Here is a 70,911-nt window from a genome sequence, read left to right as displayed (position 1 = left end):
TCGCGGCTCGCGCGCAGGGCCACCAGGTGCCTGTCCCGCTGCGTGCGCCGGCTGGCAGGAGGCGGAGGACGAGACGGAGGCGGGAGGAGCCGGAGGGGCGCGTCGTCGGTCACCGTCGTCCCGAGGATCTGCAGCGGCGACGACGCCGTCCGCGTCGGCGCCGTGCAGCGGAAGAGCACCGGGAGCGCCAGCGCCACCAAGAAGATGGTGCTCATGATCACCGACGGCGTCGTCGCCGGAGGGGCCGGACTCAGGGGCGGCGGCGCGAGGCTGTCGGCGTCGTCTCAGAAGGCGAGCCTGATGTTCCATGACTGCTACCACGACGAGGATGAGGACGACGAGGAGGGTGGAGAGGACGACGACGAGGACGGCGGCGCCGGCGACGACGACGACATCAAGTGGGACTCCATGTTTCAGGACCTCAAGCCCACGTGAACTTGTTGTGTCCTCTCCGATCTCCGGACTCCGGCCGCTGCCTGCTGGAGTTTGATGTTGCTGCGTGGGTCAGTCGTCATGGCTTTGCTTGTGGACTTGTGGTGTGATGTGAGAGAATTTTAACAACTCTCCTCATGGTGTTTGTTGTCCTCCCTTCCCTGGGAAGAGGAGAACATAGTAGTACTAGGAAGAATGTGTGTTTCGCAATGTTGAGCAAAATAATGTCGAAAATGTGTAATTTCCTGCATCGGATTTGCAGTGTCAAAAGCTTGAGCAACAATCAAAGGCCAGCACTGCATAAAATTACCCCTCGCCATTGCTGAGTAAACAAAATGTACTGCCGATGCATGACCAACTTCGCTTGCCAAGTCTGAAGCGGCAATGTACATTCACAACCTCTGTATGCCTGACCATTGCAATTGCAAGACCATTTTTTTACTCTTCAGAGTAGGTTATACAAATCGTAATTAAGTAGTAGAGCTAGATCAACGTGCAGAACTAGACTATGACCCAAGGGGGGGAAACGTATAAGCATCGAGCAGGCGACATAGTTATTACTCCTTTAGCTCAGGCCTTGTTTAGTTGTGAAAACTTTTTGGATTTCACTACTATATCACTTTTATTTGTATTTAGCAAATATTGTTCAATTATATACTAACTAGACTCAAAAGATTCATCTCGCAATTTAAACTGTGCAATTAGTTACATTTAGTGCTCTATGCATGTGCCGCAACTCAATTCGCAATGTCTTTGGGAGAGGAGCTTGGTTTGAGAAACTGAGTGGCCTTTCGTCTTACCACTCGTCGGTTTGTAGGATGCAATGGATTCATTCATCAAAGTCTGATGGACCCCACAGATCCTCAAAAACCAAACACCCAAGAGACTTGTAAACATGCTATCTGCTCATAATTCACCATACGTATGGAAGCCCATAGCCTGGTATTTGAAAATTCACATGTGCCCAGGGGGCACAGATGCATATCATGGTATAGCATACATTGAGATTTTTCAACCTTTAACTGATGAATGTGAATACATGACTTTGGTGCCATGTATAAATGGAACCAAGCTGTTCAAGCTGATTGCGACAAAATAATGGGTGAATCAGTCAAAATTGGGGTGCTGCAAACGAAATTAGGATCGAGTAGCCAGATAAAAATCCCCTGCACTTAGAAAAACATGCTTTCCTAGCTGTAAGCTGATTGGTGGATAACCTTCAATGCTGTCGACCGTAATCTGGAATAATGTAGACATAAGCAAAAAAGGAATACCCTTTCTGAAAAGGAAGGAAGAAGCATGCGGCGTTGACTGCTTACCATGCCATTTCCACTTTGGAAATCGTTCTTCAATCTGGAAAGAGACCTTGACAGAAGATATACTCTCAATGCCTCCACATGATTGCTGTTGCCTGTTTCATCAGAGTACGTGCATAAATTATTCAGACTGTCCACAGGACTGCACAGTCAAAACTGAAATAGCTAATGTCTGCATGGGTAGTTCACAATTGTACTCTGGATTCAGCAAGATTTACCTGAGGCATGAGAAAGAAGATCTGGTGAAAGAATTGGGGTGGACCTTGCAATGCATATGACAAATGACATGTCGTGTACATTGTGCGACTCCTCGCCAAGTACTACCTGCAAACACCAGTTTGATAAACTCTAAATATTGCCCGTGTAATCCTAAATGACAGGCTCAAAATGTAGATCAGACATGCGAAGCTAAGCCAAGCAAAAGAAAGTTTTTTTTTTGTACTTGGGCATATTATGACAAGAAACTCAAATAAAAAAAGACCCATTGCCATGGAAAAAAAAGGACATTATCAGAATACAGGTATCTCCAAACGCAGTATATATATATATTTTTTGCTGAATACACCTGAGAGCTGTTTATCATTCATTAAGAAAAAATGGTAGAACCAGTTCAAATCCATGCAAAAAATACATAAGACCACCACTGCTAAAAAGATGCAGTATACTAAGCAACAATCAAAAGCAACTGGTGAAGAACTGAAGATGCCAAGGGTGCATATGTTTGAGTTGGATGCAATATTCCAGTTGTATCTGAAGATCATCGGTGCAACGAAGAGGATTGAGGCTGAGTATCGGAACTTACAACATCTGTTGGTGCTATTTCCTTTGGAACAATTGGTGAACCAAGTGCGCCTCTGATATACTGATCCTGTACAGAATAAAGTAGTTTTCATGAAAAAGATATTCCAAAACAAGAATCGTGTTGATCAACAAGTTATAACTAACCTGTGACTTCAAAATCTCTCCCAGTGTGTTTTTGTCATTACCCACAGATTCATAATACACATCAACTGGATCAGCAGGTTCAAGCTGAGCAGTCTTCCGCAATTTCTGGATCCTGTTCACAACCTGCACAGATGTACTTATAGTTACCATATTAGAATATAAATTAAGCAAATAAGCAATCAAGGTCCTGGGCAACCTTATATATTTTTCATACTGAAGTTTCAGAAACAATATTCTAAAACTTGTACAGAAATATAAAACTCGTCACCTACCTCTCGGGCCACTCCAGCTTCAAACAATGACTGGTCAGCTCGTAGATCTAAAATGACTAAAACATCACCTATAACAAAAGCAATACAGGGATGTTAGCAGAAAGATTATCCAAACTAACTAGACAAAGTAGCATATTCATGACAAACCATCTCCTGCAGCATCAATCTCCTTCTCTGACACATTTTCAGGACGCTTGAATTGTCGGACGACCTAAAAATAAAAAAGTCTACAAGTAAAAATTTGTAGAAATGGTGAAGATGCAGAAAACTGAAATAAACACCATGTGAGGTCTAACAGAAACACGTCACACTGAAGTATTCCATGCCCAGTGACGAGCATATGAGGATGAAAGCATAAACCTGCCACAAACCCTATAACTCTAAGGTCTTACTTTTTGGGACGTAGTAGTCTTCTTCTAATCATACTAATTGAAAACTATTTGCTAGATGAAGATATTTCTTTCCAGCATCCAAGCACTGGGAAGTTGCAAGTCATAAGCTTATACAGTCACCCAATGTTGAGTTATAGACAACTGTTATTGCCATCAAACCAAGGACTGCATGTATATGGAACATTACCTTGATATCATCTAGCTTCAAGCAATGACCAAAGAATGAAATCTCTCCACTTTTTTCAAAGGCTAAGATCTCTTCCTGAGTCATCTTCTTCACCACATTTGATACTTTGCCCATGTCTTTTCCAAGTCTTTTTCCTAGCACGCTATGAAATACCACAAGCATTGAGCAGTGGGTGCAAATGTGCAATATTTGTGCATTGAACTAATCATACCTGAAATTAGGCTCGGCTCGCAGAGAAGCATACACCAAGGGGTCATTACATGGAGTGACAGTCTTAACATTGATTTCCTCCATGACATACTACATGGAATGAAGTAGATGTAGTTAGCATCCACCAATGAAGAATCAAATTTCATGAAGACTAAGAAAAAACTAGAAATGACTGATCGATAACCGTGAAACAGTTCCATAACTTCAGAATGGAAGAGAAGTAAATGACCATAGGTTTCAGTCTAACCAACCTCTTTTAGTTTGCCAGTGATGTCTTCAAGAAAGTCATTGTCTGGATGCACAACCACCATCTCCCTGAAACATAAATCAGTCACCAAATGACACAGTTGAATGCTACTAAATGCAGTACACATTCCCCCCCCCCCCCCCCCCCCCCCCCTTATTTTTAAATGTTATGAAAAAAATTAGTATAAAACGTACTATATTTCCATCTGATTTCAAGAGCTTCAACCATCTTGATGTTTATACTTTGTATACACAAATTCTTCAAGTTACATGTACAGGAATTAAAAAAAAACACAACTCAAATTATAAACCTTATTATGAGTACCACTACTACAGCCAAGATTTCTCACATTTCATGCTTAAGACCGTATTATAAGCATAATCTGCCAAAGTGATTCACATCGTCACAGAAAACATACACATGCAAAAATTTAAGGAAGCCTAGACATACTTGAGTGGTGTTTTGAGAGCTTTGTTATGCCGCTCACGAATATTACGTGCAAGATCAATGATGGTCACCATCCTATTTACACTTTGCTCAACACGCTCATCTCTCTGGCAATGTAACAAAATCAAATATTTAAGTCATAAGTCAATCTGCTAAAATAAGACACAATGGAATGTTTAGATGAACAATTACCTCGCCAGTTGTGGAAGGGAACTTGCAGAAGTGAATGCTCTCCTCAGATTTACTTGACACCTTCCGCAAATTTTGATAAAGAACTTCAGTAAAGAATGGTGTAAATGGAGCCATCACCACACAAGTTGTTACAAGAACCTGCATTTTCATAATTCAAGTATCTTATAAGCAACTGGAGAATGAACCAACAAAAAACAAAAAAAAACAAAGTATGCATGATTGGGAGCTTTAAATATTTCAAGGTACATAAATGATGAAACAGGTGATATTTGATGTCCAGGATTGTTTCAGATGTTCAGATTAACATATCACAGTGAAGCAAAACAACAGAATCACCACGATACAACCCTATACAAATTATGTATGAGCTTGCTTTAAAATACCATTTTCAGTAATACATAGACACTTTGCAGCAGCATTAACCAGATGAAGTGTATGTTACTGGATATATACTTACATGGTAGAGTGTTGAAAGAGAAATTCTGCAGTCTTCTTCTCCAGTACGTCCTTTGAACCGTTTGCGGTTCAAACGCACATATATGTTAGTAAGATAGTCAATGTATTTTACCAAATATGGCACAACCTGCAGGGGTAATTACATCAAATGATCATAACACAGAAAGATCTTACAAGGGAACTAATATCCAGAAAAACTGTGAAAACATTCAACCGTGTAAAGCCGATATGCATCCATCTCCTGGTGAACAAAGCTAACAAGACTTTCAGTTGCAGAGTTTATCCAGTGATCCAACACATTGGATGACTTCAGAAGTACTGCTTGTTCCATCGGAGAAAATGAGGCAAGACCCTCAAATTCCAGTCTCTTTGCATTTTGGACAAAGAATCTGTACGCATTATACCATGGCAGGAAGACATCTTTCACCTGATAAATTAAAGCATGTCAAATTGTGGGTGAAATCAGGGGGTCATGTTCTTTTCCTCAAGATAGCAATTATTGATAGCTTTGGGTAAATGATATCATGTGATCTATGCAGACCAGTAGCCTGGCCAAAAGATAATAAGGAAGCACAAAGCTTTCAATAAATAAACTTACAACAGCAAAGACACCAGCACGTTTGAATCGTAGAGACTCTGCACGTACAACTGGAGAGTTTACCAAATATAGTCGCAGAGAATCCTGAAACAGAACAAATTTCATTCTAATTAATAATTCCAACACCGAGTCTGCTGCATGTATCTTCCAGTAACAGCCATTGACTTATTCAAAGCAAGCAGCCAAGCACCACATACCGCTCCAAACTCGTCAATGAGATCTTTGGGTGGAGGATAGTTCTTTTTACTCTTGCTCATTTTCTTACCATCCTCAGCCAAGACAAGGCCATTGCATATAAGATTCTTAAATGCAGGCTTCCCAAACAGTGCTGTTGAGAGAACCATCAAAGTATAGAACCTGCAGTATGAAGGCACATCATAAAGGTGAAATACCCGCTATTAATGAGCATGGCATGAAGTCACGATTACATGCTTTCAGCACCAAATACATTCTAATATCCTATAACCAAAAAAATGAGATTCTGTTCTTAACAGCCTTGGGAGGAACTAATCTAGGATTAAACAAAAAAGAAGTATTAAGAACCATATCAGATTCAAAAGTGTAGATCAATGCAAGTTACACATTTTATAATAAGGACATGAAGTGTAAAGGACATAAGTATAAAGTGGAAGAAATTAAGAGCCTTTTAGTGAGAAAACTTGATGTGCATGAGCATGACAAAGAAATGGAATGAGGTCAAGCACGTAGTAAAATATTCATGTTTTCTGCACAAAAATGAAGCAGCAGAGTTTGGTCATCAATATGTGTGTGTTGTGTACATGTCCAGATTCTTGTTAGTGTCTAGGTTCATAGTCATTAATGAGCAGATTTTTAGCTAATAGTTAAGGTGAATAATAGGCAATCATCACAAGTATAATGCTGTGTAACTGGGCTATTACAGCAATGTTTGTTGCCATTACTCTACCATATAGAGAGACCAAAACCAGAAAAGCATTAAGTCATTAGGTAGAGCCATCAGCAAGTTCTAGGAAGTAAATGACTTCAAAACAAATAGACCTCAGCTCTTGATTGATCCTTCAGGATCAGTACGAGTATGCCATAAGAAACAACAGGCATAGCATATAATAATCATGAAATTTCACCACAGGCTACAATTGAACAAACTGATGAAGGAAGAAAATGAACCCTCCAATCATCACTGCCTAATGAAACTATTATACTGCTCCATATTATTCTGAAAGAGAGTAACGAACCATCCACGGGTTTGATCCAAACCCTCTGCCACAAAATTGCCAGGAAAGTTCTTTTCAAATAGTTCCCGATTCTCAAATGGATAGTGAATGTAGGCATATGGCATTGACCCACTCTCGAACCAGCAGTCAAAAACCTGGGTAACAACCATAATTGCTTAGTGAACCATTTCAAAACTGAAGACACTGATATGCACCAACATTATGGCAATGGTATTGACAAGCCAAGTTTTCACACATATAAAAAAGGGTGTAGGCACTACGCAGTGCTGAAAGCTCCCATACAAGGTGGGCCCATGAAAGGGAAAAATGAAGAGCTCTGATTAAGAAAAGGCAAAAATAGATGTAACCTAACAACCCAGCAGAGATTAGCTTGATTGTTTCAGAAATCTTGGAGGGTCCGCAATGGGCGTTCCTATGCTGTTCCTATATATGCATCATGCTCCCTCACATTGTGCGCCCAAATATATAGAGAACTAGCTCCCTTGGATAGGGCCCGCTTCTTCCCAAAGAATAAAAAATCATGCTTCTCTCTCGCCTACTCCTTGCCTCCTGGGCATGGCAGATGAGCGATCACAGATCCCACAGCCGCAACAACTGTGCTTGCGCCACTGCATCCTCCCTCGCACCGGCAGGGTGGGGCACTATGGCCGAGCAGCGCGGCAGCGACTTCGCGCCCACACCGCCACGTCCTCCCTCTCGTGCCCGGTGCCACCACATCCTCCATCCGCCCGCAGCCACCACGTCCTCCCTCTCGCACTGACTAGGTGGGGTAGAGCAAGAGGGCTACCATGGTGAGGGAGAAGGGGGCAGCCATGGGAGAGAGCAAGAAGGCATCCAGCTAGGTTGGGAGAAAGAAAGGGCCGGTCATGAGAGGGAGGGAGAATCAGAGGAGCTGATGCACAAGTCGAGAGGAAGAGAGGAGAAGGCCGGCTGATTTTTTTTATTCCTATGGGTCCCATTTACGGATCCTATACACTGACCGTTTTAACAAGCCATGTCAAATCATTGTATAGAACTAGGGTTGGATCTATACATTGTGGATGCCCTTACTGCACATCACTGCTTTCAATCAAAATTTAAACTTCAAAAGGGAACTTACATACTACCAACAACATCAGTGTAACTAAGGTAACATCTGATGCTACAGCAATCTAAGCAAATAAGAGAAGACGTTTCTCACCTATAGACAACTAAAAACCTTGATTGATATGTATTTGGTTAATGCTCCGTCCAGCCACTAGTATCAACTAATATTGTTAGGGGATGCAAATTAGTAATAAAAACATGTATTAGCGACTGGAGGGAGTATTCAAAACACCAGAAGTTAGCTTTCTTGAGACCAAATTGCTACAGCTAGTCATATTACAGATTACTAGCAGCAAACGTTTTGCACTTCAATCATCTTGAGTCTATTACGCCAAGATTTCATTTCCACCTATCTCCCATCTAAATCTAGTTATCTTAATGCCTAATGGAAACTGGAAAGCTAAAAACAATAATCAATAATAAGTAAAAAAAATGTACCAAAAAAATCAGTGTAAAGTAAGATGTACAGCACATGCAAATAAGAATCAGTACTTAAGGGTCCAATGAAACTTACATCATCAACACGTTTGAGCACCCCAAACTCAGGTCCTCTCTTAGAGGGAATTGTAATATCATCAACATAGTGTCGATGAAGATCAGTGACCTGATGTAATATTTAGAAAGAAAAATCAAAGGTTACTATGACAAAGTCTAGAGTGGTATCAGGATAATCTTGAAATAACAAGTCTCTATTGTTAGCCACAAGAAATGCCTAAGCACCAAAGAATGAGAGAATGTAACAGATTAACCACTGTTTCAAATCTTCAATAAAGATACTGTGAAATCACAAGAATGTTTATCCAGAATGTTTATCCAAATAATTGAATTCATCTTGCAAGTACCAAGAGAGATGTTAACCTTGACTCCAGATAATTTTTCAAGCTTCTCGATAGAATCAATAACAACAATTTCTTCACCATCTTGACTTATCCACAGTGGAAGTGGAGTACCCCAGAATCTACTTCTGCTAACAGCCCAATCACGTGCTCCTTCAAGCCAGTTGTGAAATCTTTTTTCCTGCAGGAAACCATTGTTAAAGAATAAAGCAAGTTAAAACAGAAACCTTTCGCGATATCCTTCATAAATAAGTTGTTAAAACACACGAACTCTCCAAACAATTTCATGATGATACTTCAGGTCAGGTAAGTATCTATGTATCAATTGCAAACAATATGACAACAGGAAGTAATATTAGAAACATGGGACAAAAACAGAACTCACATGGCAAAACAATGTGTGCCTTATCTAAGCCAAGACCGGACCAAGCACCTATGAAAATGATTGTGAAGTACACTATCCCAAGACAGTAAATGGAATCCACTACGATACACAAGTACAAATCACATGTCGGCCAATCTCAATCATTGGGAATAAGATTGTTTTTTAAAACAAAATATTGATTTAATGCTCACCAACACGAGTTCTAAAGTGCATGCCAGACCTACTTTCTGAACAAATGACAACACTGCCTGCCACATTCCTCAACCTTCTAATCTTCGTAGAGTTTACTGACTAGAAAAACATTCCATCAGCAGCAACCTGGTCGTTCTTGAAATTCCAGACACATATTTGGATGTTATGTTACCATGGAAACTTCTTATACTAGTTAAGGTGCTTCCAAGAGCTCCTACAAAATTGCAACAACTAGCTATCTCAAAGGGTGCCTATATTCAACATGTACTATTGAAAAAAAAAAGGTTTGTGCACATAAAATCTCCTCCAACAGTACTACCCAACAACCTAAATTTAGTGGCACCCTAAATCACCCTCCTATGTCCTACCTCAAAATCACCCTCCTTCCACCCTATCTTTAAAAAAAGTAGGTGGTTGATTTTAGGGGAACTGCTGTGGGAAAAAAACGGTTTGGGGTGGATTTATGTTTAGGGAAAATCAGATATCTAATATTATGCAGACTCTTGGAAATGCTCTTATGCAGATCCTCATGTAGACTATAAAATTTCAGGTACTGACCAATTATTCCTAATGGTAATGGTTCATTATGTTGAATCCCTGATCAAAACCCTCCTTGTTTTTACAACTACCTTTAGACAATCCGGACTGATTTCCATTTATTTACAAAAAATAACCATAGTGATGTTGAGGTTTTATCAATTGGTACCAGTATTCTCCTGTGACAACTATCCACAAGTGAATTTTAGATGATACTTATGAATTCAAAAGCCTACAATTAGATAGCTGCGACAAACAGTGCACACTACCAAAAGAAGGGCATTTTCAGACTGGTAGCAGAGCTTGTGGAAAGATACTACTATAAGTCGATAATTCATTCTTCATGATAAAACTGATGCACCTAGATTATTCACATATAGAGCTAGCCCTAACAATCAAATGACCCAAATGTAAATACTCAAATCTACAGCCTCCACATATTTTTTTTCTCGAACACACGGAGAGCTGCATATCATTTTATTAAGAAGAATAATAAGTGGTGTAGGCAACTCATACAACCCCTTAGAAGGGCATGACCTGTAAAGCAGAAAATCACTGAAAACAAACTAATTATCCCTCCGCTCAAATTAGTGGGCGTATTCGTTTCATTAGGACAAGACTTCGAACAACAATTACTCAAATAGTATGTCATTAATGTGATACACCAAAATTATAATCACAAATATTGTTTCAATACAAAACTAGCTGCATCAATTTATATTGCAAAGTCATGTATCATGTATTAATAAAGAAACTGTTGGCCAAAGGCTCGCCCTAACAAAACAAAATACACCTACTAAAACGGAGGGAGTAATCTGATGCTCTTAGTTAATCTCATGATACCCTCATAGCCATCTAAATTCTATGGGTCTCAAAATACGGTTAAGGGCTATGAGGAGCGCCTGCACATGGCGTTTTTCCATACAAGGTTTCATCATCATGGCACTGTCAGGAGCATAAAGCCATAAAATACCTTAACATAGTCAGGCACCCAGTAAGTCTCCTTGTTACATTCCAGCAACTGGTCCTTAATCTTCTCAACCTTGACAAACCTACAGCAAATCTCTTTCAGGCTACATCCCTCAAATAGAAACAAATATTGCAGAAGGAAGACCATAATGAAAATAAAGGACAGATGAGATGAGTAACATAGTAACGTATACAACAATAATAACAAAGTGATTTAATCCCAACCAAGTTGGCGTGAGACAAACAAAAAGGAAAAACTCATATAAAGCATTGTGTATAAAGCATTGGTAATGGTAATATTCCTAGGGGATAAAGAAAACGAAAATGGTTCAAAAGGATGGTTTATTGTGTATACGGGTCACTATAACATGGTAAAGAAATCATAAAGTGATCAATACATGTGGTAAGAGAAGTTGGTAATGGGGAGGCTTGTCAGGTTATCAGAACAAGAAGATGCATTGGTACTAACTTGAAATCAAGCTGAATGGCAAAATCATAAATTATCAGCATATGGACAAAATATATAGGCAAATACGCACAGTAGCAATAGAAGGTTACCAGCTTGGGACAGCCCGATAAATAAGAGGAGTTCCCGATCGCCAACAAAATGGATAAGAGTGCTCAATACTCCCTTTACTAACGAGTCTTCCTTTATCCTGTTCATGTTGTTTATCACTTTTCAGAGTACAATCCTCAGGAAAAATAAAAAATAGTCGATCATATTAGCATTGGAACTGAAATATTTTAGCATTTATCTTATTTGACAAGTATATGAAATCTGTAGGTAAAGGAATGCTGATTGGACAACTAGAGGTAAAGGAATGCTGATTGGACAACTAGAGGAAAAGGTTATTTAAAGACTGAGATGAGATATTAGTCCATGGAAAACTGAAACATCAACTTGCCTTAACAGCATTGATGATATCCTTGTCGGCTTCTTTGACATATCGCCCTTTAAAAACAGATATTTTTTCAATAAAGCACCCGTCGTCATCAACAGCAACAACAAGTCCAGCAGTCTGCACGTGAAGCATTGGAAAGGGTAAAAATAGAAAACAATAAATAAAGCAAGGCCATGCTTGCATAAGCAGAAACAGCTGGCAAGAGATAGAACGTACAAAAAGATGCATAAAGTCATAATAGATAAGGACTATTCTTCCAAATTGGAAATAAGAACAAGAAATCAGATAGGACCATTGCATCCCATCACCTAAGAGATGGTTTGCATCAATCAAAGAAGCATGACAAGATTTCATTCATGATAATAAACAATGTTGTGGCAATAAGGTAATTCAAGACAAACTGTGAACATTAGGAAAATACCAAACTAACCTCTAGCTCTATAATCAGATTCAAACTCAAATGTGCATAGTTTGTACTTCACTTATGTTTTAGGGGGGGGGGGGGGGGGGGGGGTATGTTAAAGAGAGGAGATGCTAGAAAAAACGAGTGTCCAGGTATTCAGCATTTATGTTGTAGCTTTAGAATTGCAGCATGCTGATCGAATAGTGGTAAAGGGTGGAGGCAGGGCACTACCATGTCCCTTTCCCAAAATTACCCTACTGTTAGATCATCATTGGTTTGATAGTGTCATTTTATTTAAATAGATAGGGCTATTCCCCCAAGTTTCTGAAAAAGGAGATTGCTGGTTTATTTTCAACCCTGAATATCTTAGCCGTAACGGCACATCAGTTCGTGAGGATATACATGAATTAAAGAATAAATAAATCCAACCTCAAATATCCCAGCAGCAAGGCAAACACGATGGTCGTCTTCACCAAAAGCAGGAGCACAATGGACAACACCCGTTCCACTATCATCCGTGACATAGTTATCCGCAATCACTCTAAATGCAGTCTCTTGAAGTTCAATGAAAAAATCGAATAGAGGAGTATATCTGCAACCAGAAAAAAAAGGGTAACAGCCATAAGAACCAAAAAAACTCCAGATACATAATACAGTAATTCTTTGCTATCACATGAATTTGATATTCTCAAACAATCTTCAGCAATTAAGACTGAAGAGTGGTAGTGTTTTGGTAAATGAATAGTGTCCACAACCTACAATACTTCTGTACTCAGTAGACTGGAGTGGAACTGTTGTTGGAGTAAGCTAGCTATATCAATGCAAGATATCCAAATGCAGAATGTTTTCTAAAAGTGCAGAGGGATGTCCAAAGTCCAAAGCTATATGGAGTTACAAACTTAGAGAGGAAACACCTTACAGAACAAACCAGTGGCTAACATAAGGATAACAGGAAGCTAGTCTAAGGACGACCTTTGTATTCCAGTCACAACTTGAGTAAATAGAATTGGAAATTCTAGTTCACAAGTTCTAACACTGAAGTGCTGGTAAGTGATGAAGAAACAAGTCCAACTACAAAATTGATTTAAATTTAAAAGAGTACTCACTTTAAGCCAACCAAGGATGCCCCAGGAATCTTTGCCAACAGCTCATATGATTCCTTGTCCAAACCATCCTGAACAGCTTCAGCATTGCCTCCCTTTGAAGGTGCCTGCTTCTTTCCTGAAGATTTCGCCTTAACTGGCAACTGCCCAAGCCTAGATTCTGCAATAACATATACTGCTCCATTTGATTTGTCTTTAACCTGTTTGTACACAGTAAGTGTCCTCAATGGAATGCAATAAACAGCAGTTTACAAGTAGAAGTGTGTGAACAGTAAAGACCTAACAAACTGGGTGGCCTGTAGACATGCAGCAGAATAGGAAGACAGCGTGCCAAAATTACAAAGTGAAAAGAAAAATAGGGTTCAAAAACAGCGAAGTACCAACCTTTGCATACGTGAGATTGGCATTGACACACAGCGCTAGGTTACTTGGAAGTGTCCAGGGTGTTGTAGTCCATGCAACAAGAGCTGCATTGTCCGCATCACCAACAATAGGGAAGGATACCATCACCGCTGGGTCAGGAACAGTCTAGGATAAAACTTAAAAATCAGTTACTATAAACAGCAACAATAAAATTAGCTAGGTCAACTAGGAAGCCAATAACCAACCCTATAGTCCAGTGCTGCCTCAAAGTTTGACAGTGCAGTTTTGCATCCTGTGCTGTAAGGCATGACCTATACCAAGAACAAAGATTTCATGAGGTTTTAAGGAATTCCCTGCAATACAATGAACAAAAATAGAACTTAGATCCATTTCCTCGTTTTAGAGAGGATAATTTGTATTGCCAGATAGTCTATTTGTTTGTTTTTTATTTTCACTTCATTCGAGAAGGATTGAAAAACAACTTGTACAAAAATAATACTTGCTGTCAACTACAATGATTGGCAGCAACTACAGTGCACAGATTACCCTACAAGCCACACAACTCCCAAGATTACAACCACACCACACCACACCACAGCCCAAAAGAAATATGTGTGCTGTCACAAGCTCAGATCAACAAAATAAAAACGGCATTCTCTTACCTTACAGAAGCAATATTCAAAGCAAGCTACAAGTTCATATATAAAATTATAGATCTAAACAATCAAAACAGCATGTCAGCATGATAACAGTAAAATACGGAAGGAGATGTACTTCTCGCATTGAGACACAGCAGAATTTGCAATGTAGTAAATGTGCAGTCAAAGACACTGTTAAGTTCCCAATTCAATGAATGCTAAGCTTGTCAAACTAAGTCCATCGAATCCTAAGATTGTCAAACTTTGTATACAACTCAGAATTATGAGAATCAACAGCCTCGAGATAGCTATGGGTGAGGTTAGAGATGCGACCTTGAAGCCCTTATAGACGAGGTCCTTCTCCCAGAGCTGGGCAAACACCCACCAGACGCTCTCCATGAAGTTGATGTCCATGGTCTTGTAGTCGTTCTTGAAGTCAATCCACCTCCCCGTGCGCGTGACCATGGCCTCCCACTCGGAGACGTACTTGGTGACGATGCTGCGGCACGTCTCGTTGTACTTGCCAATGCCGAGGTCGAACACCTGCTGCCGGTTGGTGATGCCGAGCGCCTTGTCGATCTCGAACTCGACGGGGAGTCCGTGACAGTCCCACCCGAAGCGTCGCGAGACGTGGCGGCCCCGCATCGACTGGTGCCGGGTGACGACGTCCTTGATGGTGCCGGCGAGTATGTGGCCGTAGTGGGGCAGGCCCGTGGCGAAGGGGGGCCCGTCGTAGAAGACGAACTCCTCACCGCCCTCCGTGCGCCGGAGCTGCTCGTGGAAGGCGTCGAGCTTCGCCCACAGCTGGAGCACCCGCTCCTCCTGCTGCGGGAAGGAGAAGTCCTTCCCCTCGCACACGTCGTCCATGGCCTCCGCTCCGGCGGTCGCGGCGGCGCCGAAGGGGGCTGGGATTCCGAGCGAGGCGGCGAAGGGGTTAGGGTTTCGGGCGATGGTGCGGCGGCGGCGAAAGGCAGGGGATGGACGTTTGGGACGGGAAGACGAGGGTTTAGAGGTCAGCTGACGTGCTACTGACGGTCCGAATCCGAACGCAATGTTTTCATCTGGATCCCTCGAGATCGTCTAATTTAGGGCTACGGCAGAATGAGGCTCTGAATTCTTTCAGGGAGTTAGCTAAAAGTATAGTTTTAGCTAACGGTTCCAGCCTGAAATCGTTCCAATGGAGTCCTTACTGGCAAAGAACGCCGGCCTCTTATATATATACCGTATAAAGTACTCCCTCCGTCCCTTTTTAATTGTCGCTTGCGCTTCCCGAAAAACAACTATCGACAATTATATATTAAAAAATATTAATATTTATAATATATAATTAGTATCATTAGAAAGATCTTTGAATCTAGTTTTTTAACAAATTTATTTGAAGATACAAATGTTGTACGTATTTTCTACAAATCGAGTCAAACTTGTGGCACGCACACCAACGGCGACAATTAAAAAGGGACAGAGGGGTATATACTATAGTTTTTTCCAATTTTCGCAGATGTTGGCTGTCGTTCTTTTTTTTAAACAAGAAGTAGCCGTCAAGTTACCCTTTTTATTTTTCAATTTTTGCAGATGCAGTAGCCGTCAAGTTATCTTTTCTCGTCGCTGTGGGGGTATAAACCCCTATACCCTTACGGCTAGACTTGGGCCAGGAGGCTTGGCCCATTACGAGACGAGTTCAAGGCTTGATCCGACAGCTTGGAGTTTTGCGCAAGGAAACAAGATGTGGAGATCAAGCAGGATTCTAGTCGGTTAGAATAGGAATTGATATCGAATTATCCATGGCAATTGTAACCGACTAGGATTAGTTTCCGGATCTGTAACCCTGCCCTCCAGACTATATAAGAAGGGGCAAGGGACCCCCCTAGGACAGATTATCTCTCAATACAATCCAATACAACCAGACGCAGGACGTAGGTATTACGCCAACTCGGCGGCCGAACCTGGATAAAAAGCTTGTCCGTGTCTTGCGTCACCATCGAGTTCGTAGTTTGCGCACCGTCTACCGATAAACTACTACCGTGGGTATACCCCAAGGTAGACTGCCGACTAGCTTTCGTCGACAGTGGCGCGCCAGGTAGGGGGTGTGCGTGCAACTTCTCCAGCGAACAAGATGGTCACGATCCCAGCTTCCGCGGCCGTGCCTGAAGGCCTCACGTTCACCGTCGGCCAGATCACGTGGACGACGCGCAGCGACGGCCTCACGACCACGGTTCCGAAAGAAACTCAGATCCAATCTGAGAACACGTCGACTCCGACCACCCGTGTGGCGGAACCAAGCGCCCGACCACCGCTCCCGCTCTACAAGGGAAAGAAGATCGACTGCTCGGACCTTCTCCAAGCGCTCGATCGCGCCGATTCCAAGCTACTTGAAGCCTCCCAGCTAGTGGACGGAGTCCTGCGCCAGCCTGATCAAGCTGCCCCAACGGATTTTTTCAAATCTCGTCGGCCAACTCGTGTCGTTACACACGAACGGCTAGGAACGTCTCTGACGGTAACCTCAACTCCCTCCGGACGATCCGTCAAGCTCAAGAAGGGAGACTATCCTTGCGGCTTGAACAACTCGGCCTCTCTCTACTCACGGCACATCCAATCCGTTTTCAGCAAAGCAGGTTGGTCGCCAAAAAGCAACGGTCGTCACTACGTCAACATGGTGACAGTCCAAGAACTACGGAACGGTCAGGCTTCCAGTACCAACTCAAGCACCGGTTCCGTCCCCACCGAAGTTATAAACACCGAAGAAGAGGACTACGACCTGGATTTGCCTTCACACCCTCCGGGTTTCTCTCGTTTCCCGGTATTTCCCCCCCGGCGAGGGGATATTGTTTTCAACGTCAGCGCCGACGAGCCGGTCGTTGATGGAGAAACTAATGAGCAGAGGCAACTCCGCGAACAGCGCAACGCCGATCGCGCCCGACGGCGCGCAGACGAGCAACAACAAATTCCGCCGCATAATCTTAATGACGCTTTTGATATGGTCGGGGATCAGCCAGTCTACAAGACACCAAGCGCCAACGTGGCTGTCGCCATGGCTAATTTAGATCGGCTCCCTGATACCCCTGAGTGCCAGGGAGTTCGGACCAGCATCCGAGCACACCTGATTGCCGCAATGGGACAGACAGCCATTCTGCTCAAGAGAGTCCAGGACGTCTCTTACACGGAACCCACCTCCGACCAGACTAATCATAGCCGGACCTCACCGCCTCCCAGCAGGCGTCACCACAGTCGCTCTCCCGACAACCGTCGAAAAGATTCACGGCGTGACGATGGTGGTCGTGACACTGACGGTCACCACGAGCAGAACCGCAGACGCGGTCGAGAAGTAAACCAGCACAGGGATCTCCGGCACAACATCCCTCCCAAAGATGCCCGGGACCGCATCAACAGGCGCGCCACAGAGAGAGCAGTCAACGAAAACCTGCGCCGTATCGAGTACGATGCAACCCATGGCCCCCCGGGCCTAAGACAGTTCTCCTCACACCTCCGCCAGGTCGTGTGGCCCTGCAATTTCAAGCTCGAAAAACTTAAAAAATACGATGGCAAGGAAAATCCAGAGAACTGGATCACTCTCTATGAAATCGCCGTCCGATCAGCAGCGGGAGATGAGCACGTCATGGCCAACTACTTCCCCGTAGTCCTCGACTAGGCTGGTCATCAATGGCTTCTTGGCTTGCCCGAGGACTCCTTCGACTCTTGGAAAGAGCTACGCCAGGCCTTCATCGACAACTTCATCGCCACATGCGAGCAGCCTGGAAATAAGTATGACCTCGAAAGAATAAGGGACAGTAAGAACGAACCTCTGCGCGATTACATTCGACGATTCTCGGATATGCGCCTTAAGATCCCGAAGATTTCCCACGACGAGGCCATCTCTGCCTTCATCAAGGGCCTGCGTTTCCATGAAGCGCTAAGGAACAAGCTGTTGCGTAAACGGCCAACAACGGTGGCGGAGCTCCTCGCCACAGCTAAAAATTATGCCGACGCCGACGACGCAGAAAAACTAATCCGAGACGATGCGAGAGGTCCCGACCAGCCTCCCCGGCGAGATGACAGTCGCGGTCGATACGACAACAGGAACAACCGCCGCCCCGACAACCGCGATCACAGAGAAGGTTGGGATCGGCGGCGCGACAACCGCGACGATTTCAGAGGAAAGCGCCCCCGTGACTACGACCACGAAGTAAATACGGTCAAGCGTCCTAACGGCCGGCGGGACTACCAAGAAGACTACAACAAAACGTTGAAGAGACCATGCCAACTACATCCAAAGTCTAATCATACCATGGAAGAGTGCCGCGTCCTCAAAAGCATCTATACACGGCGGGCCGCCCAAGACGACCCCGCTAAGAAAAACGGCAAGCGAGACGGGCACGACCACGAAGACGAGGATGAGGACCAAGATAGGGACCCCCGACACCAATACGTCAGCCCCACTGACGTGGTCCACTCCATCTTCGGGGGCAAGGTCTCCAAATCTAAGCGAGAAAGAAAGCTACTAAAGAGAGCGTGCCTCAACATAGACAGCACGGACGTGCTGATCACAGACCCAAAATTTCCCCCGTGGTCGCACAGGGAGATCTCATTCAGCAGGAAGGACCAGTGGGCCGCTATCCCAGAGCCAGGTCGTTTCCCTCTGATCCTCGACCCTTGCATCAACAGCATCAGATTCGAGCGCGTGCTCGTGGACGGGGGAAGCTCCATCGACATTCTCTTCCGCAACAGCCTGCCTGCTCTCAAGATATCACCTGCACAACTAAAACCCTACGATGCCCAATTCTGGGGGGTTTTGCCAGGTCAGAGCTCAGTGCCCCTCGGACAGATAACATTGCCTGTCCAATTTGGCACACCCGACCACTTTCGGACAGAGTTCATCAACTTCGTGGTCGCGAACTTCGACGGGACCTACCACGCTATACTGGGCCGACCATCACTGACAAAATTCATGGCAGTCCCGCACTACTCATACCTGGTCCTTAAGATGCCTACGGAGAAGGGTGTCCTAACCGTCAGAGGCAACGTCTACACCGCGTATACCTGCGAAGAAGAGAGCTTCAAGATCACCGAAGCAATAGACCTCTCAATCCGCATGGCAGAAACAGCAACCCAAGCCGCGCAGCTGCCCCCCGACCAGCTTCGACTACCCGAGCAGGAGACAGCCAGGAAGAATTCAAAATCCAAGGAGTACAGGGAAGTACAGCTGGTCGACGGCAGCCCCGAGAAGACGGCCCTCATCGGGGCCAATCTGGATCCAAAATAGGAAGACGCGCTCGTCAGGTTTCTAAGGGATAACGTGAGCGTCTTCGCATGGAAACCCGCAGACATGTCCGGTGTCCCACGAAACCTGATCGAGCACTCCTTAAATGTCTCGAAAACCGCAAGACCAATCAAGCAAAAGCTGCGACGGTTCGCTCGTGACAAAAAGGAGGCTATTAGGACAGAAATAACACGGCTTCTAGCAGCCGGATTCATAAAAGAAGTGTATCATCCCGATTGGCTCGCCAATCCGGTTCTTGTACGCAAAAAGAATAATGAATGGAGAATGTGCGTTGATTACACTGATCTCAATAAACACTGTCCTAAAGACCCTTTTGGTCCCCCTCGCATCGACGAGGTGGTCGACTCAACGGCCGGATGCGAACTCCTCTCTTTTCTAGATTGCTATTCTGGTTATCACCAGATCTCGCTAAAGGAAGACGATCAGATAAAAACATCCTTCATCACTCCCTTTGGCGCATACTGCTACACGACCATGTCCTTCGGACTCAAAAATGCTGGAGCCACTTATCAACGGGCTATCCAGCAATGCCACCACGACGAGATTCGTGATGACCTCGTCGAGGCCTATGTAGACGACGTGGTCGTAAAAACAAGGGACGCGAGCACCCTAATCGACAACTTAGACCGAACTTTTAAGGCGCTTAATAGGTACAAGTGGAAGCTTAACCCCAAAAATGCATTTTTGGTGTTCCTTCTGGTCTACTGCTCGGCAACGTTGTCAGTCGTGACGGCATACGACCAAACCCTTCAAAAGTAAAAGCAGTACTCGACATGCGGCCACCCAAGAATGTCAAGGATATTCAGAAGCTTACTGGATGTATGGCCGCCCTCAGTCGCTTCATCTCAAGACTAGGAGAAAAAGGCCTCCCTTTCTTCAAACTCTTGAAAGCGTCGGAAAAATTTTCTTGGACAGAGGAAGCCGACGCCGCATTCACTCAGCTCAAGACTTTTCTCACTTCGCCACCTGTCCTTACAGCGCCCTAGCCCGATGAAGACCTACTACTTTACATTGCTGCAACCGACCGAGTTGTTTCCACAGCAATAGTGGTCGAGCGAGATGAACCAGGTCATGCCTATAAAGTCCAGAGACCCGTTTACTTCATAAGTGAGGTCTTAAACGAGTCCAAGGCCAGGTACCCACAGATACAGAAGCTCATATATGCTATCCTAATAACGTCAAGAAAGCTGAAACATTACTTCGACGGCCATCGAGTCTTGGTGACCACCAGTTTGCCTCTCGGAGACATTCTGCGCAATAAAGATGCTAACGGCAGAATTGTAAAATGGGCAATGGAGTTATGCCCATTTTCCCTGGAGTTCCAGAGCCGCACCACAGTTAAGTCTCAGGCCTTGGTCGATTTCATTGCTGAGTGGACGGATCTCAACGAGCCTCCCGTTCCCGATGTCTCCGACCACTGGTCAATGTTCTTTGACGGGTCCTTGAACATCAACGGTGCCGGCGCTGGGATATTGTTCGTGTCGCCTAACAAGGACAAACTGCGTTACGTCTTTAGGATCCTCTTTCCGGCGTCAAACAATGTCGCCGAATACGAAGCGTGCCTGCACGGCATAAGGCTAGCCGTTGAGGTGGGAGTCAAACGCCTCTATGTCTATGGCGACTCTGCTTTGGTTATCAATCAGCTCAACAAGGAGTGGGACGCAACCCACGAAAAGATGGATCTCTACTGCAAAGAAATCCGCAAATGGGAAACCAACTTCTACGGCATAGAGTACATCCATGTGGTCCGGGATAAGAACCAGGCAGCAGATGCGTTGTCAAAGTTAGGATCATCTCGGGCCCAGATCCCGCGGGGTATTTTCGTCCAGGACATCCACGAGCCCAGCGTAGGCTCTCCCCTGGTCGACAAGCAACCCACTGAGGCAATGCTCATAGACGATGCCACTCCGACAAAAGGTGGTCATGACTGGCGTACCCCGTTCATCAAGTATATAACAGACGGGACAGGCTTTCAGGACAAAACAGAGAACGAGCGTCTCATTCGACGGTCAAAGAACTACATCCTGGTCAACGGCAAACTCATGCGAAAAAATGCAAGCTCTGAGGTACTGCTCAAATGCATATCCCAAGATGATGGTATCAAGCTCCTAGAAGACATACATGCTGGATCCTGCGGCAATCATGCCGCATCCAGAACGTTGGTCGGAAAAGCCTTCCGAGCAGGTTTTTATTGGCCAACCGCGGTCAACGATGCAGAAAAACTGGTCCGACACTACGAGGGATGCCAGTTTTTCGCCAAGAGGACCCACGTACCCGCTCACGAGATTCAAACCATCCCGGCGTCCTGGCCCTTCGCTTGCTGGGGGCTTGACATGATCGGGCCATTTAAACCAGCTCCCGGCAACTTCAAGTTTGTTTTCATATTAATCGACAAGTTCTCCAAGTGGATTGAATACATGCCTCTGGTCAAAGCAACCTCCGAGAAGGCTGTAGAGTTCCTCAACCAGATCATACACAGATTCGGTATCCCGAACAGTATAATCACCGACCTAGGTACTCAGTTTACTGGCACCATATTTTGAGACTTCTGCGATGACAGGGGCATAGTCATAAAATATGTGTCAGTTGCACATCCACGGGCCAATGGTCAAGTTGAACGCGCAAACGGAATGATCATCGACGCCCTAAACAAAAGACTGTACACCGAGAACGACAGAGCACCCGGTCGATGGATGAAAGAGTTACCTGCCGTGGTCTGGGGCCTCCGAACTCAGACCAGTCGAAACACAGGAGTATCTCCTTACTTCATGGTCTACGGCTCTGAGGCAGTCCTGCCGTCTGACATAACCTTCGGATCTCCTAGGATTAAACACTTCGACCAGGCGACAGCCGACAACGCCAGGGAACTCGAAATCAACTGCATGGAGGAAAAGCGTTTGAATTCCTGTCTCCGAACAGCAAAGTATCTCGCGGCAGTCAGGCGATACTACAACAGGAACGTCAAGGACCGTTCCTTCGTGGTCGGCGACCTGGTACTTAGGTGGAGAACAAGTCAAGAGGGAATGCACAAGCTCTCCACTCCCTGGGAAGGACCCTTCGTGGTCGCTGAAGTCACACGACCCACGTCCTATAGATTGGCATACCCAGACGGGACACGCGTGCCTAACTCTTGGCACATAGACAAACTTCGACGATTTTACCCATAAGTTCTAATAACTTTCGCTTGTAAATATCTTATAATTGTCAATAATAAAGTTTTCTATTTTGCCTATACTTTGTTGCACGCAGAACTCTTGGCAAACCTTCTGCAATGGAAGCTCTTAACGACTACAAAGTCGAATACGGTGACACGTCACTCAGAAAATTGTACAGCGCTCAAAATAGCAGTCATGATAAAAGCAAACTTTATTATAAACTTTACATATACAAAGTTTACAATAAATACCCTGACGGGCAGACGCTAGTCTACTCCTACAGACTACCCTATCGGCCTAACTGCTCGGGCTGATCACCCGTTTGGCCCTGCTGCCCGGACGAAGGGGTCGGGGCCACCGGCGCCTGGCTGGTCGAGACCGCAGGCGTCGACCGCCCATCTCCCGCAACAGACGCGCCCGACAGCTCCCTGGCCGACCTGTCTGAGCCTGGCTGGTCGGGGGGAGTGGCTGTTCCGCACAGATTGATGTCGCCGATCACCATCGACGACAAGTCCAGCAGACCACCCCGAAGCTCGTCCGCCTCCTGCGGGCCGACCTGCTTGGGGTACCCCTTCTCCAGCCTGGTCAAGTCGACCAGGGGGTAGTGGGCGCGCACCATGCTAAGGACATGCGCGCCGGCGAACTCACCAGCGTCCTTTACAAATTGCTGGAGCCAGTCCCACGCCCGCTGCGCCTTCTCCACCGGAGTCAACTTCGGCGCGCGGGGCTGGCTCTCCGGGAGCTCGGGACTGATCAGATCCAGGACCGGGGATACTCCCTTCCAGATCTTACAACAGTTGACCTTCCAGGAGTCCCGGTCCTTAGCCAGCTCATCCAGATGCTTTTTGGCGTTCACCTTGAGCACTGCAAGTCAGGCAGGACGTTATCTTCGACATATCAAAAAAAAACAATGGGGGCGACAAGCGGCAGATAACGAGGCGGTGCGTATTACCAGATAGCTCCCGGTCCTTACGACCCAACTCCTCTCCTGCTCGGCGCCCGGACTCCAGCGCTCCAGCAAGCTCTTGGCTGAGCTGCTCCTTCTCCTGTCGGAGGCGCGTCACCTCCTCCTCCAGGTCTAAGTGAGTCATAACCCGGTCAGCAAAGCGAACTACACAGCTACGAGGAGGTGCTTGGAGCGCGTGACTAACCTTCTCGCTGACGGTACTGGTCGGCTAAGCGACGGGTAAGCTCGAGACGACGCTCCTCTTGGGCATTCATCTCGGCCACTTTCTCCCCAACCTCCGATCGCAGCCGGTCTACCTCTGCGGCCAGGGCCTTGTTCTCGGCCACAACGCCTTCTATCTGGTCGAAGCACCGTTTCCGGTACTTCACCGTTTTCATCGCGCCCTACAAAACGAACATATGACAACCAAGCAAGACAATGCACAGAGTGTACGACAGTGCAAAGAACCGCTTACCTTGACTTCGTCGACAAGGCGTTTGGCCGCACGCTCGACCCTGGTGGCCTCCTCGGTCTCGGCAAGCTCTTCATGCCCGATGAAGTGATCCCCGCGTTGGCGCCACACATACACGTGTTGGCGGCCATCGCGAGGACGACCTTCAATCTCCTCCCCCTCGTCGTCGGAGGCCGCCTGGGTTTCCTCCTCACCCGTCGTATTGCCCCCAGTAGCAGTCGAAGGCATTACTGGCCCCCGGGCTAGACCAGGGGAGCTTGTAGTCGAAGCGGCCCTTGCTCGGGGCGGCGTGGGGGCTTCGCTCTCCTCGGCGGGAGGAGGGGTCGGGCCTCTCCTCTCCCCTTCTGCGGCGTTCGTTGGGGGAGGTGCCTCTGTAGCCCCCTCAGCCCTAGCCGGGCTGCTCGACGTGGTCGGTGCCGCAGCTGGGGGCTCCTCGGTGCTCACAGGCACGGTTGCAGCCGCAGGCTGCTCCGTGGTCTGTGGCGCCGCGTCTTCAGCAGCACAGGCAGGCTCACCCGTCTCCTGGCCGGCGGCATGGCCAGGGTTGACATCCGACGCCGCGCTAAAAGAACAAAAGTATAATTAAAAAAAACAAAATAATGCCAAAATACGTAAGTCAAACACTTACAGGTCCGATCGACGGTGGGTCGCGGTGAACCTCCTCCTCGTCCGGCCAATTGGCATCTGCGCTCCCATCTCGACAACGCGCGGTGCAGGAGGGTCGCTGGCCACCCGATCAGTAGTGGCTGGCGCACTATCTGGGCGGCTCCGAGGTCGTCGAACTAGCGACGGTACGGCCTCCTCCTCGTCGTCGTCGTCAACAATCCGCACGAGCCGACGGCGCTTCGGCGCTTGGCTGCTCTCCGCCGGCAACGTTGGCACCGGCAAAGGATCCGCTACCAGTGGCCTTTTCCCCGCCACCATCTCCTCGATGGTCGGGGCGGGGCGGGCCTGGTCCTCTCTGCTGGTGTAATAAGTACACCGAGCAGCGTCCTCCTCTGGCGGGTCCTCTCCCGCAGGATTCTCCATCCCCGGTGCCAGTGATACATACACTATGCACCGGTCGACTTCGCCGATCTACAAAAGCAACACAGATAAGTCGGTTGCAGACGATAAACGAATCCTAAAACAAAATAATTTGCTACATACCTTTGGTGCTGGTCGTCCTAACATGAACGCTTGCACCCGATCACTGCCACGGATGAAGCTTCCGTCCGCGAAGTTGAACAGCTCGTTCAACAGCTGTTGTACCTCCGCCTTCTCCAAGATCTCCGGCCGCATCCTGGTCGGGTCCGCGCTTCCGGCATACTCGTACGCCGAGTGCACCCTCTTCTGGCAGGGCATCACCCGGCGACAAATAAAGTTGCCGACCACGCCAAGCCCGTCCAGGCGCGACCAGTCGATCAGCTTCATGAGATCCGCCACTTGACCGTCGAACTCTGGGCGGTCGGTCCAGCTCAGCCTCTTCTCAGGAATGTATCCCACGTCGCAGAACGTGGAGCTGCCCGGTTCCTCCCTGATGTAGAACCACTTCCTATACCATTCGGTCAAGGAAGTGTTCCATGGACAGTGCATGTAGCGATTCTTCATTCCATCACGAAGGTTGAGGTATACTCCACCTGCAACCTTGGAGCCTCCAACCGCTCCTTTCTTCCTCAAGCAGAAAAGATAACGAAAAAGATCGAAGTGCGGCTCTATGCCAACATAGGCCTCGCACAGGTGGATAAAAGTGGAAATGAGGAGAATTGAGTTCGGGTGCAGATTGCAAATCCCGATCTCATAATACAAAAGAAGACCTTGAAGAAAAGGATGAACAGGAACCCCAAAGCCTCTCTTAATGAAATCTTCAAACACGACGATCTCACCGGCACGAGGGTCCGGGAAGCTCTCTCCTTCCGGCGCTCTCCAGCCGCCGAGCTCCGAGCTGTGCAGGAGTCCCATGTCGACGAGGTCACCGAGGGACTTGGTGGTGCTGCGGGATTTCTTCCACTCCTTGGCCATCAGTTCGGCTCTCTTCTTGGAGTCGCTCTTCGCCATTGGAGGTGAGGAAGTGGACTTGGGTTACGAGGACGAAGGTGATTGAAGGAGGCAAAAGAGAAAGGCTTGATGGCAATGGCAGGGTAAGCAGTACGGGCGGAACTGTCCACCTCTTATAACCCGCAACTCCATCCCTCCCACTTCCTGTATTTTCGGGAAGTGGGCGGGCCATGCGGCGGATGCGGTATTTCGGTTTTCAATGATTATAGGCAATTAATGCGGTGGAATTTTCGTACCAATTGATGGTTTCCTTTTCTCAAACCACGCAAAGGGCGGCTGCACAGTTGCCAGGCGCAACTTTTCATGCATCCATCTGACACACCATCAGAAGGTCTCGTCACGTCAACTTTAACTGGGAAGATTTTTTCAAAAACAAGAAGACAAATATGGCAGAGTCAACAATCCAGGGACTGCATCGACCACCGAGCAATTGATGCTTGGGGACTGGTCGACCAGTCCATCAACTCGGATGCAAAGGATTGTACCGACCACCGAGCACCTGACACTCGGGGATTGGTCGTTTAGTTTATCGACTCGGAACTTCAAGGACTGCACCGACCAACGAGCACTTGATGCTCGGGGACTGGTCGCCCAGCCTATCAGCTCCGAACTTTAATATATCGCACCGACCACTGAGCGCTCGATGCTCGGGGACTGGTCGTCCAGTCTATCAGCTCCGAACTTTAATATACTGCACGGACCACCGAGCACTATACGCTCGGGGACTGGTCGACCAGCCCATCAATTTGAGAATTCAGGGACTGCACTGACCACCGAGCACTTGATGCTCGGGGACTGGTCGCCCAGTCTATTAACTCGGATGTGAAGGACTGCACCGACCACCGAGCACTTGATGCTCGGGGACTGGTCGCCCAGTCTATCAGCCCGGAACTTCGAAAATTCCGGCGACCACTGAACGCTCGATGCCCGAGGACTGGTCGCCCAATATAGCAACTCAGAATTCTAAGGAGTGCGCTTGGTGCTTGGGGCCTGGTTGTCATACTTTTGTACACCCGGGGACTGGTCGATTAGTCTATTCAACTGCAGACGGACTGGTACTTTCAATTTTTTAGACCTTGCTACAAGGCTCATACTTCGCCTTCCAGCAAGCTCGGGGACTACATCGGTACGATGCATCTAGCGATGCATCTCAGTCTCAAAACTACTTTGGGGAATTTTCTTTTGACCCTGGCACCACGTGCCTACGTCACCTACTACCAGGCTCGGGGACTAAGTGGGCACACTTCACCTTGCGGTGAATATGCTTGCTTTTTTGAGAATAATACCTTACAAAAAAGTAAAGTGGGCACACTTCACCAGGAAAGAAATCTTTTTTGATTTAGAGCACCATGCATTCTTCGAACAACCTGCTTCTTCGATGTCAATGTTGATCAATTGTCTTTTGAGTTGGTCAAAGTACCGTTGCAACTGTTTGGGCAACTTTCCTGAAGACGTCAAGCCTCACTGATCGAAGAAGCTCAAGACGGCGTGTTACATCACAATACATGGTGCTCGGGGACTAGCTGTGGGGGTATAAACCCCTATACCCTTACGGCTAGACTTGAGCCAGGAGGCTTGGCCCATTACGAGACGAGTTCAAGGCTTGATCCGACAGCTTGGAGTTTTGCGCAAGGAAACAAGATGTGGAGATCAAGCAGGATTCTAGTCGGTTAGAATAGGAATTGATATCGAATTATCCATGGCAATTGTAACCGACTAGGATTAGTTTCCGGATCTGTAACCCTGCCCTCCAGACTATATAAGGAGGGGCAAGGGACCCCTTTAGGACAGATTATCTCTCAACACAATCCAATACAACCAGACGCAGGACGTAGGTATTACGCCAACTCGGCGGCCGAACCTGGATAAAAAGCTTGTCTGTGTCTTGCGTCACCATCGAGTTCGTAGTTTGCGCACCGTCTACCGATAAACTACTACCGTGGGTATACCCAAAGGTAGACTGCCGACTAGCTTTCGTCGACAGTCGCGCGCGTAGTACAAGCAGTCAAGAAAGCAACTGCAGCGTTGGCTTTTAAAAGTGTTAGCCGGACAGATGAAATATTAGACACGGTATAATTCACTGGACAAGTAATACTAGTTAAAATAATTACCAGTAGGTAGTGTTATGGTTTACACCCGGTGCAAGATAAAGGAAGTCACCTATTTCTGCACCGTGATTCTTATTCGGGTGAGAGAAATATAACCTTTTTACTAGACAAGTGAAGCACTAGCTGAACTATAAGCCAGAGTGTTTTTTATTCAAACAAGGTCCAAATGAGATGTTTGTTTATACATTTGAAACAACTATACGTTGCTCCTGCTTTCATAGGCATGTTCAACAAAGCTAATTGTAGTTGTCTTGTAGCAGCCATAGCAACCAAGAAGGGGTAAGCATACGCAAAGCCTATCTGGAGTACTCCTTTGATTTCAAAATATAAGACATTTTGGCTTTTACATATATGATACTCCGTAGTAGTTATAAGATATGTATTTAGAAAAGTTAGAAATAGAAATGCTTATAATTTAGAATAGAGGGTGTAATAATTTTATGCGATCCAATGGCCAACCGCGCTAGAGCTTGAACAATCGCATTAAACGGAAGTAAACAAAAGCTAACCTTCAATATTAGCATCTATATCTATATCTTTTGTATGCTCCATGTGTACACTACAAAATTTTCATAAGATTGTTGGTATTGTTCGAGAAGCGTCACCAAAACAAAATCAAGATATGGATTGTTCATATCCCTAGGGGCAAGGCGTCTTACATGCAAAGTTTTCTAAGAAGACTCCATATTGCGTGCATGTGTTCTTAGGGGTGAGTATACGTACATTGTGAGTGTTTGCACTGTGTAATTCGAAAAAAAACCTAATCTTTATGATTATTTGTTGCGTTTGGTATGATTTTAAGTATTTTTCTTGTATCCTCATCTCTCTTGTTACAATTTAAACGACTCCAGTATATTATGTATTTTTCATGAGAAAAAAATCAAACAAAACTCTAAGGATGCTTGATTATCAACCACCGCTTGTCACATTGAATATGCAACGACGTTGTAGTTTGTGGCGTAGGCCTTTGACGCCATATGTGAGTTTTGGTCATGTTTGCACATGAAAATCATATAGCGATGATGAGAACTAAACATTCTATCCGCCTAATTATCATAAATATTCATCTATAAGTTTGCATACCTATAAGGGGAATGAATGAATATCTCTTCTAATGGAGATAGATTGTGCTAAGTAGACCTATGGGCATAAAAAAAAACATGTATGTTTTCAGGTATAATTAAAAGTTCTAAATTATAAATTGTTCTAGTTTCCATAGGTGCACAACTGAGGAATGTCCAGACTAGATAAAAAACTTGCGGATAAAAAAATAGGAACAAAAAACACCTTAGCAGAAAAGAGCAAAATTTGGAGAAAAATAGAAAGTGCAGACTAGATAAAAAAACTTGCGAACAAAAAAACATTAAGAACACGAGGACAAAGGTTGTATATTTGTCTATCTTTTTCTTTTATTATTCTTTTCTATCTGGATTAAGATTTCAGTTCAATATCAAACATGATCATATCTATTTAGATTAGGATTTCTAGTTATCCAGACTATAAGATGCTCTGCATATGTCATTAAAACCAGGAGACCTGTAGGTAGACTCAAATAGAGATAATTTAACCGCCATACAAAAATTAGATCACTAGACCCTTTTGCTTACCAAATATCTTCTGAACTGTTGAGACGGCCCTAGGAGACATGCAACATCGAGGCCAACAGCACGCCCAAGAAGCTCATCGTAGCAGCAATCATATTCGATCTTCTTCTCACTCCTTCCACAACTACAGTTGAGCGGAGGCGATAAAGGGGTGATCTGCGTCCGACATCGATTTCCTTCGTCCCCCTTCCTCTCTGGTGGCTAGATCGGCACCAGAGAGGATGGTGAATGGGGATTGAGGTGGTGTACATATATAGTATAGGTCGTTTGGTTCTAGGAACTGTTCGTTGCGTGGAGGCGGCACTGCGACTATGGAATAAGGGCATCTAGCTCCTTCTCCGCCGCGCTGGTGAGTCTTCTGGGGCTAGTGATGAGTTGTTGAGATGCGAGTACCGAATTCTGGGGCTTACTCCAGATCTAGTTGGGTTATTTTGTCACTTTCTTGTCTTTGTCGTTGATGCACGCTTCTTCGACGATGACCTTGGAAGGTATGTTTACCAACATGAAGTAAAAATCAGGTTTGTTGGTTCAGTTCACCTTCAGGGTGACTCGTCGTCCAGCAAATGGGGGTTTTCGTTAGTCTTTGAGGCGTCACATTCCTCGTTGCCTGGCGATGCGATGGTCAATGGCTATCTTTGGCCGGGTCGTTCAGCGTTCATAGTATATGTCAGATGCAATATGCTGCTCAAGACGACAACAACAAATTGTTTTTCTTCGCCAAGGAGGAGATCGGCTTCAAGCTCTGCGCTCTGACCAGGCGGCCAGCGGAGGAAGACCAGGAGTTTACAAGGGAATATATTTTTATTTTCTTTCCAGGGTGTCCTTGTAAGAAATGGGCTGTAATCACCAAATTTTATAAATGACATACAAACCCGATTTCTCAAAACAAAAGAAGCTCGGGCTGTAATCACCAAATTTTATAAATGAAATACAAACCCGATTTCTCAAAACAAAAAGAAGCTCGCCATAGCCCCCTGGCAGGTTGATAGCGCAACCTACCATGCCGCTGCGGACGGCGCTGTCTCCAGCACCACTTAACTTCCACTAACAGCTTGACATAAGTACATAACCCACTGGTTGTTACTCCCTTCATATTAATTAAATTATAAATCATTTTAATAATCTTAAAGTGTGCATCAAATATAATTAATGAAGATTATAATGATACTTAGTTGATATCATAAATCTTATTATTCTACCATATAAATTTGATCAAACCTGAGATAATTTGACTATACAAGATGTTTGAAATGACTTGGGAGAGCCAGTACATGTTGGTTTCCCGAGAGGCTGAGATGATCTGTTACGTCTACTTTTGGAATAATAAATACATGAAACATTGCATCTGGTTGTACTATGGTCTACGTTGCACTAGTATCTGCCTGCGGGAAATAGCAGGCAGGCAAACATCCACATCTTTAGAAACTAATTCTCCACACAATAACACACTATCATAACCTGACAGTCTGACACGCTGAAACTTAATCAGAAAGCAAGTTCTGATCAGCATAAAGCAATACAGCAAAGATCAGCTGCACCTCATCAAAACAGGGCATTAATCCAATCCCAGGTCCTATAGTAGAGTGAAAATGCATTTTTAGCTTAATGTCAATTCCTCAACCAAAACATTATCCATGCACAATTGCACATCACAGATTTGACTAACGGTAAATGATCCTCGACATAGAGCAAAATTAAAGCTCCTCTTGACAAGCTTAGAAACAGCAACACTACCCAGATGGCAGTGCCAAGAGATGGCAGATAGCAAGGCGAAGACACCTACAGCCTCCTACCCCTCCGACCACCCTTTCTGCGAGTGCTGTCAGTGGGAACCGGGGTAACATCCTCTGCACATAACACAAAAAATGTTGTCATTAGCATACAGAAACAATAACACATTTGATAATTGATGTAGCTTCAATAAAATAGGGCAAATCAATATAGTTTGCCCTTGCAAGATTCAGATTTCATAGTTTCTTACCAATGCGTCCAATTTTCATCCCAGAACGAGCAAGAGCCCTGAGAGCGGACTGAGCACCAGGTCCAGGGGTCTTGGTCTTGTTGCCTCCAGTGGCACGAAGCTTAATGTGCAGCGCAGTGATACCAAGCTCCTGAAGAAACGAGACCAACTCACAGATTACTTATCTAGCCACAGCAATCTAAGCAGCCCTACATAATCCTAAGCTTCAATTTAATTTAGCAAACATCATCCCTGGATACACAGAGACAGATTACTTATCTGGACAACAACCTAAGCAGCCTTACATAATCCTAAGCTTCAAATTAATTAAGCAAACATCATCATTGCATACACAGATGAACCAAAGAGTGATTGCAGTAGAACCTCTCTAACGAAATTCTTTACTTCACTACAAATACCTTGCAACGCTGTGCAACATCTTGAGAAGCAAGCATAGCAGCATAAGGCGATGACTCATCACGATCAGCCTTGACCTTCATGCCACCTACATAGTTTAGAACAACATGGTTAAAACTAAATACAATTGTCATCTAAGCCACGAATGGAGCAAAGTTAGGATTGTACCAGTGATGCGAACCAGAGTTTCCCTCCCAGACAAATCAGTGACATGCTGCATATTATAACATCACAGTTACACTGGGGAAGGGAATGAAAAAGTCCACCAACAGAGAAAAAAATATAGCACTTACAATGAAGGTGTCATTGAAGGATGCAAAGATGTGAGCAACACCAAAGACATACTCTCCTTCACGGACAGTGGGTCCAAGGGTAACGTTCTCCTCCTTGGGCTCCCTGGTCTTCCTCCTCGACTGCAAACATATATGACTATCAGATTACAATGAATTTATTGTCGTGTTAACAGACTCCAGAAACAATTTCACCATGCACAACAAGTGAACCTAAGTTGATATATACTTCAGCTCATGTTCTAATTTTAAGAGCCTAAGAGGACCAAAAGGCCATACTAATAGAGCACAATGCAGTATGAATAATAGCCTGTCTGTGGATTTATGTTATGAGTTTATGTTGAGCAAACAAACTGATAGAAGCCGCTCAACAGCAAATCAGTCTCAGTTTACTAATCAAGTCAATCATTAAAAAATTAAAACTAGACTTGCATCACGATGTATACTGGGAAACAATAAACAAATAAACATTGCAAAACATGGCTTTCCATCTTCGTAAATTCCTCAAACCCAAGCAAATCCCCAGGTAATCAACATATCTAACTCTTAGCTCGTAAGCAGTAGGTAATCAGATCTCTGACTCAAGTTCATAAGTAGTAGTTTCTAGCCGTATCAATACTTCTACAATTTTAACAGCACATCTCAAATATTGCATTTGACAGCTAAACATCTTCATCTAGACTGACACATCGTGATAGATTCGCAACAAAAGTACCGCAGCACATCACTTCAGTCTTCAACTAAGGAGTAGGAATCACAGTCAACTAATTCAACGAAAGACAAATCACGATTGTGATTTGGCAGCCCCCAGAGCATAAGCTCCAATCAACAACTTTTTTCCACGCAAACCTAACCTCTCAGGAACCCCCACCGCTACAGAGCTTGCGCCTAGATCCGCGCACGGACAGACGGACTTCAACCAGACGAGAAGAAGCTCGCTTACCATGGTTGCGTGGATCGACGGGTGACCGGAGCCGAGCTCGCCTGGGGGTTGAGATCACGAGCACGCCGCCGCTGCCTACGCCGCCGCCGAAACTTCGGAGGGGCGACGGATGAGTGCGTGCGAGTTTATATACGAGGCCGCAGCCCCCTAGGGTTTAGTCCCACCCCACTCAACGCAAGATGGGCCGACAATGTTGGGCTATATGGGCTGTACAAGGATGCGGTCCATTGAGTCTCTGTATTCTTTACATCGCCTTGTCTGACTGGATAAGCATGTGTTTACGTCTCTATTTTTTGCCACCATTTAGGTTTTCGCTAAGAGCAACTCAAACCGGATTTCTAACTGAAACTTTATCTTATATTTGAGACATCAAAATGTAAACTTTACTCTTTAACCCAACTCATTCCATCGTCCACCAACAAATGAGAGGCTCTCATTTTTCTCTCCTGAACCTTCAAATGTAGGGGCCCCTCATCCTCTAATAGCCTTGAGTATTTGGGTTACTCGATTTTTTTTTGGGTCGGCTAATTCAAAATTTGGGTAATGAAAATTGCTACCCAATATTCGCATGTAGAAACACTACTGACGTTTCAGGTACCCGATGATTGGGGACGGGTTTGGGACTTTGGGTAATGAATTTACCGGAAACAATGAAATGAACTGTACAGTTTTTTAGTAACAATTTATACAAAATTTCGGCAGCGATTTGCATAAAATTTCAGCAGTGATTTAGAGAGAATCATACACTGAGTTCAAGTGCACAACTCACGACACATCACAAACATAAAGACACATACACATCTTCAGGCAGTTTGATTAGTTCGGGTACTAGGAGATATTACCCTTATTGCCCAAACCAAATTCGGGTAATCGAATTGTTATCCAAATTTGGGACCAAGTTCAGGTAATTTGAGTCCAAATTCGAGCAATTCAGGTCCAAATAATGGGTATCAGGGAATTTGTCCATGCCTATCCTCTCCCACTCTACTCATTTCTTTTGCCACAAAGTTGACAAAATGGAGTCGATGAGCAGGGTCTATGATAAAGTAATGTAAAACAGAAAAAAAATAGATTAACTGAAGAGCGTTGAGAAGTATGAATGAGGGACTCTTATTTGAGGGGAAGTGAGCCAAAAATTTAAGGAATTAATTGGAATTGCTCTAAGGCAAGGGTTTGCCTCCGTTCCGAGGGAGGATTGGCCAGCTTATGGCCAAGACAATGCAAAGATGGTGGTCCAAGCAATCACAACTGATGATTACATGCTACTGCAGTCGGCGTCTTGATAGCTGAGATAAAATCTCTTGCGTCTTCTTGTTTCATTAGCTTTGAGTGCTCTTTCAAGAGCTGAGTTTGTAACATGGCTGCTCATGAGCTAGCCAAGCTGGCTCTTTTGTGTAATCATTGGGATGAGCCAATTCTAAGCTCTGTCACTGAGAATGTCCATGTAATTGTCGCTAATGATTTGTTAGCCATTGAGTAATGAGATTATACCTAGTTTAAAAAATAGAACCAAATTTACGAATTTACACTCGTATCTATACCGCAAATGTAGTGATCTACTAGAACAGATATACATGTGAAACTTTGAAACACGACGGTATAGTCCTTCGCCTCTATTGCTCATGTCCACGTCCATTTCCAGGATGCGTTTCTGATTTCTAATCGTATCTAAAACAAAACACAACACACTAAAAACCTACACGTGTCTCATGAGTCATGACACGAAGCCGCTCTACCGCTTCACGGTGCTCCTCGGCCTCAACACGCTCTCTGAATAAGATTTAAGATTTAGAAGTCATTTTAGATAAGTTTTGGATCAAATATTGAGAATATAAATCATTAATAACTTTTAAATAAGTTTATGACCGTGAAAATTATATGAATAAATTAGCTTTCAAAAGTACTTTCATAAAAATACACAAATTCCATTTTGTTCTATTTTTTTTTAAAAAATAAGAGATTTATCCTAAATGAATTTTAAATCCTATACACAGAGAATATACCGCAAATGTAGGGATGTGATATACAGGTGAAACTTTGAAACACGACGACATAGAACGCGCCTCCATTGCTCATGTCCACGTCCATTTCCGGTAAGCGTATCTAATGTCTTATTAGGCCTTGTTTAGTCCACTCCAAAAACTAAAAATTAAAAAAAAAATTAAGATTCTTCGTCACATCAAATTTTACGGCATATGCATGGAGCATTAAATATAGACGAAAACAAAAATTAATTTCACAATTTGTCTATAAATTGCGAGATAAATCTTTTGAACCTAGTGAGTCCATGATTAAACAATATTTACTAAATAAAAACGAAAATACTACGGTACCCAAAAAAATTCGAAACTAAATAAGGACTTAGTTCGCAAAAGTTTTTCGATTTGACTGATATAGTATTTTCGTTTTATTTGATAATTAGTGTCTAATTATAGACTACTTGGGTTCAAAAAATTCGTCTTGCGAATTACATAGAAACTGTATAATTAATTATTTTTATGTATATTTAATGTTGTATGTACGTCTAAAGATTTAATATGATAAGATCAAAGAAAACTTCTGAGACTAAACATGGCCTAAGGGTAACCACAATGTTCAGAGAAAGTAGTCCATAGGAAATAAAATACTCTCTATCAGCTAACTGAAACATTGTGGAGGTAGTCCATATAGCAGTCTATAACAAAAGCTACCCATAGTCCTATGGACTACCCATAAGCAATAAAGAAATGTTATTTTCTCTCTCTATGCTCTCTCTCTTGTGTCATAATACATGAGATGGTTGGAAAAAATAATTTTTAATCTCTAGTGGACCCTATCTTATGGACTACTTTGTTGGCTGAACATTGTGAGCAAAAAATAATAGCTATAGACTACTTGTGTAGGCCCCATGTATATGGACTACTTGGTCCATATACATTGAGGTTGCTCTAACGCCTTGTTTAGTTCCGAAAAAATTTGGAAAATCGACACTGTAGCACTTTCGTTTGTATTTCAAAATATTGTCCAATTATAGACTAACTAGGCTCAAAAGATTCGTCTCGTCAATTCCGACCAAACTGTATAATTAGTTTTTATTTTTGTCTATATTTAATACTTCATGCATGTGTCTAAAAATTCGATGTGATGGAAAAGTGAAAAATTTTGCAAAATTTTCTGGAAACTAAACAAGGCCTAAAACAAAAACACAACGCACTAAAAATCTACACGTGTCTCACGAGTCACGACACGAAGCCACTCTGCCGCTGCACAGTGCTTCTCGGTTTCAACGCGCTCCAAGTAGAACCGGCTGGGCATCCACACGTGTCTACGCCACCGCGCGTACTCGCGGAACGCCCACCCGTGCGCCTTGGGCGGTGCCACCGCCACGGCCTCGCCGCACTCCCTGCCGCCGTCGTCGCCGCGCTGCGCGCGCATCCAGGCCTGGCCTTGTGCGTCTTCCTGGTGCAGCGCGCAGCGCAGACCCGGTGGGAGCCTCGCGCAGCAGCACACGATCACCTTCGTCTTCCGGCTGCTCCCCTCATCCGCCACTGCCACCAGCGGCGGCGACGACGTGCTCCGCTTCAGCATGCGTGTGGCGACCCGCTTCGCCAGCGCATGCCGGATCCACGCCTTCGCCGTGCGCTCCGCGAGGTCCGTGCCCGCCGTGCCACTGGCGCCGTTATTCCTCCTGCTGTCCGCTCTGGCGCCGCCGCCGCCGCCGCCGCTAATTGGTGGGAGGCGCCTCAGCTCCCACGGCAGCTTCTTGACTGCATTGCTCCACTGGACCCTCGTTGTTGTCGTCGTCGTCGTCTCCTGTGCCGCCGCGGAGAGCAGCATCGCCGTCGGCTCCTCCGTCGACACAGCCTTCCTCGAGACGTGCGGTGGCCATGACATGGAATGATTGCTCGCCGTCCGGTGCTGGAAATTAAATCCACGTCGATCCGGAGCGCTAGCTCGATCTGCCGCCCTATAACCCCGCGCACGACGGCACGAGCATAGCAGCACGCGGCGAGCAACGCCCGCGACGGGCAGTTTGCGCCACTGCTCCGTAGGCTGCATTTGTTCAGCGGGCGATGGATCGGGACGACCAGGGGTTGCGCGCGGTTTGTTTTGTGATGAGCGCCACCACGCGGCGCCGCGCCGGAAGGGAGGCGGTCTGGTACCCTGGTCCCTGGCCTGGGCGCTTGGCTTGGATGCCGACACCAACGGTGAGCTGCCAAACAACCGCAACTTGAGTTGCTAGCAGAACTACATTTGATGCAGCTCGCTCTCGGTGCAGAATTAGCATGCCCCCGTGCAAGGTTAGGCCCGTTTTTCGTCACATTAAATATTTGAACATATATATAAAGTATTAAATATATACTATTTATAAAAGTAAAAGCACAGTTAAAAAGTAATTTGCGAGACGAATCTTTTAAGTCTAATTAGTTTATAATTAGATATTTATTGTCAAATAAAATGAAAATGTTACGGTACCTGTTAAACTTTGACACCCCTTAGCTCAGGGTCAGGGAGGAAGACACAATACTGTGCGTCCGAGCTGGGTCCTGTTTAGTTCCAAAAAATTTTGCAAAATAGGAATAGTTGTACTTTTGTTTATATTTGACAAATATTATCCAATCATGAACTAACTAGGTTCAAAAGATTCGTCTCGTCAATTCCGACTAAACTGTACAATTAGTTTTTATTTTCATCTATATTTAATACTTCATTCATGCGTCTAAAGATTTGATGTGACGGAGAATCTGAAAAATTTTGCAAAATTTTTTAAGAACTAAATAAGGCCCTAATCATTATTGTGTCCTGCTGTGCCAATCTTAGAGTAGAATCGATGATTCTGTCACCACTCAGGCTGGTTCATACACGATAAGTTGTAAGGGCCCATTTCATGAGCTTTTTATCTGTATGCCATTATAAAAAATTGACCAAACCAGGAGGTCACTAAAAAGTTGTTTCGTACCGCAGTGCCCAACTTCATCTTCGACTATATCCGTATGTCATTCCGTCCTCATTCTATTTGTTTCGTGACGTTTAAGGGGTCTGACACGTAGATCTTGGTAGTAAAATGTCCTTCTCCCCTTCCAGTCCATCGCCCCTCACGCGGTCCTCCAGCCCGCGTTCGAGGCCGCGCTCGGCCTCTTCCCAAAACAAAGTCAACGCCGGCGCCTGGCGCTGCCACCGCGCTCGGCGGCGGAGTCGCTCTTTACGGGCGCCGGCGACGCCAGCCCGGGCCCGCTCACGCTCGCCTCAGCGCTCTTCCCCTCTTCTGACAGCGACGGCGGCGGAGGCGGAGACGCCAACTCCTCCTTCGGGGCCACGACGACCTTCACGCAGCTCCTCATCAGCTCCCTCGCGCCGCCTCCGCAGCAGCAGCATGAGGCGGAGAGGGGACGAGGAGGAAGCGGGGTCGCCAGGGCCGGCCCGGCGCTCTCGGTGGCTCCGCCAGCATCGGCGTCCGCTGGCGCGCCCGTCTTCACCGTGCCCCCGGCCTCGGCCCTCTGGTTTGCTCGACTCCCCTGGGCTGCTCTTCTCACTTACTCGGAGAAGGCGGCGCTCAGGTCCTCCATCTCCTCCCTCGCCCACCGGACCAGCCGAGGGGTGTAGGGAGACGGGTCCCTGTGCAGCGCCACGAAGCTCCTTGACATCCGCACGATGGAGGCGAAGACCACGCGCGCCAGGTCCTTGATGTAGTTGCCGCCGGCGCCGGCGCCGGCGATGCTCTGGTGGTGGTCTCGCGACGCGCGCAGCTCCTCCACGCCGCGGACGACGCTCGCGCGGTGCACCTGGAAGAGCAGGTGGTTCGCCTGCTCCGGGTCGCCGAGCCTGCAGAGGCCCGAGAGCGCCTTCAGGAGCTCGGGCCGCGGCGTCCGCGGGTTCTCCGCCAGGGAGGCCAAGCGGGCGGCGACCCTCGCCTTCGTGGCGGACAGCGCGCGCACGCTCGACGCGAACGCGATCGCTCCGTCGTCGGCGGCGGCCTGCTCCTGCATCGTCTGCAGCGCTCGGCCTCGCAGCTCCAGGAGCTGGAGCGCCTCGTCCATCCGGTGCTCGGACAGAAGCTCGTCCAGTTCTAGGTCCTCGTCGCGTTCGCCTTGATGGTCTGGGAGGAAGATTCCGTCCATGTCGGCGCCCTCCTCCTCCTTGGAAGCGCCGGAGCTAGGTAGTACCATCGATGCTGAGTTGCTGACGACGATGAGTACAGGCAGTTGATGCTGAGATGCTGGACGAGCCGCCTGTGTGCCATGACCTGACGCTTCAGGTGGTGCACGTCCTTGTCCAGATCACCAGCTTCTTGGAACATCCTGGGCCGTCGTCGATCAAGATAGGTATATATGACAACGAATTAATTAGTACTAGATCATGCCCGTAGTATGTATGGCGTGGTGTTCTTGGAAATTGGTAGTCAGTGGCACTTTTGGCGCTCACCGTAGAAATTGGTAGTCAGGCCTTGTTTAGTTCCCCAAAAATTTTGCAAAATTTTTTAGATTCTCCGTCACATCGAATCTTTAGACGTATGCATGGAGTATTAAATATAGATAAAAATAAAAACTAATTGCACAGTTTAGTCGGAATTGACGAGACAAATCTTTTGAGCCTAGTTAGTCCATGATTGAAGAATATTTATCAAATACAAACAAAATTGCTACAGTGCTCATTTGGCCAAAAATTTTGGAAGCAAACAAGGCCTCAGTGGCACTGGGGACAAGAAGATTTTGTTGTCTAGACCAATTGATCCAGGAGCATTCAAGTCAAATGCCAGACCATTTAACTGCCGTTAGACTTCAAAATAGACGGAATGACATACAGGTATAGCCGAAGATGAAGTTGGGCATAGCGGTGCGAAACAACTTTTTAGTGGCTTCCTGGTTTGGTCAATCTTTCATAATGGCATACAGGTACAAAGCTCCCATTTCATACACATGGCTGGATAATAGTTGAGGCTAAATTAGTCTAAACTGGCTAAATAGTCGAATCTTAAAAATTAGCCCACCTATTAACTCTTCCATTTGGATGCACTATATATTAACTAATTTTATCTAATTTTTAGCTAGCTAACAATTAATCCTTACATCCAAACATACTCTAATTCTTGGCCTAGTAAATTTGCAGTCAAATTCTGTTCCAGCTCATACTCCATCGCCACTAATGGAGTTTTAAGTCACGTACTCAACTATCACGTGCTCGAGCCCGACCTTCACTGTTTTTTTCACATATATACATAAGAGGTCATACTACGCAATTTTCAGAAGATAAATAATTTAAACTTTGACTAAAATTATATAAAAATACTAGCATTTGAGATACAAAATAAGTACTGTTAGATTAATTGGTAAACTTTATTGTTGGTGACACAAATATTAATAGTATTCATTATAAATTTGGTCAAACTTAATTTTTTTTGACCAGCATAACTCATATAGTTAAGTGCCAATCACTCACTCATCTTTCATCAATCACATTCTTTACTCACATTTGTTTTATATTTGAGTTTAGAGCTACAAAAACCTTTGATGTCACGTTGTTCATTGCTTGCTTAGCCACACATTCCAGTTCATGTTGTAGCGCATGTGGGACTATATGTGACTCACCTTCCATTTTTCTTAGATTCACAATAGATGAACACAATGGGATTGCTTGGTTCCTTTGTCAGGTATTGTTTTGCCTCACTAAGCAAGAATATGAAACAAACATGCTTGTTTGGATATCTTACCTAGCCACCTTAGGGCAATGTGGGCAAGCTTTGCCTTGCCTGCTTGAGAGGGTCAAATTGGCTCTCCTAGCTGGGCAAGCTTCTCATGCTCCGTGCCAACCAGGCTAGACAAGCTATCTAGAGAAACCAAGGGCAGAAAAGCCTCTTGCCTCATCTCGATCAGCGAGAATTATTGTTTGGTACGACTTGAAACCCTTGCTTCGCCGAGCAAGCTCATCCACTCTGGCGAGGATACCCTTGCTCACCAAGGTGAGCCAATTTGGCTCTGCCGCTAGGGTAAGATTTTCTGATCAACTCTCCCTTTCTTGCTCCCTGCTAGAAAATGGAGAGAGAAGAAGATGGCATGGAAACTAGACAAGAGAACCAAAGAACTTCCCCTTTCTTGCTATGTCTATCTTTGCTAGGTGAGATCAGGTAGACATGGCTAAGCAAGAATGCCAAAAACAAATACTATAGTAGTATAAACGTTATATATGTATGCCTTTTAACTGCAACAACTATGCATACAAACGTGTTTATTTAGACCGAATTTCTGTAAATGCTCCAAAAAGGAGTAATTAGGTCTTTAGAGTTGAAGGCGTAAAATTGTTTTCGTTCGATTCGGCGCACGACCTTATGGCTAGACACCAGGGCTCAACTTCACCTGACAGATGGCTGACAGCATGACACTGATGAGAAATCACCACGGAAGCCAAAGGGGGTGTCGAAGCGAGGTGCAAAGACCTATTTATCGTCTCCGATGGGCTTCGCTGGTCCGATGTCCGTGCTGCTCTTCCTCCTGGTCGCCGGTGCTGTAGCAACTGACCATATCTTCACCACTTCAGGTGAGCACCGCAGGGCTGTGCTGGATCTCACTGGTGCCATTTAATTCTCCCACCATCTCCTTATTTCCTCCCAAAACCCAATGAATCCATGGCTTCGTCGGTGACTCGATATCTATTGATGTATTGTCGAATCGAAAAGGAAAACCAAAGACTATAGGCTGATGTTGGCGATAACCTAGTGCCCTGTAATAGTGTAGTTGAAAAGACTATGTGCATATAAATTTATGTGTGTGAGTAACTTTTTCTCGAAGTACTATTGCTCTGGCGTGACAAACAATCTGCTAGAGGTGAGAGGAAAAAGCACTAGACTTTTAGTACCAATCAAGACAACTCGGAGGTCTAGTGGACAATTGTTTAATTGTTATAGGATGACTTAAATTATTGACCATCATCTTTGGCAAACAAATCTCAGGAATCGTGGGCTAGAGTGCTCAGAAAGCAAAGGCACATGTTCTTTTATTGCAGATCAAGAAACTCGCCCAAAGAAAATCATCTGATGTTAGGATGTCTTGGCTCTCTTGATAATTTTCCTTTTTTGTCAGCTTTATTTACAGTGTCATACAAAGCTTAGAACCACGCACTTCAATGCTTGGGGAATACATTCACGAACACTTCCTGGGAAAGTGATATTTGGAAATATTCCTTAAATACAAGTTTCACCATTTATTTACTTCCTTTGTCCTAAAAAATACTTATCATTGCAGTATTCAAAGTTTGTTCGACAAAACTTGTCATTGTAGACTTTAGACAGCCAGTGAGGTCCATATATATCAAATCAAAGCCTTATCTTTTATCTATTTGCCTTCATTATATTTGTATATGGACAATTACTGAGCCAATACCCACGTGACAACTAATTTTTATAGGAGATGTCTATTTCTGTTTAGAACGTGGGAATTTCAGACGCCGTGGTCATTTGAGTTCCACGCTAATATTTGCAAATATTTCTGAAATTTTTATAAGACAAGTTTTATCGGAGGGAGTAAATGAAAGATTATGTTTGAATTTATAAAACATAAATATAAAAAGCTTTCTTATCAAAAAGATTTGAGATGACTACACGTACCATTTCCACATCACAACTAGACATTGCCAGTGATCTATCACATGCTTTGTACTTGTAGAGTTGTAGCCAAACAAAACAAAAGCTAATTGATATTTTCTGTGCGAAGGAACTTCGAGCTGTACCAGGTCAAAGGAAGATATTTCAAGGAAGACTTGAAGGTTTCAACGTTCAAGGCAACCTAAGGCCTTGTTTAGTTGGCAAAAACTTTGGTTTTTGGCTACGGTAGTATTTTCGTTTTTATTTGACAAATATTATTTAATCATAGAGTAACTAGACTCAAAAGATTTATCTCACAAATTACAGGTAAACTGTGCAATTAGTTTTTATTTTTATCTATATTTAATGCTCCATGTATGCAACCAAAGATTCGATGTGACGGGGAATCTTGAAAATTTTTGCGAACTAAACAAGGCCTAAATAGTAGTACTCACTTTTGTTAACCGTACTCCAGTAAAAAAAATGTTCAAGTAAAACCCATAACATGGAAACAAAAAAAATAATCCAATTGGAGTTCAATTTATTTTCGAAAAGTTTATACGAAAATTACAAATATCAGGAGAAAGATATTTTTCTCACCGACAGGTGGGGCAGATGGTAGTAGGTGCCACCACTAGCCAGCAAATGGGTCCAGCTCCGACTTCAGATTGCCGGGTGCCGGCCAATCAGATCGAAGAGCTGTATCCGCACGTCGCGTACCCATGTGGCCCGACGCGTGGGCCCAACGCAGACAGCACTCACCAATAACTAGAGCGCCCTCTCACTGTCACTTGGCCCCGCTTCTGTCTGGACCCACACGTCATAAGTATCTACGGAGAACACGAGTGTCCCATGGTTGGTGTAGCCATCCGTACTTCGGAATTAACGTGAATTGACTGTGCTCTTTTGTTAAGGCCTTGTTTAGTTTCCAAAAACTTTTGCAAAATTTTCCAGATTCTCCGTCACATCGAATCTTTAGACACATGCATGGAGTATTAAATATAGACAAAAATAAAAACTAATTACATAGTTTGGTCGGAATTAACGAGACGAATCTTTTGAGCCTAGTTAGTCAATAATTAGACAATATTTGTCAAATACAAACAAAAATGCTACAGTACCTGTTTTGTAAAATTTTTTGAACTAAACAAGCCTAAGAGTACGGTACTCTTCATCCGAGAGAAGGAAGAACACGGAAGGAGTGGCAGAAGTAATTTTTTTTTTTTTACAAATAGTATCAGTAGTATGCAAGAGAGATAAAGCTCAGATCTCTCGCCACTGTTCAACGCCCCAATCCTCCCTCTCAGTCCACCCTTTGGTGCTTCCCAACTCCCAAGCCCCTTTGGTGCTCACCAAGATTCATCTTCTTCCACCGTTGTATCCCCAAATCTCCTCCGCAGGGAATATATTTTGTTGTTTTGATTTCCAACGCCCCTTTCTACAGCAAGCAATTTTGTGTTTTTTAGTCGTAGATTGGGCGCGAATTTCCTTCCATTCGTCGGAGATTCAGGCATTCGGATTTTATTCTTCGCGCAATTTGTTCCTGTATCCGGTCTTGCCAAGAATTTTCCACCCCCTCTTGGCTTCCTGATCCATCTTTGATGCGCCAAGAGGCGAGATGAACACGAATTACTCGGCGCTCCCATTGACCTCCCCCTCCATCGAGCTCCAGGCCAAATCTAACGCCTCCGCCAATGCCAACGTCAACGGCCACGCTAAGATCTCCAAGCAAGATTCGTTCTTGGGCGAGGTGGAGGACGGCGGCGGCGGGGCCGGTGAGCACGACGACCTGCCGCTCATCGGCGACGGGCCCGCCGGGCCGCCAGAGGGGTCCGGCGTGCCCGCCGCCGTGTTCAACCTCGCGACCTCCATCATCGGGGCCGGCATTATGGCGCTCCCGGCCACCATGAAGGTGCTTGGAGTCGCCGCTGGGCTCGTCTCGATCCTGGTCATGGGGGTCCTATCCGAGATCACCGTCGAGCTGCTCGTGAGGTTCTCGGCCTACTGCCGCGCGCTGTCGTACGGCGAGGTCGTGCACAGGGCGATGGGCCGGCCAGCGAGCGTCGTGGCGCAGATGTGCGTCATCATCAACAACGCAGGCGTCCTGGTGGTGTATCTGATTATCATCGGAGACGTGATGTCAGGGTCACTGAAGCACATCGGCGTCATGGATCAACTGATTGGCCATGGCGAGTGGGATAACCGGAAGCTGCTGATCTTGGTGGTTCTTGTCATCTTCCTTGCGCCATTGTGCGCGCTTGAGAAGATTGACTCACTGAGTTTATCATCTGCTGCGTCAGTTGCCCTTGCTGTTGTGTTTGTGGTTGTGTCCTGCATCATTGCTTTGATCAAGATCGCTGAGGGCAAGATCAGTATGCCGAGGATGGGGCCAGATTTCAGCTCGCGAGCAGCAATGCTAGACCTGCTCGTCGTGATACCCATCATGACTAATGCCTTCATCTGCCATTTCAATGTGCAGCCGATCTACAATGAACTCAAGGAGAAGACGCCACGGAACATGTACAAGGTTGGGAGGATCAGCACTGTGCTATGTGTAGTGGTGTATGCCCTGACTGCCCTCTCAGGGTATCTCTTGTTCGGTGAGGACACCGAGTCCGATGTGCTCACCAACTTCGACAAGGATCTCGGGATCAGATTCAGCTCTTTGCTCAACTACATTGTCAGGATTGGGTATGTCATCCACCTGGTCCTCGTCTTCCCAGTTGTCCACTTCTCGCTCAGGCAGACAGTGGACGCACTGATCTTTGGGGAGCTGGCGACCCCTAGCAGGAAGAAAACACTCACACTGACAGTGGTGCTTCTAGCGCTCATCTACCTTGGCTCAACAATGATACCGAACATCTGGATGGCCTTCAAGTTCACTGGAGCTACCACAGGGTTAGCGTTGGGTTTCATGTTCCCGGCTCTGGTGGCATTGAGGCTGGACAAGGAAGGGAGTCGCTTGGGACATGGGGAGAGGCTCCTGTCACTTGGGTTGCTGGGGCTATCAATAGTTGTTAGCGTCATCGGAGTCGTTGGAAATGTATACACCTTGAAGAGTAAGTCTGAATGATCTCTTGAAGATGGACAGGTTGGTAGCTAGGGTTAGAGGAAGCTTTACATCATGACGACACATGGTGTGTTGCAATGACAGGCAAACAGACCGTGTAAACATGGCGACTATACACTAGGTCAAAAATGATATTAAGAGAGCCTCAGGATCCTATATGCATTTTTACTTCAGAGGTTTAACACTGGACCATCCTCCAGGGAATTCTTTTTGTACTTCGGACCAGATTCTTCAATGTATCGATTTGATTGTGTATTTGTGTTCTTATTACATGAGGGCTCTAGAGTCACTTTTTGATCAGCAACAGAAAAAAGATCGGTTTTGATGTACTTTGAGAAGATTTGCTTCCCCAAGTCATTAAGTTAGGCTGTTTGGGGGCATACAATTCTTAACACAATTTTTATACGAAAATGCCTCCAGTGACACATTGTCTGCTGTGTTATGAAATTCAAGAAGTTTGCAACATTAAATTTTCATTTTCTGGATGCTGGTTCATACTTATGCACAGCTGATTATCAGCCTGAAGCTCTGAAAATTGTTCAGCATTTTTCATGACTGTATATTCTCATTAAACACCCCATATTTAGAAACGGGTGCATCTAAGTTGCAAACACTCTACACAGCACTTTCAAAATTATCAAAAACTGGAATATGTGAGGCTATGTATGAGGTCCACGCAAAAGTCAGGTACAAAGTCGATTAGATTTGTGACTTATTAGGGTAGAAAAATTCTGGTGCAACAAAGCTACACTGTTCACACCTCCTGCATCTCAAAATCTCAAACACGATCTGAGTTTGCTCTTGCCTTTTATATTGTTGCGCAAAATAACTGCTCTTGCCGGTGATTATTTTCACAGATTCTTGGGGGAGAAATCTACGTAGTGTTTCTAAAATATTTACAAACTTTGGTACACTTTGGATATTTTCACCTGGTATCCTCCGCAACATAAGACCAGCGCAGAAGCTAAGCTTGCTGAACATACAGACATGAATTTTGCTCAAATAGCAATGACAAAGCTTCGCGTTTCTTGCAACACGGTGTTTGATACATCAGTTTGTGACAAAAGGATGACAGAAATGTAAAACTACAAAAATGTTACATCATGAGATGGAGCTGTTTTTGGTAGCTATCAATGTTTACCAAGTGAACTCCTTGCAGCTTTACTGCAACATCAAAACTGTAAGCATAAAGTATATAGCCATGGCTGCTGCTGAACGATGCTCCAATATCTGTGCGGACAGCTTGGACTGCCATGCTTGAGAACAACCAAATCTGTTTTACTGCCGTCTCCAAAACTCAACTATACCCACTTGCTCAATCCAATGGCCACAATTTGTGCAGGTATTAGACACCAAGTATACCCTGGTATGTGGAGCTCTGGCCTATTTAGGGACAAACGAAAATAGATTAAATAAAGAAGCTCAATGAGACGACCAAAATGTCAATGGTAAGTTGAACTCTGAAAATATTCTATCTCCCAAAAAAAAAAATGCAGCATTACAATTTACATATGTTGTGAGAAAAAAGGAAGGTCAAAATTTAAGCAGTCAGTAAATGAAGCGAACTTGTTTCACAAAGCAAATGACAAGAAATCACCTGCTACTAAAATTGTGAGTTACTGAGGAATGTAACCATGCATCGTGCACCCTGAAAGATCTTATCAATCTTCTGCCAAACTAAGCTCTGGACCTCAAGAAGCTTCTTCACCTTATTCTGAAGCATCGAGTGCCGTCGTATTGTTTCACCATGTATCTGCTTCCCAGAAAAGATACAGATTTCTAAGTACAAACTTGATGGGTTAAGATGTTATGTACTTATCACATGCCTTTGAACATAATTTTAAACCAGTCGAAACAATGCACAGATTATATACCTTCAAAAACAATTTCAGAACAGCCTGGACAAACTCGAAGTTATTCCTCAAGGCAAGTTCACGAATGAAATAATCCAACAGCAATGAAATGGACTGAAGCTCAGGTCTTTGCTCCAGACCTTCAGACTCTTCATCATCTATTATTTGTAGCATTCGCAGTTCCATATCTAAAGATGATGGTGACAGGCCTTTTAGGTAGTCGGTAAAAGCTGAATCTGCAAAAAAGATCTGAGGTCAGTGCTTAAAATAACGAGAATCAGCCTCTAAAGGCAACATAGTGAGAATATATCTCCAGATATTTATCCTTCTTTCTGGTTGCATACGATGGTTAGAGTATTCAGATATATGGGATTGAACAATAACGACAGTATAGCAGCAACCTTTTATAGGATTAACATGCTAAGCCTTACAAGTGGTGTTATTAAGGAAAAATTACTTGAGTAAAGATGGATTGAACAATAATGACAGTATGGCAGCAACTTTTTATAGGATTAACAAGCTAAGCCTTACAAGTGTTACTAAGGAAAATTTACATGAGTAAAGATAATAGTAAATACTCACAGTTCTTTGTTTCACCACAAGATTGCAACAGCTGACTGAAATGAGAGGAGAGCTCAGACATCTTATGATTTGTATTTTTAGTGGTACTGATGTCTGTTTCTTTTGTGCTAGCAGGGGGCTCAAACAATATCTCCCCAGAAAGAGATGGAACTGAAGGCAAGAAGAAAGGTGCCTTCTCAGGTTTCTTAGGTGGCTCAATTGGTTTATTGCGAACCTAAAGACATAATACAAAGGTTAGGACTTTAATCTAGTTTTTCAACACAATAAAGCTCTTGTATATAAGATATAAGCAAGCAATATAGGCCACATAGTTCATAACTTTGCAATGTTGAAACCTGAAAGCTAGAACCAAGACAAGCATATTACCTTTATAATGTCAAGATTTGTCAAACTTTGCCATTGGCTCTTTGGAAGTAAGGATAGGGTGACTAGATTGGGTATTTGATGATCCATTATGACAAAAGGTTTAATACTGGACTTATATGACTCTCCTGATTTCTGAACTTGTTCTTCCTCGGATCTCTCTATAGATGAAACAGCTGGCAAACACACATTCCGTACATGTTTACCACTGCCATAATTTTCAGTATTTGTTGAGGCCGAGAATAAAGATTGATTAACCCTGTCAAATTTATAACACATGTCTGAGACCACAGATGAAAAAAAAAACTGGAAGAACACTATATATATCATGACCGCGTATAAAATTGCATGCTATGCCACACAACTCTAATTCGGTGCATATGTTGAAACAGAGTGTACTGGTAATACTATTCCGTTGGCTATAAGTGAGATGAATAATATATTTGTGGAAATTGCACCCGCTGGAAGGCCAACCTCATGATTTATTTTTTCTGAACTATATATAGCTACAAAATAAATTGAGATATGCATGGGTGGTATAATAGGCTGAGCATAGGGTGATGCAACAGAACTCTACCAGAGGTAGACACCATTTTGATCAACATGAGTGGTTGCCAACACATCCATATTAGGAGACATAGAGACAGATGTTATAGATACATCAACATGCATTGCATCTATCTGCCTTGCTAAACTGATGTCCCAAATCCTAAGAGTCCCATCCATGCTAGACGAGATGAGCCATTTTCCATCCTCACTGAAGCACAAATCAGTGATACGGTCTGTATGTCCTTCAAATCTACGAACCATTTTCATGGACACCGTATCAAACAATATAAGTACCATGTCACCTGCTATGGTAGCAAGAAGACCTGCCATAAATAGCAAATAATGGTTAGTTGTCTGAAAACTTCCTCATGGGAATACCAAATATGTTGAACACTAGTATTACTACCATTTGGCCGGTGAAATGCAATTTTAGTGACAGATTTACCAACATCCAATCTGGATTTCAGCTTGCAAGTTTTAAAATCCCATACCTGCAAGATACACAATTTTATAGTTAATATAATTGTGTCTGAAATTTCATTGAGACTTTTAAAGAAAAGTTTAAAAGTGAGTAAATTTGATTAAAAAAACAGGTGAATCATACACAACTATTCTTGATTGTAGGGTTAAAAGATTTTGAAAGATAATATGGAAATGCCAAGGAAACAATTCAACTGGTTGATAGGACAGAAAATGAAGAGCACAGTTCTCCGTAAACGTAATGTTCATGTCTGCTCACAACAAGAAGCACACTACAGCACAACAGAGAGGGTCATACCTTAATATCACCATGGTATCCAGCACTAATCAGAGAGCCATTTGTGGCATCGCAAGCTAACCCAACAACTTCACCATCATGTGCACATTGCATTGCCAACAAAGTGTCAATGTAACTACCACGACTAAACCCTGATTGAAGGTTAAATTTTTCGATCCAACCACCTTCAGTGCCCAAGATAGTAAAATTACCACATGCACTTATTACACAAGCCTGCCAGAAAAAGAAAATGATGCTTAAAAAAGAAAAAACACTTGAATTTTAGGAATCACATTTTCTAGTCTACAATGAAATTTCATAGATGCAAAACTTCAAAAACAAGCATTACCTTAATCGGTGTCACAGTGCTTGCCGATGGTGTCAAAACATGTTCACCGATAACAAAGTTCTGAAGACGCCATACATATGCCTGCGGAGTATCCATGTGGCATGTGACAACATTACACCAGTCACGTGCACGTATCTCAGCTGAAAAAGAGAGTGCAGTCTAAAGGTTAGATTCGCATAGCAGAGTATATAAACAGAAGATATGCCGATCTGTGAAATATCTTACAGGTCAAAGATGTATAAATAACATCTCACAAAATTTAATCCGTTAGGTGATAGCAGTGCAGTGCTGTGCCATTGGTTGTGGCATTTATTGTAGATAATCACCACATTTAGTAAGTTTGTTGCATACCAAGTAAGCAAATGGCTAAGAGCACACGTGAAATGATTTCTCGGGTAGCATTTGCAATGTCATGAGAGCTAGGCAACATGTCTGCCATTGCCATGTCTGGTATCTTACAAACAAGATGATGGATGATACTAGAAGGCCCATACTGGATAGCATCAGAAGTCACTTCAACCAATCTTTGTTAAACTGAAGTTCTAACACTGAGATTGTTCGTTCCTATGATATGCCAGCCTAAGGTGCTTCCTAGTTTAAGTTTACCCCTACTTCTGCAAATTATATTTCAGCTACTGCTCTCCTCCCACCCCTTCCCAAAATATCCACATTTTGGTAACAGTATATATCATATAATGAGATGAAGATCATGCAGTTTGTAGGATGAAATATAACTTTACAACCAATTATTTAGACAACAGTAACACTTTTCGACACAAAAATATATCTTAAACCTCTTGCTTTTATATGCTCCAAAAAAAAAACTTGCTATGCAAAGCAGCAGAATTTGTATGATAAGTGTGGATTCTATATCCAGGGGTTATGGCGCTGCCATCGGCAAATTCAGCATTTTGCAATCTTCCAAAATTTCATAAAAGAATCATGTATCCAGGACACGATGTTAAGACAACCTGCAAAAAACTAATTTCAAATTCACATGAGGTGTGGCATTGCTGATCATGTGCTAATATTGTTCCACTTGTCTTTTCTGAATCTTGATATCAAAGGTGAAATCTGAAGTGAATTTCTGCAGGTTCTATGTACATGATATATTTATGTAATCTTTTAAACAATCCAACATGTTGGAATGATCCTATTTTCACTATTGGCACGCCGGCTCCCCTGGATATCAGTAAATTTTCTTAACAATATAAGCACAGTATTAAGAAATTTTGCAACTTGCAAGAAACCAAAATAGTACCGCAGTCAAATGTAACAACTGGTTTTAGCTTGATCTCTTCCTCCTGCAGGAAAAAGAGGAACTTTTCAACACCCAAACCTGGGGAGGGGGATTGAACACAATAAATGAATAAACCCAGATTTGCACCTTTACTCTTAGCCTTTTTGCTCTTTTGGCCACATGCCGCTGAGAAAGCTCTCTACTTTGTTGATCCTGTTAAGAAAAGTTACTTCACGAGAATCAAAACAGAATGAAAATATCAAAGCAGCCTGGTATTTGAGACGTTCTTATAAAAACACTATTACAAAGTTATGGTGCAATCAGTTACCTGGATAACTGAGAAAAGACGAAATGCACGATCTTGACCAGCAGATAATATGCATTTTCCATTCCCATAGAATCTAAGAACAAAAGTAGGTTGACTCAGCAAAAGCACAACTGACAGGAAGCAAAAGACAGGACACAAAATGGAGGGAAGCTGCACCTTATGCACCTAGGTGGAGCACTGTGACCACTTCGAAATCGTAACAGACGAGCATCTCCATCATTACTATCGAATATCCACATCTGGTAGAGCATATTAGATTAGGACCTCAAAGTTAAATGAGGCAATTAACAGGTAAACATTGTTAAGGGAATGGTAAGTTTGGTCCCGGCTATTTTATTAGCTGCACTTATTAGCAGGCTATCAAGCCGGATGCAAATTTCCACAAAGAAAATTCATGTTGCCCCCACCCCAATTAAAATATGTAAGGCGAGATAGGCTAACATTGAAATATTGCAAACATACAACTATACAAGAAAATACTACTCAATGTGAGGCATAATGGCCTGAATCATTATGAAGATAAAGCGTGCAAAGTTTTGCAACTTCCAAGTGATTGGACAGCTGGTGAAGCTAGGTAAGTACACAGTGCATGCAGTTTTCTACTATAACAGCAACTGAGAAGTGAAATGAAAAACAGGCACTAACTTTGATTGAATTATCAGCAGCTGAACTCATCAGAATAGGTTCGTTCGCAAAAAAGTGAAGTGAAACTATAGAACCATCATGGGCCTCCCTAATCACAGAATGCAGCCGTTTCTTCTCAAGATTCCATATGCTGATAACGCCTGAAGAACCTCCAGATGCCAGAAGGGGTTGCCCATCTGGAAAAAGGTAAATTTGGGAAAGACCGCTTTAGCTAGTCTGAGATACAAAAGTGGTATAACATTACAATAGTGCAACTTTATTTACCAAAATGGAAAGTCAAAGGCATCATTACCAAAAAGAAAAATAAAACATTGATGCCAGTAAAGTATCTGGCTATCTGCCCAGCTATAAGAAAATCCAGATGTGTTTCCATAATAACCCAAATGTGGGTTGTGGGCTCTATAATTTTACAAAATTTTAGTGTCAATAAAGCAGTAAAAGTTGATTCAAACTAGGGAAGACTCTTCAACACAGCTTTTATCCTTAAAATCTTGTTCAAGCTCCAAGCAGTCAAAGAACAAAATAATCAAAATGATAATTAGTAGGTACACTGACTAAGTTGGATCTCAGGTATTAACAAACTGGGTGCACTAAACTAAAATTTTGATACGGAACCATTTTAGGGCTTGAGACAAGCATATACAATGTAGTTGAGTAAACACTAATTAAAATTCCATTATCTATTTTTTTTCATTTTACAATATATTATTACATCACCTGTTCGAAATGACAGTGCAGTCACAGCACCACGAATCTGATGGTTGAAAGACATCAATTCTTCATCATATCTTACATTATGAACATGAACTGATCCATCAGAACATCCAACAGCAACTACATCCAGGGCAGGCGAAGAGACACAACACCGAACCGGCGAGTTCCAACCATTGAAATCATACAATTTCTTTTTTGTGCTGATATTCCACAGCTGCAAGGGGCCTTCTTCACTACCAACAATTACCTGATGCAGAAACAGACTTGTTAACAGAAAAGAAACAGAATGCAGATGAGGTTTGGAATGAATACTATTTCTGAAGCAAAACTTCAGATAGCTTCAAGCACCTTATTTAGGTAAGTATCAGGATGCATGATACATGTTGGGGTGAACTTGTCTCCCAATGATATGCTTCCAACTGGTTCAGTGTTTGGTTCTGCTCCTCTGAAGGCCCACATGAATACATTACCTTTAGCATCTGCACTTAGAACATATTCTCCAAACAGGTATAGCATGTTGACCTTTTCTTCATGTCTACTCCAAGTAGCCACCTGATTGAAAAAGAATGTGGGAAACATACATTTAAGGTTTGTCCATGTAGCAGTTGATGGGTATATATGGTGAGGTATGGATCTCCCTTTGCAAGCTCATAGATGATCAGCATTATACCAAAGTCATAATTTCACATAATAATAGCACATCTTGAATACTTTATAATAATATAATAATAAAAATGAACAAGGCTTCTAGTAAAGAATGATTTTGGACAGCCAAGGGAGCAATATGTTGGACAGATAACGAAAGTTTAGGCAATGGTAGCACAGCAATTTCCGTACCTGATCAGTCCTTTTGAAAACTGCAATATCACTTCCGTAAGCAGCAAATGTATAATCCTTGTAGCATGCAATAGCACGGATCTTCTTGGGCAGTTGGGGGCCTTTGATAACATACGAAACTCATAAACGACAAGAAAAAACAGGAAGATTAAAAAGAATACATGAACTGAAATAACAGGCTTACCAGAAAGAACCAAATTCAGCTTAGCACACTGCAGAACAAAAGGGAAAAAAGCAAAATGAGCATCGCAAGCTTCTAGAATGAAATTCGGTTGCAAAGGAGGCATGTAATAGGAACTACAGAGCAGAGTAAGGCTCAAATGACAGTCACGCAGCTCGGTTGACTACATTTATCCCCTACTAGGAGCAACCAGTAAATAAACTCTGAGCTCCGCACCAGCTCAAAAACAGATTCTAGTGATTTACTACATTCACTTGCTCTCACTTTTCACGATACTGAATTCCAGCAGAGCAAACCACGCCACCTCGACGCACGAATCCTTGTCGATTTTTTAACGGCAGAACAGACGGGACGAGCTGTAGGCTGGCGACTTACGTTATAGACTTGGAAGGCCTTGCCGACGCTGACAGTGACGAAGGTCTCGGTGCCGAGGCGCTGCACGGAGAAGGGCACGCCGCCCGCCGTGATGTAGCCGATTGCACGGAACGGCTCGAAGATCCCCATCCCCTCTCCCTCTCCTCTCCGGTCGTGGAGCCCCCCTCCTCCTCCGGCGGCGACTGCAGCCACTCCTGTCGCCGCCGCTTTTTCTAGGGTTTTGCAACGCAGGAGAGGAGGCGGGCGCGCCGGCGGCGAGGGTTTTAGAGTGGGTTTGGGAGGCAGAGCGGCGGCGGGAGGCGGGGAACGGGGGTCGGGGGTTTTCCGGGTAGGTCAGTTTGGTTGGGCGTGTGAGGTGGGTTGGGTTGCGCGAGGCAGCTGCTGAACCGGGTCGGGCCGAGCCCAAACATGTTTCTTCTCCCACCCCCTTCTTTTTTTGAAATGTTTGTCTTTTCTCTCTTTTTTTTCCTCCGACACTTTATACCTCGTTATTACATTTCTATAATCGGTTATTAAAAGTCTTCACTCCATTCGATTCGATTTTTCACCACTACGTAAACTTACATGTCTTTACTTCATTCGATTCGATTTTTCACTTATACGTTCTAGGCCTTGTTTAGTTCCGAAAAATTTCGAATTTCGGTACTGTAGCATTTTTGTTTTTATTTGACAAATATTATCCAATCATAGACTAACTGGGCTCAAAAGATTCATCTCGTAATTTACAGGCAAACTGTATAATTAGTTTTTGTTTTCATCTATATTTAGTGCTTCATGCATGTGCCGCAAGATTCGATGTGACGAGGAATTTTAAAACTTTTTGAATTTCGGTGGAAACTAAACAAGGCCCTAATCGGTTTTCAAATGAAAGCAAGTACAATTTTTCACCACTAAATCCACAGAGTAACACTGTCTATAAAATGGGTAAATGACGCTGTGTACTTGTTTCACTAGGCGCATTCACAGGCGTTGACCGAATATAATCGATGCACAGCAATTTATAAACAGCACTAAACTATCAATGTATGAACATCAAGGTTGATTAGAAATTTATAGAAACGAGCGAATGCCAGGTGAAGAGTAAGTGAATAACAATAGCTTTGAAAAAGTTACAGCAATAATGAGGGTGCCTTTTGTACCAAGAAATTTTGATGTAAACTAGAGCCTAGAATAGAACTCACGCGAGAAGTGACTAGTCATGCCACAGTAACATGGCAAAGTACAGCTATTTACCATACAACTTCCATCAATCTTTCTGTCAGTATAAACATGTTTCGTGACAACAATATCCTAAACTCTGAAGCACTCACACAATCGTGCACCACCAGTACCAATAACCAGACTAACTGTAACTGGGGTACCCATACCGAAAAACTGAAAATTCTTTCCGTGGTTCATAACAATAACCCGACCCAAAAATGAATGGAAAGTAGGAAAACAGCTAGCACTGCACTGAGCTTACTGATCAATTTACAATTCTCAATTTACAGTTACCTTTTCCAAACTCGTATGGGGGTACCACCGAATCTGATGTACACAACAATTATAAAGACATCTCATGGTAGTGCATCTGCCATAAGCCCATAACTTGTTACCTTTTCTGCACAAGCTCTCTGGTGTTTCCTGACTGCAGATCATCTGGTATTCTTACCTTCAACTTCTCTGAGTTCACCGCAAAACTACAACACTAGATATACCTGAGAGTATTCCTGAGCTAATGGCCCAACAATGTTAACCCTGCCCAACCAAAGCTACATGGTGAACCATGTCAAGGGCACGTATAACAGAAGATGGAGCCGGAGCAGTGAACAAATCCAATCTACAGCAAAACAAACACATGATCTCCAAATGATGGATCACAATGGGATAAGAGACCGAACATACTGCCGGGACGCACTGTTTCGCCCAAGGCCCAATCCTAGGCCCAACGGTGTCCTATCAGTCTTCTTACTGTGATCACAACACTGAGATGAACCCACTTGGCTATGAGGTTTTGAGTTTGCTTGTGAATCAGCGCAACTATGGTCGGTGCCATTAGCATGATGTAAATGATTGTCACCATTCTGTGAAACTGCACTTGTCATCTGTATCATTCCCATTTCCTCATCAGTGTGCAATGCCTGGTCTAGCCGTTCAGTGTCCTCATTGTATCCATTGAACAAGAAGTCAGAGCAGTTTTTGCGAATCCCATGATCATATGGGTTCCTGAATCTGCCACCTGGGCCTCTGAGATATGCATATCTCATGGAATTTGCCATCTCATTTGTTGTAATGTTCCTTGCAATCTGCAAGTGAGATGGAAGCAAGGCATGAGCACAGTACAAACAGTAGGAGTAGATGCAGGTACGCCTTTCATGTATAATTGATGGAATGGATAGCTATATGGAACGCAACTTCCTACAGAGAAAGCAAACTGGATTCCTAACCTTCTTACTTCATAATGAATCCGAAATTACATAGCAGTTTTATTCTTGACATTCTAGAGTTCGAAACCACGATCAGTACTAGATGTTAGTGTATACTATCAGAAGCCATACACTTATGAATCATGAAAAGGCTGAAAATGGCATAAACGATACAACAAATCCAACAAGGCTTCAAAGATTTCGATGGTAAACACAAATGGCTGCAGCCCCTGCAGTATCAGTTTTCTTACAAGTTCATGGTGTCTAATCAAAGTTGATGTTCCAGTTAGTGATCAAATATTTACAGTTTTGCAAACAATATAAAATCACTACATAAAAGCTAACCAAGTTTCTCTGGCAAAAGAAATATAAATTCAAAAAAAAAAAACTTTACCTGTGATGCTTGAACAACTGTAAGCACTGCAACACCAAAGAAAAGGAAACAATCCAGTGCGAGAAATGAAACCACCCCAGGATGCTGGAACGCAGAATAATGAATCCAAGCACCAAAGGATGATGGAGAATCTGGATCCCTTACAATTCCTGCAACAAAAACAGCAATGAAGCAACAAGAACTTCCAATGTAATAATTAGGATAAAGGACTCAAAGCATTACTTATAATGGCAGCAGAGCCGGTAATGATCATTGCAAAAACTTCTAGAGTGAGGAACATGAAGAATTCCCATTTGTTCTTCTGCAGTTAAGTTCACAAATAGATCAGATGAAAGAACACACTGGCATTGAAAAAACAATGTTTTTTTTAAAAAGAAGACCAGAATTCTCTTTCTAATGTTACAGGTAGTAATTCAGTAAGATTCAGAGAGAGAGAGAGAGAGACTACCATGATTTTTATGTCAACTTTTATCAAATTTCATTGTTGATTATAAGTTGGTGTCAAGCTTTCGGGATTTGTTGCTTGAGTATCTTAACTCAAATACAATTGAGAAGGCAGATACATTAAATCACAACTACGCAAATACAAAATCACAACAGAAACATGTACCTTTCCTATGCAATTAGATACCCAAGGGCAGTGGTGGTCAAACTGCTCCACACAACGATCACATGTAGAACAATGTTTTGAACGAACAGGTCTGACTATCTGTAATGAAGATGTTAGGAACTCTGATCCATGAGAATAACAATCAAGGAAAGAGACAACTGAATTGATCAATCGAGTGACTTACTTTGCAGGTTATACAAAGTTGTGACCAGTTGCCAGAAAGAAGTGCAGGATTTTCTAACTCCATCTTCAGCAACGGTTCCTGAAGGAAAAACGTTCATGATTTAGACAGCAAAATTTGGATTATGTTTTGACTTTTGAAGTCTGGAAATGCATCAAGCTAAAAGAACCAAAGTTCAATCAGAAGATAAAATTACATGCACGAAACTACATTAATTAATGTGTACTTATATTTTAAACTTACATCGTCCCTTTGATTTTGTGAGCCCCTTGTATTTATGTTGATGTAACCTGGATCTTTCCTGCATAAAGCAATATAGTCAATGTCATGATGGTGTTGAATGATAAAGGCTGCCTATATATCTATATCTTGTGCATGATATGAAAGTAGTAGGATAATCATACAACAAAATCAATAGATATTTGGGTTTAAGATATATCACACAAAGTTTTAATTTTCCATGCTCCACAAGGTCCATAAACTGAGAGAGTGTGACCACATAAAAAAACAGAGACCCACAATATTATCAAGAAGTAATAAGTACTTCCTCCGATCGGAAATATAAAGTCCATCTAGGTTTGTCCTAAGTAAAAAAAAAAAGTTTGACTAGTAATATCTACACAAAATGAAAAAGAGGTTTATCCAAGTATTTTACATAATGAATCTAGAATTGTCAATGTACATGATATTTTAGATATTGGTGTGGTCAAAGTTAAAATAGTTTGACTTAGGAAAAACCTAGATCAATTTACATTTCTGATCAGAGGAAGTAGTAACCGGTGATCAATGCCCTCAGGTCTGGTTTGACCTTCTTATAACTATCAACAGAATGCAAATGTTTAGAACTACCTGCTACATTTATAGAACATGACCAAGCCAGCTGTTGCAAGAAAAACTCCTGACCATGCGAACATCCCAAATGGTGCTGTCATAGTTGTGGCATATTGTCCTGAAGAGACCAGCAATAACATATTACAGAAGATCAAGATAGTGAAAAAACATAAAGATGCTACTAAATTTACCTGATATAACAGAGTGCATGTAAATAATAAGCATGCCAATAATGGTGCACCAAAGAAGAGGAGCAAGCCCTAATTTTGACAATTTCCCAAATCTGGTGTTTGCACCACATCCTCTGTCGTGTACCCTCCTAGCATTGTCCTGAAAGTATTGGTAATACAAATAAACAAATGAAAGGACATTGCAGCTCATGGTCAATATGATCACTCTTATCCAGCTTAAGTGGTAAATACTCCCTCCGTCCACTTATGATCATCATAAAATATCGTTTCACCAAGAGCAAGGAGAGGATTAAAGTCCCATAAGTCCCATTAACTCCAGTCTTGTTCAAGGCACAAAAACGCTTCGTATCTCCCTTCCTCGTCACTCGCCTGCCCAGCTGTTCGCGCCGCACGCGCGCTGCGTCCTTCTGCTCAAGCCATGCGAGAAGGAATTTGGTCACACCATTCTCCTCCCCAATTTCTTCTCTTGTCCAAAATTTTGGAGGCAAATCAACGTGAAAATTTGGAGGCAAGGGCGCAAGGCCCTTTGTTTCCAGCCAAGCGCCATTCTCCTCCCCAATTTCAATTTTTTTCTGTGGCTATCAATGGCTCTATATAAGCCACCCATCTCAGTCCTAAGGGGCCTTCTTCTCATCAGCTTCATCGTCACTGGAGTCAGGTGCCCAGTTTACTCCGCGCAAGCGACCTTCCTCCATGGCTGATGGCCTCTCGCACGGTGGTTGAAGGCGTTGATGGGAGCTGTTTTTTTTTTTTTTTGCTAGAACACGAGTAGTACTAGATGAGTCCTGCACAGATCATGCAGGATTTTTATCCTCATCTGCAAGTGAATGTTGGAGTGAGATGACATGAGCGTATTAACTTCTGGGCAGCTGCATGTTGGCGTTTGAGAAACGAAGTGAACGTTGCCGCTCATACTGAGGAAGATCGGCGCCAAAGCCTTTTAACAATGATCAAACCAGGACACTTTTCCAAGGCAAATATGATGATGAAAAGCGGACGGAGGGAGTAGAAGGTAACCATTTAACCATTTACAACATTAGAAAGGTGCCAAGTCAAACTAAACCAAATCATTTTTCCTCCTTGGTTACCTCTGTTTCAGTATTTTAACACATAGTTCTTACTTCAAAATTCAGAGGAAAATTACCACTAAACAGATTAGACAGCATGTTATCATGCTCCTAATCGGTTAACAATAATTTACAGGGAAACAGGCATACAAAGTTGCAAACATACAACGATCCAAACAATTAATCCTTAACAGTAACATGTCTGTATATTAGCAATCTATGTGCCACAATCAAAACTTAAAAATAGAGCACCCTAAACAACAATCATTAGCAGCTAGTAGTCTAGTGTTATATTACCATTTTTATTTCATTACTTTATTGCTCTTTTAGTAGTTCATGTGCCTCATGTCAGATTTCATCTAAAGCCTACCCCAACTTGCTTAAGACAAAATGTTTTGTGGTTATAACACGTCTGCATGCAAAACCATAGTAAGGAACTTGCTGCCATAATACCTAGCAGATGGTAATGTTAGGACATTGGGACTTTTGACTCTTATGATGCTGCAGAAACAGGACTTCAAGTATATTACGAAATATAAATGGCATGGTTAATTTTACTCACGAGGAAAAATGCAACTTGCCGATGATTCTTATCGGCAGCAAGCTGTGCTGGAGTTAAGCCAGTTTTGTCTTTCACCATCAAATCATCCTTTTTGCCAACCTGAACTAAGACAGTGCATGCCTCAAGGTTCCCCCGAATAGCAGCCCAATGTAAAGGAGTACAACCTAAGAGTAGCATTTGCAGTTAAAAGGGACAGCAACCAAATAAGCTGATATAGTTACCAAAGGAATGATCATAATAATATAGGCATGATATAAATTTACACATGCCTTCTTTGTCTTGCCGTCCCCTATAAGCATCCAAAAACAAAAGAAGCCGTATGGAGTCTGCAAATCCCTTATAAGCAGCCCTAGAAGGTAATATGTAAAAACAGAGAGAGAAATAAGCAGCAAAATGTTAAAATTCAGCAGGGCAGTATGTTACAAAGTGCACAAGCAGGAATTACGAGGCAAATTAGAAACATATAACACAAGTACAAACCAGTGTAAAGGGCTCCTTCCATCATTATCAGGGATATCTGGATCAGCATTCCATTTCGCAACAATGTGGTAAATGAATGCAGTCTGACCATACTGTGCTGCAACATGTGTCGCCTGAACACAGAAGTATATGAACTTAAAGAGCTGCGAGAAATTCTCTGCATAATCAACTTCAGTGATTCTTTTTTCCCCTAATGCGGAACAATCACATGACCAAAGTATGTTTTTAGTCTACTATTAACCTCTGACCTGGTAATTGGTCAGCTGGCAGATATACATCCAAAAAATGCTTTAGTTGGCTACCGGCGGCGATAGGCAGCTAAAAGTGGAGATCGACACAACAAGGACCAAAGAGGCAAAGACACAGCAGGGAAGAGGATACAGACCTGATACCCATATAAATCAGCAGCATCCACCTTAGCTCCTTCTTTCAGAAGTAGTTCAGCAACTTGAATATGACCACGTACAGCACTCCAGTGAAGTGCTGTTTGTCCAGTGTGATCCACAGCATTTATGTCTGCTCCATGCTATTCAAATACAAGCACAAAATCATCACCAAAGGGAACCGAGGAAATTCAATCAACAACAGTCATCAACCAAAAGTAGTTAATATGCCTTTCAACCACAACCACGTGATCAGAATAACAAAGTGCTATCTACTATGACATGAAGATACAAAATAAACCGCATCATCACAATATGGGTATTGCGTGAGATCATGCATCCATGCAATAAAAGGCATATCATGAGTAGTAATCATCTTGGTCTAGACTATATCCTAAGCATACTATTGACACATTTGATATAAATTGAAATGGTTGAAGGCATAAATAGAAGTAGCTAGTTGACACCGCAAAGCCATCTGCATTCTTCCTGAACTGTCCTGTTGCAACTGTCAGCAAGTAAACTTGATCCAGATGTACTAACAACCTTCACCCATCCAAATCCCTCCAGATAAACCAGCTCTGAAATTCCAAACCCATCAGCATGGTAAAGCATTCAGCTCGCAGCAGCACACCTACAAACAAGGATGCCTCGGCCATAGAAACTGACCGGAATGATGACCACCGAATGTGCATAGCTCCTTCACGCAATTACACAAACAGCCCACGGTTCTGGCACACAAAATTCCAGCTCAGAAAGTTCATTGCATCGCAATTCAGCCTTCTGGAACGTACCCTAAATCCCCCAATAGCAACGCAAAGCGAACGACTATACATATAAATAAAAGGCCATATTGCGAGGCGCTGGAGGGGGCGTGGGAGCGGGGGCAGAGGGCAACCTCGAGGATGTACTGCGCGGCGGCGACGCGGTTGTTGAGCGCGGCCCACTGGAGCGCGTGGTAGCCCCCGCCGTCGGGCTCGGTGACCGGGCGGCCCTCCCCCTCCACCAGCCGCTGCAGCTTCTCCAGATCGCCGTACGCCGCCGCGGTGTACACGTCGTTTTTCAGCGACTCGTCCTCCGCCGGCGCCCCCGCGCCCTCCGCGGCGGAAGGGGCCGCGGCCGCGGCCGCGGCCGCGACGAGGGAGGTCGAGGAGGTGGTGGTGTCCTCGAGCACCTCGATCTCCGACGCCATGGGTTCGGTGGGATCGGGACGGGGTCCGGGGAGGCGGCGAGGGGGGGAAGGGAGGAGAAGGGGTCCGAGTGTTTGACTGGGCGCTGGGCGTTCGTTGATTTTGCGTAGCGTTTGTCCCTGTCCCTGGTGACTCGTGAGGTGCGTGGCCGGAGCCGGAGGCGGAGAACGAGAGGGAAGGTTGGGCCGAAATGGGATGTCGGATTTTGCATGTCAGGACCCCGGATTTTTCTCGTTTCAAAATTTCGGCCTCTCAGAACTTGAGGATTTAAGTGCACGGAAAAAGTCTACTTTACGTCTCTCAACTTTCACGAAAATCTGATTTTCGTCCCTAAACTTTAAAACTGGACAAAATACACCCCTCAACTTTTAAACTGTGCACATTACATCCTTGACCTGGTTTTGAAAGCGGTTTTACCTTTTTTCTTTTTATTTATTTTGGCTGAATTTTTTGAAAAATCACAGTAAATCACATAAAAATCATAAAATAAAAAACTCAATTTTGTTGGACTTTAGATTAGTAGATCTACACATTGAATATATAATATAGTATGTTCTAGTACAAATTTTTTTTGATGCATCTATAGATCTATGTTTTTCTGTAATTAATTAGACTAATTATAGCTACATTTTCTATGGTTCAATTGTGATGAAATTTATATGGTGAGCTAATTATTCTATGTTTGAGTCATAGTAAAAATTTAATACTCATTGAATCACGTATTACTTAGTTATAGATTTATTTAGGTTTATGCTTGTTAAATTATAATAAATCTATAACTAAGTTATACATGACCTAATGAGTATGAAATTTTTACCATAGTTTAAACATATAATAATTAGTCCAACATAAAAAAATTCACCACAAGTGTACCATACAAACTATAGCTATGAATTATTCTAATTAATTATAGAAAAACACATATCTAAAGCTACAATAAAAATTTTGTACTAAAGTGTACTATATTATATGTTCACTATGTAGATCTACTTATTTAGAGTCCAACAAAATCAGATTTACTATTTTATGAATTTTATGTGATTTACTATAATTTTACAAATATTTAACCAAAATAAATAAAAATAAAAAAGACAAAACTGCCTTCAAAACCGCTCATAACATGTCAGGGATGTAATATGCATGGTTTCAAAAATTGAGGGATGTATTTTACCCGGTTTTAAAGTTCAGGGATGAAAAACAGACTTTTGCAAAAGTTGAGAGACTGAAGTGGACTTCTTCCTAAGTGCACCAATTCTGGACATGTTTGATTGCGTGGACCAAATGACCAAATGGGTCTATTTGGGTCCTGTTTAGTTCCCCATCTAAAAATTTTTCATTCATCACATCGAATTTTTAGACACATACATGAAACATTAAATGTAGATAAAAAATAAACTAATTATACAGTTTGGTTGAAAATCGCGAGACGAATCTTTTAAGCCTAGTTAGTCCATGATTAGCCTTAAGTGCTACACCACATGTGCTAATGACATATTAATTATGCTTAATAGATTTGTCTTGCAGTTTCCAGACGAGCTATGTAATTTGTTTTTTATTAGTTTTAAAAATTTTCATCTCCAATCTAAACAGGGCCTTGATTGCCTGACCTAGCCCATTAGCCAGATCCACATGATCGTTAAAGTAGCACAGATTTTTTTCGCGAATAGGTCATAACCTGTTTTTCATTAAAAGGATAAGAAAATTTAAAAGTTACACGATATCAATGAGCTCTCATTGTTTCATACCCGCTGACAAGACAATAACATACGGGACCAGTTAAGAAGGCCAACAAGCTAGAGCAAGAGTCTAGCGATTACAACACAATCTAAGAACTATATGGCACTATAGAATGCGATCGTGAATACATCTAGGCAAAGCGTAGAATCGCTTGGCCTATTCAACGTCCCTCACCAGACCACGAATAAAGCATCTTCCCAGAAAGAGAGCCTTCATGACTTCCCGCCTTATATGAAGCGGTGTTCTGGCGACAACCTCCTAAACTCCTCAAATGACGTCTCATCGGGCTTGTCCGTCTTGACCTCAAGCCCGAGCTTTTTCATGAGCACTTTTCTTGTCTAGGCATCCGGCTTTGCTACTCTGAACTTACTCTTAGCAGCTAACCGAGCGTTGCGCTTGGGGAGGAAATCGCTATCAACGGCAATCTTGAGATCTTTGGTGATGCATAGCCTTGGTGGGGATGCAATCAGCGGCTGTTGAAGCGGCCGTTTGAAAGCTTCGATGAAAGACTGCGTAGTGTTACTATGCCATCCCCAAAGCCACCCGATGGTAGCTCATCCACCAGCGGTGGGCCACAACTATGCCTGGGTAAAGTCAACAGTCCAGGTCCTTCGTCCTCTGAGGAAACAACATGAACACGTCCAGGAGACGCGACCACCAATGCTGGGGCTGTAGCTGTCTGGATGACACAGAGCGACGCGATGAGCTCCACCAACATCAGATCATTCGCAACATTCCGACTGACTTGTCCAACATCAAAGCACAAAGGTATCATCGATAGGTCAACATCAGAAAGGATCCTAGTGGACATCCCAACACGACGTGGCTCGCCGTGGTTGGCAGGTGACATAGCCGTGGCGGGCAGTGTTAGCCATGGCTACCTTCTAATAACCTGTGCCAACTCGTGACTCCCTCGGTTGCACTTGCACAATAGGTAGCTTATGCTTCCGCTTGCACTTTTGATGCCTCCGACCACGGACACCACCGTAGTCAAAAGAATCACCATGGGTCGCAGGCCGAGCTACACCCATAGCGACACCATCTGCAACACAAACAGAGTGATGGGCTTGATGACCACCGTTGCCCTTGGGCACCGAGCTGCCATGGCGCGGTCGGTTGCAATGACGCGCAAGGTGCCCGAGACGCCGGCAGTGCAGGCAGCGCGATGGCAACTTGTAGGTTGCTACTCGATGCGACGAGGAGAGGCAGTTGAAGCACTTGCTACACAAGTCCTCCGAAATGCACCTCGCCCCCGTCGTTTCGAGCATGTTGGAGCTAGCCTTCGTTCCTCCAAACCAACCAAAGGCCTAGAAACCAGCATCATCGGCCAACCATCGGCATCAAGAGTTGAGAGCGGCACAGAGAGCCTACGGCCACCCGAGGCCCAAACCTCTAATGGACTGGCACGTGCTGGGCGACATCGCACGCAACCTGGTTAGGTAGCCCAAGGATGAGCTACGGACGCAGCCGACGCCAACGACGCTTGTAAGGCTCGATGGCCTCTCTGCCTCCACCAGGGCCACACTTCCCTACGGCAGCACAGTCAGGGCCCCAAACCACAATAGAACACAGTCGTGCCCGGAAAGGAAGAGGGGAGGCCAAATGGGACTACTGGCAGACAACGTCGACGAAGGAGGGAGCCTTTGGCTTACACTTATCGAGGGAGTGGTCCTCGTTGGAGCAGTCGTAGCCATCCTGTGACCAACGAAGAGCCTTAGGAAGGGAGTTGCCGATGGGGAGAGGGAGGAGCCTATGACAGCGAGGCCGGGGATGACCGCACGCATCGTGGAGGTGCCCATCGTAGCTCCGACGTTGATGCAGCCAGAGGTGGCCGCGTCATCAGGATCTGGTGTCATCGGCGCCAACGACAAAAAGGGACTCTATGCAGCCGTCGTAGGAGCCGCAACGTCGTCCGCGTATCGAACCTCATCCTCGCCTTCCATGACATCCTCGACGAGGACTAGAAACTCATCCTCCATCAGCTGCTCATTGGTCTTGGTCGCGCCGAGGTGCACGGTGGGACCGACAACAACATTGCAGATAGCATTAGGTGTAGGGGCGGCCATGGCAGTGGATCCTGGGTTGGCAGCTATAGGGGCGCGCGCGGAACTCCGAATCCACAAGAATGTGAGGAAGTAGCAGAACCTATCCATAAACCCCATGGAATGGTAGATCAAGGCAAGGGGGATTCAGATCTGGGTCTGAAGAGGATATTGAACGCCTCAATGCCCCCGCGAATGATCTCGACTTCTTCCTCCGACATGTTAGAAGTATCGGGCGTGAACTCCCTCCTCTCCCGAAAGAGGATAGACTGAACCTCCGTATCTGGCATCCGCTTCTTCACCATGCCGCCCAACGCCCTTGTGGCCGGAGCCCCTTCGCCATCATCTCCGTAAGTGGTGGCAGTGGCCGCCGCCACCTCCACCGCATTAGCAGGGTTCTCGCCGTCAACGGAGCTGGCTTGATCCGCCTTGATTTCACCGGCTGGCCATCTCAAATTTCGACCGGATTGTATGTGGATGTGATGTCAGAAGCCAGATTGTAGACCTGATGGGAGGCGGCGACGCTCCGGATCCCTCTCTCTTCGGCTATATGGGCAGAAACTAACCTAGCCATGACCCGGTTGGGATCCGGCGTGACTCCGACTCAGAACCTTAGCAGCCATGTTCTTGGAACGTAAAGTACGTGGTACGAAAATGTGGTACGTGATATAACATCTTCAAAAGTTGTGGGGTATACAGCTTTGATTCGTTCCTTTAACTGGAGGGACGCGTACCAACTTCTTACGGGACGTGTTGGGGACGTGATAGTTGTTGCATGCAAGATAAGAGTCATTCTGATATGTGCCGAGTTTAACTCCCGTGTGTGTTACAATTTTTCCTATCATTTGTTTTTTTTTGTCTTATTATATTGAGCCATCACTTATTGAACCCTAGGCCCACATTAAAGCCCATGCACCCATCGCCTATCTTGGGAAGCTGACAGCAGCTTGCCCCTGCCACCACGCATGGGCACGACGCAACGCCACGCAACGCAAGGCAGCTGGTCGCCGCTGCCATACACCGATGCACGACCACGAGACTCGAGACATACGAGCGCACGGTCACAGCGGCACGGCGAGACAAGACAGGCAGCGAGAGCCAAGCAGCGTTACAGAGAGGAAGCAGCAACGCTGCGGTGCTTTCTAGCCATGGGGCGCTGCGTGAGAGGAAGCTCGACGTCCGAGCAGCCGATGAGAACACGAACCATCGCCAGCGAGTCGCGTTCCGTCGCTTGTTGGGACGGCATCCGATCCAGCGATGTCCTCGTTCCGCGAACGTGCCCACGTTCCCGTACTCGCGCTGCTAAGCTCAGAACCGATATCCATAATGTCGACACGAAATGAAGTCTTAGAATTGCCGCAACCATCGCTGCCGAGTAGTCGGACCAAATCCTCCCATGAGCGCGAGCGCAGCCGATCTATTTTCATTGCGCCTTGGCCCATCTACGTTTCTACGAGCTCGGTGTCTCTCCATCCAATATCCGAGGTATGTATTCTTTTGTTTTTTTTGCGTTCTATTTCTTTTTTTCTTTTTTTGTTCTCAACGATATTTTATTATATTTATATTTTCTCTACCTTCTCAATCTTTATTTTATTGTTTATTCTACATATTTATTTCTTTCATGTATTTATTTTTAGCTTCTTTTTTATTCTTTCTTCTATTCTATTTATTATTTCTCTTTTTTTTTCTATTTTTAGTAGATTTTCTTATTTTCATTCTTTTAAATTTTATAAATCTTTATCTATATTTCATTCTAATTAATTATGTGTTTTTTTATTTTTTCATTGTTGCCTTCATTGTGTTTTGTCTACCTTCTATTAATGTTTCCTTTTATTTTAGTTATTTTTTATATATTCCATAATATTGGAAATTTGTTTTCCTTTTTTGTTGTTATTTTACTCTCACTAATTATTTCAAAATTTCCATGTTCATGTTTTACTTTTTATTTCCTATATTGGATGAGATACTTGTGATGTTCGCATAATATATTTATGGTGTTCTGTAATTTATTTATGGATGTTCACATAACATATAATAGATGGTCCATGATTAGGTTTGGGTATTCATGCGATGTTCGTGTAGTATATTTGTAATGTTCTATAATTTATTTTTGTGATATCCACGTAGCATATAATAGATGCACTGCACTTTTTGTGATGTTATATGATTTATTTTTGTGATGTTCTATGATCTATCTATATATGCTCCTAGTTTGTTATATGTTCTTGTAGTAAACATATAATATGGTATGCTTTAATATAAAGTTTTTGCTATAAAATTTTTGTCTTTTTCTTTCTTTTTTATTTATTTCATTGAATCTTTAAAAAATCATAGTAAATAACAGAAAAATCATAAAACATGCAATCTAATTTTCTATTTTATATGTTCACTGTATAGATATGTTCATGCGGAGTCCAACAAAATTGGATTTTCTATTTTATATTTTTTTCTATGATTTACTATATTTTTTAAAGAGTTAGCCGAAATAAATAAATAAAAGAGTTAGCCGAAATAAATAAATAAAAGAAAAAGACAAAACTATAGTCACTGTAGCAAAAACAACTATTTACAGTAGCAAACAGTCTTCGAAACCGCTCCACGGAGGTAAAATATACGATTTGAAAAATTGAGAGAGATGATTTTGCCAATTTTACAGTTGAGGAAGGAAAATCGGAATTTTGTTAAAGTTGAACCTTTTTCTAATTTCCTCGAGCGGAGAGAGGTTCGGCGCGCTGCTTGGTGACGACTCAGTCGGACCATAGGGCCTTCCTTAAATTGGTCAGCTCAACCATGAGGCTTTTTTCTGTGTGCTATTAAGAAAGATGGTTTCTTCCTTCATGTCACTAGAAAGTTGGAGTGGACCTCTATGCTACGACACTTATCTCTTTTGCCCACTATATCATTCCGTCCGATTTTGCTCCTAACGGTAGGTAACAGCACAACCAAATGACTTAGATACCCTTAGGCCCGTTCGTCAGCCACGCAACCTTCTTCCTTTCTCTCGAAGGCCGCAACAGTAACTGATGCTTGCTGTGATGCTATTATTACTGACGATGCAAGCTCATAGTTTCAGAGAGAAAGAGAATACGGCCCTGAACTTGTGGTTCGTCAAGTCGACGAACTTGTTGTCGGCCAGCTTGCACCCGCCGTTGCTTATGGAGTTGAACGTCTCAACCAGCGCAACGTTCCTCCGGTACACCCCACATGACCAGCCACCGGCCGCGCGGCCCCACCCAACGAGCTCACAGCGAAAGCCCTACCCGGCCCGCCACCGGTCACCGGATGTGCCCTCTGCCTTGCCGCTGGCAAGCAGAGCTTATAGCGAACGCCCGCGAGCTCCATCTCTAGCCATTTGGAGAGCACGCTGGGGCTTGGGGCGAGCCTAGCCGAGGTGTCCGCTGCTGCCACGGCCACGCCACCGACGTCGTCCCTGACGCTTTAGGACTTGTTTGGATGTTGTTGTATTTAACTCAATCCACATGGGTTGAGGTGGATTGAGGTGGAATTTAGTTTAAGTTACACTCCAACCCATCCCAACATACGTGGATTGATGTGAATCCGACTACATGCAAACAAGCCCTTATGTGGATGAGCAGCGGGAAATTGTGGAGTGCGGGCGTCTGCGTGCAGGCCGCGCTCGCCGCAGCATGAACGGCATCGGCGACACTCAGGTGGCCGCGATGATGCAGCAGGCGCGGGGATGTCGCTGCGATGGCGGCATTCTTGGCCGAGCAGGGCAGCGCCAAGCTGACTAGGCCGTCGGCGTTGGGACTGCCACCGACGCTGTCGCAGGCGTTCGCGGCGCTGCAGCGCAGAGACGTGTGCATGGAGGCCATCGACCACGTGGCGCAGCAGCAGCAGGGCCCACGCAAAATGCACCGGCGCTCCTGCAGCGACGTCCCATTCGGGTAGT

General features: G+C 44.1%; 6 protein-coding genes across 6 annotated transcripts in view; 2 read left to right on the top strand and 4 right to left on the bottom strand.

Annotated features, from left to right (window-relative positions):
• The window catches only part of LOC8058409, a 1,527-nt gene extending 654 nt beyond the window's left edge, over positions 1–873 (top strand). Inside the window, exon 1 of the mRNA XM_002438697.2 lies at positions 1–873. This exon is cut by the window's left edge and continues 654 nt beyond it. Within this exon, the coding sequence (XP_002438742.1) occupies positions 1–435 (435 nt within the window). The 3' untranslated portion in view covers positions 436–873.
• On the bottom strand, positions 1,320–15,339 carry LOC8058407 (isoleucine--tRNA ligase, cytoplasmic). The gene is made up of 27 exons (XM_021449288.1): positions 14,656–15,339; positions 13,930–13,995; positions 13,706–13,849; positions 13,325–13,521; positions 12,648–12,810; positions 11,819–11,932; positions 11,472–11,569; positions 10,918–10,996; positions 8,853–9,011; positions 8,509–8,598; positions 6,909–7,042; positions 5,892–6,051; positions 5,695–5,778; positions 5,311–5,523; positions 5,098–5,223; positions 4,641–4,778; positions 4,452–4,555; positions 4,006–4,069; positions 3,756–3,844; positions 3,545–3,686; positions 3,113–3,176; positions 2,966–3,033; positions 2,694–2,816; positions 2,551–2,616; positions 1,967–2,072; positions 1,752–1,843; positions 1,320–1,671 (listed from the first exon to the last, which is right to left on the bottom strand). The coding sequence occupies exons 1-27, from the start codon at positions 15,187–15,189 to the stop codon at positions 1,570–1,572; spliced, it is 3,519 nt and encodes a 1,172-aa protein (XP_021304963.1). The 5' UTR covers positions 15,190–15,339; the 3' UTR covers positions 1,320–1,569.
• Positions 31,401–33,700, bottom strand: LOC8069325 (40S ribosomal protein S14). The gene is made up of 6 exons (XM_002437303.2): positions 33,530–33,700; positions 32,590–32,709; positions 32,465–32,510; positions 32,299–32,384; positions 31,901–32,030; positions 31,401–31,766 (listed from the first exon to the last, which is right to left on the bottom strand). The coding sequence occupies exons 1-6, from the start codon at positions 33,530–33,532 to the stop codon at positions 31,699–31,701; spliced, it is 453 nt and encodes a 150-aa protein (XP_002437348.1). The 5' UTR covers positions 33,533–33,700; the 3' UTR covers positions 31,401–31,698.
• On the top strand, positions 44,248–46,595 carry LOC8058406 (probable sodium-coupled neutral amino acid transporter 6). Its single transcript, XM_002438695.2, has one exon. The coding sequence runs from the start codon at positions 44,701–44,703 to the stop codon at positions 46,153–46,155; it is 1,455 nt and encodes a 484-aa protein (XP_002438740.1). The 5' UTR covers positions 44,248–44,700; the 3' UTR covers positions 46,156–46,595.
• On the bottom strand, positions 47,028–55,286 carry LOC8058405 (U3 small nucleolar RNA-associated protein 21 homolog). Its single transcript, XM_002437302.2, has 19 exons — positions 54,926–55,286; positions 54,554–54,581; positions 54,370–54,470; positions 53,881–54,084; positions 53,536–53,779; positions 52,819–52,994; positions 52,330–52,412; positions 52,174–52,246; positions 51,993–52,058; positions 51,867–51,909; positions 50,606–50,745; positions 50,278–50,490; positions 49,906–49,990; positions 49,528–49,822; positions 48,954–49,209; positions 48,588–48,801; positions 48,027–48,241; positions 47,750–47,905; positions 47,028–47,535 (listed from the first exon to the last, which is right to left on the bottom strand). Exons 1-18 carry the CDS (start codon positions 55,052–55,054, stop codon positions 47,756–47,758), a joined length of 2,715 nt encoding a protein of 904 aa, XP_002437347.1. The 5' UTR covers positions 55,055–55,286; the 3' UTR covers positions 47,028–47,535; positions 47,750–47,755.
• LOC8058404 (protein S-acyltransferase 24) lies at positions 56,119–63,375 on the bottom strand. Its single transcript, XM_002437301.2, has 13 exons — positions 62,928–63,375; positions 62,032–62,172; positions 61,647–61,759; positions 61,436–61,515; positions 61,167–61,330; positions 59,538–59,676; positions 59,365–59,464; positions 58,759–58,816; positions 58,519–58,596; positions 58,335–58,433; positions 57,947–58,025; positions 57,725–57,873; positions 56,119–57,210 (listed from the first exon to the last, which is right to left on the bottom strand). Exons 1-13 carry the CDS (start codon positions 63,219–63,221, stop codon positions 56,782–56,784), a joined length of 1,923 nt encoding a protein of 640 aa, XP_002437346.1. The 5' UTR covers positions 63,222–63,375; the 3' UTR covers positions 56,119–56,781.

This window comes from Sorghum bicolor, chromosome 10 (genome assembly GCF_000003195.3).
Source record: "Sorghum bicolor cultivar BTx623 chromosome 10, Sorghum_bicolor_NCBIv3, whole genome shotgun sequence".
In the NCBI taxonomy this organism is placed as follows: Eukaryota; Viridiplantae; Streptophyta; class Magnoliopsida; order Poales; family Poaceae; genus Sorghum; species Sorghum bicolor.
The sequence above is the reverse complement of the archived record's forward strand: the minus strand, read 5'-3'. Positions and strand labels throughout refer to the sequence as shown.

Bases quoted from the DNA above. Each gene is read 5' to 3' on its own strand.
- LOC8069325 (XM_002437303.2), bottom strand. The intron at 32,385-32,464 runs GTACAATCCTAA...TAAACTATGTAG, and splicing joins AACTCTGGTTCGCATCACTG to GTGGCATGAAGGTCAAGGCT. The intron at 31,767-31,900 runs GTAAGAAACTAT...TGTTATGTGCAG, and splicing joins GATGAAAATTGGACGCATTG to AGGATGTTACCCCGGTTCCC.
- LOC8058405 (XM_002437302.2), bottom strand. From the start codon at position 55,054: ATGGGGATCTTCGAGCCGTTCCGTGCAATCGGCTACATCACGGCGGGC. The intron at 52,413-52,818 runs GTTAGTGCCTGT...ATGCTCTACCAG, and splicing joins CTGCTGATAATTCAATCAAA to ATGTGGATATTCGATAGTAA. The intron at 49,210-49,527 runs GTAGAGTTCTGT...TAAATTTGACAG, and splicing joins CAAAATGGTGTCTACCTCTG to GGTTAATCAATCTTTATTCT.
- LOC8058406 (XM_002438695.2), top strand. From the start codon at position 44,701: ATGAACACGAATTACTCGGCGCTCCCATTGACCTCCCCCTCCATCGAG.
- LOC8058407 (XM_021449288.1), bottom strand. From the start codon at position 15,189: ATGGACGACGTGTGCGAGGGGAAGGACTTCTCCTTCCCGCAGCAGGAG. The intron at 13,996-14,655 runs GTCGCATCTCTA...TTCTTGGTATAG, and splicing joins TCGTCTATAAGGGCTTCAAG to GTCATGCCTTACAGCACAGG. The intron at 5,779-5,891 runs GTATGTGGTGCT...GTTCTGTTTCAG, and splicing joins TCATTGACGAGTTTGGAGCG to GATTCTCTGCGACTATATTT.
- LOC8058404 (XM_002437301.2), bottom strand. From the start codon at position 63,221: ATGGCGTCGGAGATCGAGGTGCTCGAGGACACCACCACCTCCTCGACC. The intron at 58,817-59,364 runs GTAGTTCTAAAC...TGCTTTATGCAG, and splicing joins ATGTTCTATAAATGTAGCAG to GAAAGATCCAGGTTACATCA. The intron at 58,026-58,334 runs GTACATGTTTCT...ACTTAACTGCAG, and splicing joins TATCTAATTGCATAGGAAAG to AAGAACAAATGGGAATTCTT.